General features: G+C 35.9%; 1 protein-coding gene across 1 annotated transcript; it reads left to right on the top strand.

The window, feature by feature from the left end:
• The first annotated feature begins 49771 nt into the window (after positions 1–49771).
• Positions 49772–62327, top strand: LOC121240844 (K(+) efflux antiporter 6-like). The gene is made up of 7 exons (XM_041138368.1): positions 49772–49938; positions 53326–53525; positions 55227–55314; positions 60803–60899; positions 60986–61039; positions 61714–61809; positions 62077–62327. Exons 1-7 carry the CDS (start codon positions 49772–49774, stop codon positions 62275–62277), a joined length of 903 nt encoding a protein of 300 aa, XP_040994302.1. The 3' UTR covers positions 62278–62327.
• The last annotated feature ends 9762 nt before the right edge of the window (positions 62328–72089 follow it).

The following is a 72089-nucleotide window of genomic DNA, read 5'->3' as shown; positions in this document are numbered from 1 at the left end:
GAGAGGCTCGCGGATTTTTGCTATGCATGTGGTAGATTGGGCCACTCTCAGAATTTTTGCAATTTTCTAAAAGTTATCCCTGATCCATTACCATATGGTCCGTGGTTGAGAGCTGAATATCATGCTTCGGGAATTTTCATCCCTCCTCAGCAAGATCAAACATTGCTCCCTAGATCCTCTCACTCAAGAAATCTTTATGAAGAGGGAAATCTCATTGTGAATTTGAGTTCTACTGATATTATAGACAGACAGGGCACTCAAGTCTATCCATCTTCTATGGTTTTTCAAGGACCAACTTATGTTAATGTTAAAAGTAGTTCGGTTGCTATGGTCTTAGATCAAGATGCAGAGAATTTCAAGATGAATCATCTCTCAAATACTGAAAGTACCGAAAATAGGAAAGGGAAAGGGCTTTCAATCAATGATCAAGAAAGGCTTCCTACGCCTAAAAGTATTTCTTCCCATGAAGCTTCTTTGACTGATAAAGTTTTAATTGATGAATCTCAATCTCTAGGGTATCATTACAAACTTGAAGACCAGAAAATTGTAGAATTTATGCCGGTTTCTAAAGATATCATCTGGCAATTACCTCACGGTGGTGGAAAAAATCTGGAAAAATTGACAATTAAAGCAGATCACGGCGGCGCTAATTTTCTGAAGAAACCGACACTAGCTGGTGGCCACCTTCCCTCAAGCTCACTGTTCACAATTCCTGTAGATCACATAAAGGAGACTCATCTGCCAACCAACTCTTATTTACTTCGGCCTCATCAGTCAACTCGATTCTGCACACCCATACCCATCTGACAGAGCAGCAATTACTCTACAACAATTTGATTCAAGCGGCAAGACAGAGTTGTCCTTATCCTTCTAAGTTGATTTCTGAGGCTTGGTCTGATTTGAGAAACCGATTCCATGCTTCAACTATGAGTTTTAATGGTAATCAAGTTAAAGAGGTTGAGTCTATTACTTCAGCTAAAGGGGCTGGGTCTTTTGTTATGGCCCATTCAAATATTAATGCAAAAGACTTGAATTATGGGCAGCCCTTTATGGGTATTCATGACTCTCAAGATATACGTGAAAGCCCAATGCTTTCACCAATATTCAGCTGCTCCATGCCAACCCAGACCACTGACTCGGCTAATATTATCTTTGCATCTCAGTCTCCACAAACTTATGCATCAAGTTCTTTGAAAAGAATTATGGATACAGTATCTGTAGAAGATATGGATATTAAAAGTAAAATTCCAAAACTTATGAAAGATGCTATAAAGATCAATCTTAGCAAAGAGGAGAAGGATATGGCACACATGCTACTTTCAATGAAGACAGAAGCCACTGGGAAAATACCAAAGAAAAAAAATCTTATCAAGACAAAGCCATATACTCGAGCTACATCAAAATTGGGTTCATCAGAAAAGAAAAAAGAGGCGAGGGCAACTAAGCCCTCAAGGACTCCATGAAGACACTTGTTTGGAATTGCAGGGGATTGGCTCGACCCAAAGCAATTAGAAGTCTTAGGGCTAATATAAAAAATTATAATCCGAATATTATTTTTTTGTCGAAAACCATGGTGCCTGATACACTCGCACCCATAGTATTGTTAATATCTTAGGTTTCCAAAATTTTGTACACTTCCCAGCCTTCAAGAATAAGGGAGGCCTTTTGTTATTATGGAGACCGGGTATAGATATAGAACCGGTGCATGTAAATAGTAATGCAATCTCTATTTTGATTTACTCTGAACCTTCCTTTCATCCATTGTTAGCTACTTATGTTTATGCGCCTGCTAGATGGCAACAAAAAGCATTGTTCTGGGCTCATTTGGAAATCATTCACAATTCCTATCCGGGACCATGGTTATGTATAGGAGATTTCAATGATATCATGAATCAATCAGAAAAAATTGGAGGAAGGCCAGTAATTTCTTCCTCTTCTGTTGGTGGTTTAAAGAATTTGATGACCAATCATGAACTAGTTGATATTGGGTTTTCGGGACCAACTTTCACTTGGACAAATAATCGTCATGGTAGAGCTCTTATCAGAGAACGACTTGATAGAGGAATTGCAAGTGCACAATGGAGGTTATTATTCCCTGATGCCACTATTCAACACTTAACATCAGGAGCATCGGATCATCACCCTCTATTGCTAAATACCATGAAAATCCAAAAGAGAACAACCTCTTTTAAATTTGAAGAATTCTGGACAAAAGAACCTTTTAGCAATATAATCATTCAGGAAGCATGGTGCAAGCAGGTAAGTGGAAATCCCTCTTTCATTCTCTGCAGTAAAATTAAAGCTACAAAGGAGGCGCTCAAATACTGGAATAAAGTGCACTTTGGGAGAATACAAGTTAATATTCAGCAATTGGAATTAGAAATAAATCGTCTTCAAACTGCTCAAGGGAATACTGACAATCTTCTTCAAGAACGCCAGTTGCAAATTAAGCTTCAAGACCAATTGAAATACGAAGAAACATTATGGCATCAAAAATGAAGAATCAATTGGCTCACCACCTCGGATCTAAACACAAAGTTTTATCATCTATCGACAACAATTCGAAGGAGAGCTAATGGTATTGACTTTATAAAGCTTGGTCCTGGAATTTGGACAATGGATTAGAATACTATCGAATCAGCCTTTATAGATCATTTCAGGACTGTTTATACTTCTACAAATGGTATCATTCCATCAGAGCTCGATGATTTATTCCAAAGGAGAGTCTCAGATCAAGATAATGCTTTCTTAACGGCAGTTCCAACTGCAGAAGAAATATATGGTGCGCTCAAACAAATCCCAAACCATAAAGCTCCAGGTCCAGATGGTATGACAGCTCTCTTCTATAAGCATTATTGGAATATTATCAAAAAAGAAGTTATTGCAGCAGTTCAAAATTTTTTCCAAATCGGGAAGATACTGAAACAAATGAATCATACAAATATTGCTCTCATCCCAAAAGTGCCGAATCCGAGCTCACCGCAACATTATCGGCCAATCAACTTGACTAATGTTATCTATAAAACAATCACAAAGATTCTGGCAAATCAACTGAAGCAACACTTCCTAATATAATTTCTCCCTTTCAAACAGCTTTTGTTCCGGGTCGCAACATTAAAGAAAACTCCATTATTGCGCATGAGCTATTTCATCATCTCAAGAAATTGAAAGGGAAGAAGGGTCAAATGGCGATCAAGCTAGATATGGAGAAAGCTTTTGATTTTATAGAATGGAATTTCCTCTTTGCAGTGATGAAGGCTTTAGGTTATAATAGTCAGTGGATTAATCTTATCAGAGAATGCATTACGACGGCATCATTCTCAGTTTTGATAAATGGTTCTCCAAGAGGTTTTTTCAAAGCAGAAAGAGGACTTAGACAGGGTGATCCTATCTCACCCTTTCTCTTCATATTATTTACAGAAGTTCTATCAAGATTAATTGCCAAATCAGAGGCCGATGGCAGCATAGAAGGCATTAAAATTTCCAGAACTTGTCCGTCAATTTCTCTTTTATTTTTTGCAGATGATCTTATAATATTTGGAAAGGCAAAAGAAAGTGCAGCAAGGTCCATCTATATGAATCTGGAAAAATATCAGGCTTGGTCAGGATAGTGAATCAATAATAGGAAATCATCAATCTTCATTATAGGAAATACAAATCAAGCAACAAAGAGAGCTATTCTTGGGAAGTTGGAGTATAAGGAAACTACATCAAGTATGAAATATTTGGGAATTCAAACCTCTTTTGGTAGGTCTAAGAAAGAAAGCTACAGAGAATTGCTGGAGAAGATCAATCATAAGCTAGAAGGATGGAAATCAAAACTCTTATCACAGGCAGGCAGAACGATGCTAATTCGCACAGTGGCAAGCACAATTCCCACATATCAAATGTCTACACGTCTTCTACCAAAATCTGTGTGTAAATTGTTGAATACGAGCTTTAAAAATTTTTGGTGGGGAACGAAGAAGGATCAAAAGCACAAGCTCTATTTGAAATCATGGAAGTCAAATTGTCAATCAAAAAAAGATGGAGGATTGGGATTGAGACTAATGGAAAATATGAATGTTGCACTGCTAACCAAGACGGGATGGGAAATAAGTCAACCGAGCACAAATATCTGGCACAAGCTTCTTTCAAAAAAATATCTGCTAACAAATTCATTCTGGCAGGTGACATCAAAAACATCAGATTCATATTTTTGGAGAAATTTATTGCAAACACGAAGAGTGTTAGAAAAAGGTATGTGCAATCAAATTTTTAATGGAAATTCTGTGAAAGTCTGGTTGGATCCATGGATTCCTTTATTAGAATGTTTTAAGCCAAAACCGCTTAACTCTCTCACGGAGTTATCGCCTTCTCTTAAAGTTTCTGATTTCATAAACAATACAACCCACTCTTGGAATCTACAGAAATTGCTTAACTTCTTCCAATGGGATAGTATTAGAGAGATTCTTAAAATACCATTGCCTCATTCACACTTTAGAGAAGATTGCAGTATATGGATTAAAACTCAAAGTGAGAAGTTCACTGTCAAAACAGCTTATCACCTAACAACAAGTATTGATTGTGCTTTCCAAGTAAGTTTCCCTAATTTTGCAATAGAGAAGAGTTGGAAACTAAAAATCCATGATCGCCATAAACTTCTTTTGTGGAAATTTCTCTGAGATATACTTCCAACTAGAGGAAGGTTAAAGAACTTCATACCATCTATGTCTTCCTTTAGTTGTCCTTTTTGTAATGAACAAGAAGAAACGCTACTGCATCTTTTTCTGGAATGTCCTATATCAAGAATCCTATGGAGCCAAAGTAAATAGCCACTAAATCTGTCTTCCTTAGCAATTATTACAAAGCAAGATTGGATATCTTTCATTCTTAATCCAGAGCAAAAGTTGGGACTAAGCTCACAGGAAGTGCACCCTTTTCAGCTGTTTACAGTTCTGATATTGGATTTCACTTGGAGATTGAGAAATGATATAGTCCATGATCAAACAGTTTTATCTATTAGGAAGGCTATAGATCAGTTGGGCTTCCTCTATCAAGAATATATATCTGCATGGCAAATGAAACTGAAGGAAAAGCAACCACAGCTATGGCAAAACCCTCATCTCAACAATGTGAGCATTTCTTTTGATGCGGCAGTTAGGACTACTTCCTCTTTCGCCTCTGCAGTAAGCCATGATTCTGGAGGAAGGATAAAAGAAGTATGGACAGAAGAAATTAGAACAACAAATCCAGTAGTAGCTGAAGCAATTGCGGCAAGACTTGCAGTTAATATGGCTAAACTTTTAAAGTTCCCAGATGTCACAATTGAAGGGGATTCTCTACTTGTAATCTCAGCAATTCAAGGGTCATCATCAGTCTGGCAAATTTCTACCATCTCTGAAGATATTGCTCTTACCATGCTCTCCCATAAAGGATGGTGTTTAAAAAAAATAGATCGATCTCAAAATCGATTTGCGCATTCTTTGGCGCAATGGGCCGCAACCAACAATATGATTGGTCGCATACCAGTAGCTATCTTACCTTCTAGTATTGTACTTATTGATAGTGGCAAGAACCCCCCTTGTTCTATAACTTAAACCTCTTATTTATATATATGCAAGCTTGATTAGAAAAAAAAAAACATATATGTTAAGTTGTGAACTTGTGCCGATCATTAAAGTGAGTACAGTAAAACACATTTCTGTACAAAACATCGGTAGATTCTCTGGGTGAGTCTATCATTTTCCTTCCTTTTTAAGGAAACGCAAAGTCTACGTAAGTTATACGCTGACTTATTAACGACGACAATATCAATTTTGGGTCAACAAAAGTTAATTCAAAATTTCAATTAAAAGAAAACTGGCTTACATGTCAGCGTGGAAACCACTTTTATAGGATTTATGTATGGACGAAGTAATTATTTTCTTATTTAAAAAAAAATTATTACAAAGAAAATTTCCTTATTAGATGAGATTTTAGCCAATGGCCGGGATTTGCGAGAAGATTAAGAATAGTATGTAGTAATTTGAACAAGAAATATTCTACTAGCTAGCTTAATTTGTTTTGGTTGAACTTCTATGATGTCTATGAGTACTACTACTGAAAAGATTTTGTTCACTTTGCAGTGCCACGGTACTGTTGCGCCATCTAGTTTCAATTGTCCGCAACTTGTTGGGTATACGTCGATCTGATCCACTCCATCAAAATCATATCTTGATAATTTTTGTTTGAAGTTTTTGTAGCCTTTATATATATATTTATGGTTTCATCCAGCTAATTAAATTGGCATTGTTTTGATAATTGTCAAAGGTATCAAGCAATTATATGAAATGAAGAAGCTGATCCATATCCAATCCGAGGAACTTCTTTCCTGCATGCATAAGGTGATCATATCAAGATCTCATACTCAACAACTTACAAGTGGTGGGGTTTATGATGCAATCAACCGTGCTGTCAAGAATGGAATTTTTGAGTTTGTTTCAACGACAATGAAGATGGATTCGAGATTTTTGGAGAATGAAGATAGAAGTTCGAGGAACATATATATTTATGCTTGCTGTACTGTATCGACAATCGAAGATCTTTAGCCTTATATATGGGCTTGATATGAAGAATACTTTGACATCATATGGAGATCGCAATGATGATAACATGTTACATATGGCAGGGATGATAGAGGATTTCACTAGGCTTAATCGAAGCTCTGGTGCAGCTTTATAGATGCAAAGAGAGTTACAATGGTTTAAGGTAAGTAAGTTTTTCTTATTCTAGAAAGGAAACAAGATATACATGAACATGAAACTCAATACTACTAAACCATGAATGATCATGACAACCCATTTCTCTTAAAAAACACACCATTCCTAAACATATGGATTGAGATGTTCTCCAACTCCCTGTCTAACTTGAATGGTCTAATTTGTGAAAAGAAAGACATAATAATAAACGTGTGGAATTTATACTGTCCAATAGTCTCATATATGCAATATACTATATCTCTCTCTATAGTTATACCTATAGCGCTAGCGAATCCTCTCCTTCAAAGAAGCGAAGAAGAAAATTTTTCTTTATAATCTTATTATTTACACACCCAATGCACCTTTTCCATATCAACTAGCATAAAAAGGTATTGGTCTTTTGATTTTTTTAAACTTTTTTTTTATTTTTATAACTGTAATATATCCCACAATAAGAAATATGTTTGGAGTTCTTTTAATAAGTAGCATAAGTCATAGAAAAAACATAAGAACACGTCCAATCTACACTCTTTTATGACCCAAGAGACTAAACAAGCAGCCTAATTCGGAAGTCTAAGATGAGTTTACAGCAATAACAACACTGCTCAGCTTGAGATAGACAAATTTATGACTTTCTTCGCAACAGTCACCTTGCACTGCTCGTTTTAGAGATCACAGGCCCCAACATATGACATACTAAAAGTAAAATCTGTTACGAAAAGACAGAACCGAAAATAACTTTAGGCACCAATGCTCTCAGCAGGCTAAAGCTTTGTATCTGAAACGAACTTTCAGAGGATTTAAAAGGAAAATATATAGAGCTCCAGGGTCTAGATGATCTTCGACAGTAGACAACCTCTGATCTGCATAGATAACCCTCAATAGTTAAGCCTCATCACAACATCTATCTTCCCCTACCACGTTAAGATCGATTGGTGATCTTCTAATCATTCCCAGTCTTTTTATCCTTTTCAATTTACTAGTATAATACATTTCAAATGTGTATAAAATGTATTATATACGTACACACAAAAATAATTTAATGAAATAAAAAATCTTAATATATCCAATCAAATTACTAACTTTTTTTATACGTACAAAATTACAAATCTTCAAAGTATGCAGTTTTAAAAGTAAAGTTTTTATATCAAAATGGTATAAACAATTTTTTTCCGCCCTTCTCACTCAAGCAAAGGGTCTATCTGTTGTTCAACCAAAATTCTGGAAATCAAAATGCTAACATTGAAAATTTTTTAAGGGTCTATCTGTTGTATAGTGCCTCAAGACATGCTGTGGCATACCAGTTTTGATTTTAGGGTTTATAAGTAAATTTTTTTTTTTTCCTAGTAATCTTATATTTTTTTTTTAGAATTTATATTTTTATTATGATTATAGTTTTATCAGAATTTATATGTACTTTATCTTTATATTTTCTATTATAGTTGCGATTTATGATTTGTTAGAGTTTTGTTTTAATAAGGATTTCTAAGTGTATCAGATTTTGTTACTACGGTTTTGTTTTGAAATTCAAAGTTTAAATTTTTGTTCTAGTCACCGAACCTCATCACATTGTTAGCCTCTGTTTGAAAACTTCGAACCACCCAACCCGTGTGTTTCTCTCGGTGATTTTGTTTGTTTTGCTAACGTCCTAGTGGAACACCAACTCTATTGCCGTGTATTCCTCTACTCATGCACGTCTATGCTCTTCTAGGGTTTCTCTAATTTTCTATCACCTACCATTATAAATATCACTTACCTCATACGAGAGGAGTATCTCGTGAGCCACCCCTTAGCATCTGTTTCTGAAACACCCAGAGTACCAAAACACTGCCGTTTAAGCCCTAGATTCTTCCAACCGCCGCCGACCACCATAGGACATCAAAGCACTACCCGTGGAACCAGAAACTGCCGACCAGCTCAGCCCCAGCACACCCACTCCATTCCGGTAAGATCTCGACCGCCGCAGCCTTGATTTTGATTTCGGTAGTTCTCGGCTAACTCTCTCTCTCTTTCTCTCACTCGGCGCCGACCACCATAGGAACCCTCAGTCGCGCCGCCGGTCACTCCCAGCCGCCAGCGTCGCCATCGCCTCAGCCCTCCCTCGGTGAGCCACCATCGCAGACCCTCTCCCTCGCTCTCAACTCTCTGTTTCTCGGGTTTAAGCAATGGGTTTCGGGTTTTGTTGAACCCGTGAGTTCTTTTAATGGGTTTTGGGCCTTAGGCCTTGCTCGAGTGTTGAGCTCATTGTTTGTTGGGCTCATGTAATATAGTTTTATTTTATGGGCCAGAGATTTTAACCCTTTTTACAGACTATAATAATGTTCAATTGAATATGATCTTATTTTATTTCAATAATTATTTTAGTGAAATTTATTGAGTTTAATATTACTAGTTGAGTTATTAAATAAATGTAGTTAATTAAAGGTTCATTTTTTTAATAAAAATGTTTAAAGAATTAGAAATATGTTTTTTTAAAGAATAATGTTAAGTCTAATATTTGAATTAAATTTCCTTCGTCAATTTAGTAAGATTTTAATAAAATTTCTATGTTAAGAATTTAGTGGAATTTGTTAAGTTTCTTATAAGATTTAATAATTATGTTGAGAAATGAAACTTAGTTTAAAATTTAAGTTTTTTTTGTGAATTATTTTAAAATAGCTCGAGTATTTCTACTAAATTATAAATTAGTATTTTAAGTAATTTAAATACTATGAAGTACTGATTTTTAGTGTTAAACAAATATTGGTTTGACTATATTTTAGAATTTTGAATTTAGTTAAGTAAGATATTAGTATTTATTTATTTCCAAACAATTTAGTGATAGTTATTTATTGAATATAGGTCTCAAGTTACGAAGTATTATTCAAGAAGAAACGCATCGAGGTAAGTAAATTTGATCATAAATTAGGATCATCACAATTAGCTTATATGTATGTATTATCCAAGCCAGTTCATTGATAGCCACTATTTATGAACCGCTCATGTCATATGCAAGCATGTCATCTAGCATAGCATACGACCATGTCATTCCGCATCATGTTTAAATTCAGAATTTATGATTATGTATGTAGTATGTCATGCATCTCATGTGTATAAGACACGTAAGCCATTTTAAATTCAAGTGTAAGATAATATCAGATCAGTTAATAAGATGGCCATTCAGATGCATGGTACCAATGCAGTTCAGTTCAGGGTGGATGTGCAAGCCACGAACTCAGTCATGGTCCACCATAATATGTCAGAATACTATCAGCGGCTCCCCTTGCGGCCGCGGGATGTGGGGTCGGTGCACAACCTTGCACACAGGGTTAAGTGTGTTGGCCAGTCAGATAAATCAGTTAAATCAGTCAGATCAGTTTGTTAATTCAGTTAAAACAGTCATACATAGCATAAGCATCAGCATGAACAGTCATGAATTTTTTTTAGCTCAGCATGAAAGTTGTTATGAAAATCTTATGTTTATTACGTTTACGTTGTGATAGATTTCTTACTGAGTCATCGACTCATTTTAGTTTGTTTTCATGTTTTTTAACCACCCAGGTGAAGATGATGATTACGAGCAGGCAGGCCAGGAGTAGAAGGAGCATTCATTTTTTTTTAGTTCAGACTTTCTAAAATAAACATGTTTTTTTTATGACATGAATTTATTTCAGTTTATTTCATTTAATGTTTTGGAAGACAGTTTTATTAGACATTTTTCCGCATAATAAAAGTTCAGTTTTTTTTAAATTATGAAATTATGGGATCTATTACCGGATTATTTTTATGGAAAATACGTGGCACTCCTAGCCTACGGGAAGGGGGTGTTACAATTTGGTATCAGAGCCAGGTTGATTCTGTAGACTTTTCAAAAAAAAAAAAAAAAAAAAAAAAAATTTGTAAATTTTTAGTTAAAGTTCCTAGGATGCTCCTAGCCTGCTCGCGAGTAATCCAGGTTTGTTTACGGTTGAATACATTATAGTTTTACTAGTTAGAACCATCAGTGTAGGATTGTTTCATTGTCATTATTTTTTTTATGTTCTTATCAAATACTAGATAATTGTTATTATGACATCTTAACGTAGATCATGGCCCCCGGCACTAGAAATCACCCAAACCGAGAGGGATCCTCTGGATCTAATCAGAATGATACTCCGGACCCTCTTGTTGCTGCTGCTACCCAATTCTTCCAGTCAATGGTTAGCGGCCAATTTATGGCGCCTAGAGCTCCACAGGCCGGTTGTACCTTGGAGCAATTTTCCCGCCAGCATCCCCCTACTTTCGATGGCAGACTGAATTCCTTGGATGCGGAAAGCTGGATTGAGCGTTTGGAGCAGATTTTTGAAGCGCTCTACTGCACGGATGATCAGAAGGTGAAATATGCCACTTACCATTTGACTGACATGGCAAACAAGTGGTGGAAGTCGACTCGAGTTTTAGTGCAGCTGGAATTAGGGGAAGCAGTCCCCATTACTTGGGATCATTTCAAGAGGATCTTTCTAGATCACTTTTTCCCACGGACCCTTCGGGAGTCGAGAGCTCGCGAATTTATGGACCTTACTCAAGGAACGATGACGGTAGCACAGTATGCTACGAAATTCATGGAGCTTTCTCGTTTTGCCAGTTACTTAATTCCAGATGAGGAAAAGAAAGCTGAGAAATTCGAGCGCGGACTGGATCGTAGGATTCGAGAACGTGTGCGTACTCTCAGGATTCGGAGTTTCACAGAGCTAGTCACCCGAGCTACCATTGCTGAAGAAGACCTCCAAGAGAGCTTTGAGTACAACAATCAAAGGAAGCGCCAGCAACAGCAACAACTCCAGACAGTGTCGCATAAGGACAAGAGGCCTCACATCGAGAATCGTCAAAGGCCACCATCGGCAGGGCAAACTTACCCCACGTGTGCAACATGTGGAAAGCGACATTTGGGAAAGTGCATGTATGGCCAGAATGTGTGCTTCAAGTGCGGGAAGCCAAACCATCTAGCTCGGGACTGCCCAATTAGGAAACCTGGGGAACCAGGTAGGAGTGGAGGACAGAAGATGCAAGCTACGGCAAGAGTTTATACCCTCACCCCTGTTGATGCTGAGGCATCAAATGATGTAGTCACAGGTACCTTTCGTTTTTCTTTCTAAATTTAGATATTTTTTGGAATGATGAATAAATTGCATGATCCTGATAGCTCTAAGTTGTTATGACATTCATCTAGGCACATTATCATTGTTTTCACGTCATGCCTCCATGTTATTCGACTCTGGTGCTACTCATTCTTTCATTTCAAACTATTATGCACCTTTGACTGAGAAGATACCGGAACCACTAGAACCTAGCATGTCTGTTGCTACGCCCTCGGGAGAGTACATTATTTGTGATTCTGTACTAATTGGATGTCCGATAGAGATTCAAGGGAGAATTCTACCTGCGGACTTGATCGTATTTGATATGTCCGGTTTTGACGTGATTCTGGGAATGGACTGGCTATCTCGGAACCATGCCTGTGTGGATTGCTTTAATAAGAGAGTAGTCTTTAAATCCACAGATGGAGAGGAGTTTAGTTTTCAGTCAGTACGAGGAAGTTCCCCTCCTCGTGTAATCTCAGCTTTGCAGGCCACCCGACTTTTAAGACAAGGGTGCACGGGATTTCTAGCAAGTTTGATCTTACCACCAGAAGATGGACTCAAGATTGAAGACATAAGCGTGGTTAGAGATTTTAAAGACGTATTTCCTGAAGATCTTCCAGGGTTACCACAGGATAGAGAAGTGGAGTTCGCGATTGATCTCACTCCAGGTACAGTGCCTATATCTAAAGCACCCTACCGTATGGCTCCAGTTGAGTTAAGGGAACTCAAGGATCAATTGCAAGAGTTACTAGAGAAAGGTTTCATACGCCCCAGTGTTTCTCCATGGGGTGCTCCAGTACTTTTCGTGAAGAAGAAGGATGGGTCTATGCGTTTATGTATTGACTACAGGGAGTTGAATAAAGTAACTATCAAGAACAGATACCCTCTACCCCGGATTGATGACTTATTTGATCAACTTCAGGGAGCCCAAGTCTTTTCTAAGATAGATCTGCGATCCGGTTATCACCAGTTGAAAGTTAAGGAGACAGATGTGCAGAAGACAGCCTTCCAGACACGGTATGGACACTATGAATTCCTGGTTATGCCGTTTGGTCTAACTAATGCCCCCGCAGCCTTCATGGACCTTATGAATAGGGTGTTTAAGGATTATCTGGACCAGTTTGTGATAGTTTTTATCGATGATATTCTTATTTATTCTCGGAGTAGCGCTGAGCATGAGGAACATTTGAGGATTGCCCTTCAAACACTAAGAGAAAAGAAGTTGTATGCAAAATTTAAGAAATGTGAGTTTTGGTTACAAGAGATTTCCTTTTTGGGGCACGTGGTATCAGCAAAAGGAATTTCTGTGGACCCAGCAAAGGTTGAGGCAGTGGTAAAGTGGGCAAAGCCTAGTAATGTCAGTGAGGTACGAAGTTTCTTAGGCCTCGCTGGTTACTATAGAAGATTTATAGAAGGCTTTTCAAGTATTGCAGCTCCGATGACAAAGTTGACAAGAAAGGATGAGAAGTTCCTATGGACAGGTGAGTGTGAGGACAGCTTCCAAGAATTGAAGAAAAGATTAGTGTCAGCACCAGTTCTTACAGTTCCTTCGGGAGATGGAGGATTTGTTATTTACAGTGATGCTTCACTAAAGGGATTAGGTTGTGTTCTAATGCAGAATGGGAAGGTTATTTCATACGCTTCCCGACAACTAAAGAGTTATGAGCAGAATTACCCAACCCATGATCTGGAACTTGCAGCAGTGGTTTTTGCCTTGAAGATATGGAGACATTATCTTTATGGTGAAAAGTGCGAGATTTATACCGATCATAAGAGTCTGAAATATTTCTTCACGCAGAAAGAATTGAATATGAGACAACGGAGGTGGTTGGAACTTCTGAAGGACTATGACTGTAATATTAACTACCATCCTGGTAAAGCAAACGTCGTAGCAGATGCACTTAGTCGGAAGTCATCCTCTGGCACCCTGGCTACGATGTTCACTCCTCAGAGGCATATTCTACTAGACATGGAGCGAGCTGGCATTGAGGTAATTCAGGACACTCAAGCTAAGATGAATAGCTTGACACTAGGTTCAACATTGATAGATCAAATTAAGGACGCCCAAGCAGGTGATACAGAATTGATGAAGATTAAAGAAGAGATAGCAGAGGGTAAGAGACCTGATTTTCTAGTGTCAGATGATGGCACTTTGAGATTTAGAGGAAGATTATGTGTACCCAAAGATAGAGTAATCAAAGATTTGATCTTGAGAGAAGCTCATCGTTCACTCTACACAGTTCATCCGGGGAGCACCAAGATGTATCGGGATCTGAAACAACACTTTTGGTGGTGTGGGATGAAGCGAGAGATAGTGGCATATGTAGCACAGTGTTTGACATGTCAACAAGTCAAGGCAGAGCATCAGAGACCCTCGGGTACACTGCAGCCACTCCCTATACCAGTGTGGACTTGGGATGAGATTGGGATGGACTTTGTTTCAGGGTTTCCAAAAGCATTAGGAGGTCAAGATGCAGCATGGGTGATTGTTGATCGACTATCAAAATCAGCCCATTTTATTCCCATTCAGATGACGTACTCTATGGATAGACTGGCAGAATTGTACGTTAGAGAGATTGTCAGATTACATGGGATTCCATCTAAGATCATCTCGGACAGAGATACCCGCTTCACTTCGGTTTTCTGGAGGAAGGTACAGAAGGAGTTGGGAACTCATTTGACCTACAGCACGGCTTTTCATCCTCAGACAGATGGTCAATCAGAGAGGACGATTCAGATCCTAGAAGACATGCTTAGAGCGTGCGTGTTGGAATTTAAGGGTAGTTGGATTAAGTATCTACCCCTTATTGAGTTCGCTTATAACAACAGTTATCAGGAAAGTATTCAGGCAGCACCGTATGAAGTTCTCTATGGGCGTAAGTGTAGGTCACCACTCTACTGGGATGAAGTAGGAGAAAGGAGGATTTTGGGACAAGAGATTATACAAGACATGTGTGAGAAAATATCAATTATCAGAAAGAAGCTCGCCATAGCACAAGAGCGACAGAAGAAATATGCCAACCAGAGACGACGAGAACTAGAGTTTGATACAGAAGATAAGGTATTCTTGAAAGTTGCACCGATGAAAGGGGTAATGCTTTTTGGTAAAAAGGGGAAGCTAAGCCCGAGGTACATAGGCCCCTTTGAGATCTTAGAAAGAATAGGTGCTGCAGCCTACAGACTGGCACTTCCGCCTCACTTATCGACAGTGCATAACGTGTTTCATGTCTCTATGCTACGGAAGTATGTCCTCGATCCTGCGCATGTTTTGGAGTATGAGCCACTTCAGATTCGTGACGACCTCAGCTATGAAGAAGTTCCAGTGAGAATATTAGCACAGAAGGCCCAAGTGCTACGGCGCAGAACCATTCCAATGGTTAAAGTACTTTGGAGTCACCACAGCGAGAAAGAAGCTACTTGGGAAAACGAAGAAGACATGAGAGAGAAGTACCCCGACTTATTTAAATCAAGGTACGTTCCATCTCGAGGACGAGATTTTTCTTTTAGGGGGGAGATTTGTGGCATACCAGTTTTGATTTTAGGGTTTATAAGTAAATTTTTTTTTTTTCCTAGTAATCTTATATTTTTTTTTTAGAATTTATATTTTTATTATGATTATAGTTTTATCAGAATTTATATGTACTTTATCTTTATATTTTCTATTATAGTTGCGATTTATGATTTGTTAGAGTTTTGTTTTAATAAGGATTTCTAAGTGTATCAGATTTTGTTACTACGGTTTTGTTTTGAAATTCAAAGTTTAAATTTTTGTTCTAGTCACCGAACCTCATCACATTGTTAGCCTCTGTTTGAAAACTTCGAACCACCCAACCCGTGTGTTTCTCTCGGTGATTTTGTTTGTTTTGCTAACGTCCTAGTGGAACACCAACTCTATTGCCGTGTATTCCTCTACTCATGCACGTCTATGCTCTTCTAGGGTTTCTCTAATTTTCTATCACCTACCATTATAAATATCACTTACCTCATACGAGAGGAGTATCTCGTGAGCCACCCCTTAGCATCTGTTTCTGAAACACCCAGAGTACCAAAACACTGCCGTTTAAGCCCTAGATTCTTCCAACCGCCGCCGACCACCATAGGACATCAAAGCACTACCCGTGGAACCAGAAACTGCCGACCAGCTCAGCCCCAGCACACCCACTCCATTCCGGTAAGATCTCGACCGCCGCAGCCTTGATTTTGATTTCGGTAGTTCTCGGCTAACTCTCTCTCTCTTTCTCTCACTCGGCGCCGACCACCATAGGAACCCTCAGTCGCGCCGCCGGTCACTCCCAGCCGCCAGCGTCGCCATCGCCTCAGCCCTCCCTCGGTGAGCCACCATCGCAGACCCTCTCCCTCGCTCTCAACTCTCTGTTTCTCGGGTTTAAGCAATGGGTTTCGGGTTTTGTTGAACCCGTGAGTTCTTTTAATGGGTTTTGGGCCTTAGGCCTTGCTCGAGTGTTGAGCTCATTGTTTGTTGGGCTCATGTAATATAGTTTTATTTTATGGGCCAGAGATTTTAACCCTTTTTACAGACTATAATAATGTTCAATTGAATATGATCTTATTTTATTTCAATAATTATTTTAGTGAAATTTATTGAGTTTAATATTACTAGTTGAGTTATTAAATAAATGTAGTTAATTAAAGGTTCATTTTTTTAATAAAAATGTTTAAAGAATTAGAAATATGTTTTTTTAAAGAATAATGTTAAGTCTAATATTTGAATTAAATTTCCTTCGTCAATTTAGTAAGATTTTAATAAAATTTCTATGTTAAGAATTTAGTGGAATTTGTTAAGTTTCTTATAAGATTTAATAATTATGTTGAGAAATGAAACTTAGTTTAAAATTTAAGTTTTTTTTGTGAATTATTTTAAAATAGCTCGAGTATTTCTACTAAATTATAAATTAGTATTTTAAGTAATTTAAATACTATGAAGTACTGATTTTTAGTGTTAAACAAATATTGGTTTGACTATATTTTAGAATTTTGAATTTAGTTAAGTAAGATATTAGTATTTATTTATTTCCAAACAATTTAGTGATAGTTATTTATTGAATATAGGTCTCAAGTTACGAAGTATTATTCAAGAAGAAACGCATCGAGGTAAGTAAATTTGATCATAAATTAGGATCATCACAATTAGCTTATATGTATGTATTATCCAAGCCAGTTCATTGATAGCCACTATTTATGAACCGCTCATGTCATATGCAAGCATGTCATCTAGCATAGCATACGACCATGTCATTCCGCATCATGTTTAAATTCAGAATTTATGATTATGTATGTAGTATGTCATGCATCTCATGTGTATAAGACACGTAAGCCATTTTAAATTCAAGTGTAAGATAATATCAGATCAGTTAATAAGATGGCCATTCAGATGCATGGTACCAATGCAGTTCAGTTCAGGGTGGATGTGCAAGCCACGAACTCAGTCGTGGTCCACCATAATATGTCAGAATACTATCAGCGGCTCCCCTTGCGGCCGCGGGATGTGGGGTCGGTGCACAACCTTGCACACAGGGTTAAGTGTGTTGGCCAGTCAGATAAATCAGTTAAATCAGTCAGATCAGTTTGTTAATTCAGTTAAAACAGTCATACATAGCATAAGCATCAGCATGAACAGTCATGAATTTTTTTTAGCTCAGCATGAAAGTTGTTATGAAAATCTTATGTTTATTACGTTTACGTTGTGATAGATTTCTTACTGAGTCATCGACTCATTTTAGTTTGTTTTCATGTTTTTTAACCACCCAGGTGAAGATGATGATTACGAGCAGGCAGGCCAGGAGTAGAAGGAGCATTCATTTTTTTTTAGTTCAGACTTTCTAAAATAAACATGTTTTTTTTATGACATGAATTTATTTCAGTTTATTTCATTTAATGTTTTGGAAGACAGTTTTATTAGACATTTTTCCGCATAATAAAAGTTCAGTTTTTTTTAAATTATGAAATTATGGGATCTATTACCGGATTATTTTTATGGAAAATACGTGGCACTCCTAGCCTACGGGAAGGGGGTGTTACACATGCTGATTTAGTTACAGTAGTGAGTGTCTTTCGTTTAGCACGTTTAGTAATTATTGTGCATTGTGCAAGTTTACGACGAGTTTAATTATGTTGCATTTGGATGTTGAGTTGAGCTAAATCGAGATGAGGTATTTATGAATAGTAATTAGTTGAGTAGGTGGAATAAGTTATGTGGGGCCCATCTAAAATGAGTTTAGATGTGTTTGAATGTTAAGATGAGTTTAGTACTATTTATGAGAAATTGAAAAAGGTTATAGGTCTCACGAATAAATATGTGTTGAGTTGAAAAAGTTTGTGGGTCTCATGTGTAAGGAGGTTTTGAGTTGAGATAAGTTTAATAATTTGAGAGTTGAGTGTTTGGATGTTAGACTTAGCTTAAAATTAGACTGAATTGAGTTGATCTAAGTTGAGTCTTACAACCAAACAAGACCTTAATATTTCAAAAATTATTAAGTACTCCTAAAACATGAATATGTGGTAATTCAATCCTATCATAAAATAATATTATACCATCGACATTACTTACAAAACTAATTTTAATTATTTGAACTGATGGAAATATTATGTAATCGTACTTCAAAACTACAAAATAATGACTTTTAATAAATAAATAAAAATTATTTTGGGTATGGTTAGATTTTGGTCTGTCTAATATTACCCCCAGATATGCAATTGACTTTGGTAGCATTTTTAAAAAAATGCAGGAGGTGGAGAGAATTGTCAATCCCATGATTAAAGATGGTACTAACAAAGATGGTTTAATTACTTTCACTAGTTTTTTTTTTTTTTTTTAATTTCTTATTATTTTGTAGCCATGTGGCATAAATCTTTGTTGAAGTTTCAAATGGAAGTTTGACAAAGGGACTCAATAAAAAAAATTACAAATTCAAGGATTAAAAGTACTACTATATAACTCAATAAGGCTTTTTGCGGCAATTTTATGTCGGTTGGAAATAAAATCGCCACAAAAGCCTTTAATTGTGGCGATTTTCACATCGTCGCTATTATTTTACATAAAATTTTGAAACTGGTTTTTTACAGCGATTTTTGAACTTTTTGAGAGGATAATATTCGCTGCAAATACTAAATTGGTCTCGTGCAACGATTATTGACTCTTTGCGACAAAAAAATTCATCTGCATATTAAAAAACTTGTTATGACGGTTTGTTAATCGTTTCAATTGCAAAGTGGTCTTTTGTAGCGATTTTTTCACTTTCAAAATCGCCCAAAAAAACTATTTCCAACGAATTTTTGATCGACGCAAAAAAAAAAAAGAAACGAAACTAATATTTATTTTCGGTGATTTACATTTCGCCAGTGACTTAAAAGCACAAGTTTGGATAATACTGAGGAAGAAATTAACTGTTAAGTTTTTGCAGCAAATTTTATAGCTATTGCAGCAAATTTTTTCCCTGCAATAAGCACTTTTTAACTGTAGCAAAATTTCATTTTCGTCGAATGTAAAAATCGTCGCAATAGATAAATTTTGCGGCGAAAATTGTCGCCGTAAAATATTTGGGGCCACTTAAAATATTATTAGCGGCGTTATATAATAGCCGCAGAATGGTATTAAAATTAATAGCCCTGCTCTTTTTCCATTCATTTCCCTCCATCCCTCTCGCCCCCACCCCCTCTCGCCCCTCTCTATCTCCAATCCCTTCGTCGCACACAACCCATGCTACCGCTGTAACGCCCCGTTCCCAGATGTCCGAAGAGTTAACTTCTGTGACCTAAATATCAACTCAAAGATCACAACTATAAATAATCCAGAAACTCCACAAAAATATTCATTTACTCACACCAAATATCTATGTTCCTTCGCAAGGACAATACATAAATTCTTAATAAAATAAATTGAAACTCTCCAAAAGCTCAAAAATATCTTTAACCCATCAAATCAAAATAACTAAAAATAGCCAAATTATTAAGTAAGACTCTCAAATAAATACTTGTACCCTCGGGTACTTATTCCTCTGCGAACATCAAACCTCTCTAATACTGCCTACTCTTGCTCTCCAGCAGAACCATCAAGATTATCTAAAAAATGTTTGGAGATAAGGGGTGAGTTATCAACAACTCAGTAAGTAGAGGACATATACTAGTGTGTAAACATGAGCATTTACAGAGTTCAGATGCTGAACAAAATATTTTCTTTCAGAATGCAGAATTAGAATAATGTTTTCAAAATGCAGCGTCAGAATATGTTATAAAAAATATCAAAGCGAAAGTTCAAAATTATTTATAATCAAAATCCCTTTGGCATAGCATAAACTGAAACATCACATATTATCTTATCATATCATAACAAATACTATGTTTAACCCCCATGGTAGGATTGTGCAAACCCCGGTAGCTAACCGAGCAGAAACAAAATATGAATCTTCCCCTTATTCATTCTCGGAGCTCGAGTGTGCACATAGGAAAGACCACGCAGAAAAAACCACTTTGTTTCCAAAGTGGGTGCACCAGAAATAGAAAAATTGGTACCAACCCGAACAGAGGCCACAGTTTTACACCTGTGGTAAGGTCAAAACGGAACAGAAACAGAATGTTATGCCAGAGGTTTTCAGAAATCATATTATATCATATCAGAGTCAAAACATCTTCAGAACAGAGCAAAATCAGACTAGAAAAACATAATTTATGCACAAAATTTCATATTCGCTCTCTTTTGCATAGTTCAGAAACAGAATATCAAAATAAGCTCATGTTTACACAAGTCATAATAGAAAATACTTTCTTCTTAAATAGAATCTTATGAGTGATGCAAAACAAATAACTGAGATAGTTCAAATTTCTTTTCATAACCAAATATGTATATTTTCCAAAAAGTCAACCTCAGCTCATTTTATTTTAATGCAAAGTCTAGCATAGGAACCCCGGTTACCTGGACTTAGTTTTCCAGAATTTTTCTCAAAATGTCGAACAATAATTAATCATCACCAATAAAATAATCAAGTAATTCTCGTAAATTTTCAATTAATCACGTATTTCGATATTTAATCCTCAGCTTCTAAAATAACCTATTTAATTCCTCAAAACCTAAAATTTCATAACCTCAAATTATAAATCATCAATATTGATTTAATAACTTTGATTAAAACATTTGAAAGTTTGACCTATTTATTATTGAAAACAAACTATAAAGTTTAATACTAGATAATATAATTATCCCAAAATATTTTAAACTAAACCATAACTATTTTTAAATAGACTAAATCATATCTAAAGTGTAAAAATAACATTACACCAATATTGTTTACTCTTAAAATAAATCTTTACTTAATAACAAGTTAAAATACTTACGGTGTCTCTGTAAACATAAATATATTAGAGATTACTAACTCATATTAAAAGTTTAAAACACCATAAAGCAACTTGTAGCTCAAAGGGTAATAATGTAATTTTATTTAATTAAACAATACATTACCCAAGTTACGTAAACTCATGTTAACAAAAACTACCTTAGCAAAAACTTATGTTACGTAAAAGCAAAACAGTAGTTTGTGAGGCAGAGGCTCACCGAGAGATTGAGAGCTCGACGGGCAGCAAGTTGGGCGGTTGTCTACGGTGGTGAGGGCGGTGGTTACGACAGAAAAAGGGGTGGCTGAGCACGTGGGGCAGAAAGAGAGATGAGCGGGAGGAAGGGAGTTTGGCCTGAGGTGGGTAGAGGTAGCTCACCGTGAGGGAAGGTGTGCGGCGCTGGGTGCGGTGGTGGGTGGTGATCGCGACGAAGCACTCTGAGAGAGAGAGAGAGAGCAACACGATGAGGGAGATGGATAGTGAGGGAGAGACGGAGAAAGAGAGAACGGAAACTCACTGTGAATGGAGGAGCTGCGTATGGTGCGAAGAAGAAGGTGGCTATCCTGGATGCATTGTACGTGCGGGAAGGAGTTGTGCAAAGAGCTAGGAGATGGACAGTGGCAACGTCGGCGGCTGGGTGGTAAAGCTGCAACTCACGGTGGCCGAACTGAAATGCTCTGTTTTGATGAGCAAAAATAGGGGTCTTCGGTTCTCTATGCAGGTGGCTGCCGATCTCGCGTGGGCTGGGCATGGAGGTGAAGGGCGGAGGTTTAAACAGCTAATGGTTGAGTGGGTCACGACAGCTTATGGAGGTGCAGACCAGGTTCATCGGGAAGGCGGCTGCGATGGCTTCACGCGGCATGCAACGCGGTGCATGTTTCGCGGCGTAGGAAGGCAGAGGCTTCCTATTAGGGGCTGTTTCTACGGTGGAAAGGAGTGTGAAGCAGGAGAGATAGGCTATGACTTGTTGGGGAAAGAAAAGTGTAAGTGACAACCCTAGTTTATCAAATTGATGAACTGCTAAACGTGAGTATATATATGTATATCTATTACACAACTGTTTTTGTGAATGTTGTGGGGATAGGGACGTTCATGTCATGGAGAAACAGATGAGGAAAACGCACTAGATGAAGCCGCGCATAACGAGAAAACTGTGGGGCTATGCAATGAACTGTGAAGTTGCCGTGTGAATAAATAGGTGTTTGAAACAAAACAAAAACAAAATCCTAAAGCTGAGGAGAATATAGAGGCGTACGTACATGAGAGTGCAATCATGCGGTGCGGCGAAAAGAAAATCATAAACTCAGTTGGTTTTAACGGTTTAAAAGACATGGGTGTGGGCTTGGGTCTTGGGCTTTTTCTTACGCATAAGCCCAAAAATATATAAAAATTGGGCTTGACAGGGTCTAGGTGTTACAACCCCGCATAGCCCATCGCCAACGTTCCCACCACGCCACTGCCCCCTCACCTCGAAGGCCAAGCGCTCCTTCTCCCCCAGCCCCCACCATATCTCCGCCCTCCCCGAATCTGGCGTCACCCTTCTCTCTCTTAGATTTCTCTATATCACAGCAGCTAGGGGTGCTGTTCGCCACCACCCACATGTCGACGTAGTCTCCAGTTCTCCGTCGGAGCCCCCTTCTCCTCCATGCCTAGCCCAGCAGTCTGAGGCCCTTCCTCTTCCCCTTACTCTGTTCATAGCCCACGGCCACCAGGTCTCCCCAGCGCCACCGTGCTCCTCCCGAGCCACCACTCAACGCCAAGCAACCACCACGACCACCCCTGATATTGCCTTCTATTTTCACATTTATGGGTTCTTTTCATTCCTGTTATATTTGCTTGATTTCTTGTTTTAGTTCCGTTTGGAGATTGGGTTTTGCTAGTTTGTTTATGGGTTTGTTTATATTTGTGTTTATATTTGAAACATTAGAGATTCTTTCCCCCTGGATGAGAACTTAATTCCATCAATGTGTGATTTACAGATACCGTCTGCATACGATACCGGCACCAAAATTGTCAAGGTGAGTCTTTTAATGTTCCAAATGTGGGAGTAGATTAAGTCAAGGTATAATGGTAATTGACCTTGAATGGTCTTCACGCATATATTAGTGCATACATATATATATATATGGCCTGTAGATAAAAGTCTCTTGCTAAATGAAAATATGTTAAGTTACTCAACAATATGTATGTTGCTCACTCAATGCTGCCAATTTGTCTTTTTGCAGTTGTGTTGTGGTAAAGCTTCATAGGGTGTATTTGTTGGTGCAATACTGTCTATGTCTTCAACAGCAGTGGTAAAGCTTTATGTGATTTTGGCATATGAATGAATGCATTTTTTCTTCTAGGTGTATACACTACAACAAATTAGGTCTTTTGGAACGAACATTTTCGTCCCAAAAGACTGGGATTTCGTCCCAAAATATTTTTTGAGACGAAAAAAACTATCCCAAGTGCGTCCCTATAAAACTGTCCCAAAAGCTATTTTGGGACGAAATTAAGCTGGACCGTTCGATCGCGCTCGAACGGAATCTTTTTTCTGGGATGATTTAAATTCGTCTCAGAAATTCGTTTGAACGTAGTAAATAACGTTCGAACCATCAATAATTGTTAAAACGGGTATTTCATGGCCGGTCGATTGATACCAATCCGTTCGAACAAAAACACATGAAGAAACATTCGAACAAAAAAATTTATGATCGAACGCAAATAGTGAATTGCCTGTTCGAACGGCGCAAAATTTTTATCGTTCGAACTCTAACTTTCAATGTTCGAACGGTTGTTTCCATTTTTATATGTTCGAACGTTTGATGAGAGTTCGAACGGTTATTATTTTCTTGGACAATAATACCAATTTAAAACCAAATAGATATTTATATTTCAAAAATACATTACAAATTGTTCAATATAAATAAAACAAATCTAATAAGTCAGAACTAAATAAATAAAATACTAATAATACTAATAAAATTATCAGTACATGATACATAATTGTTCAATATGCACAAACACTTCTAATGAAATTCAATTGTTTGGAGGCCTAAATTGTTGCATAAGCATCTGCATTTGAAGTTGCATCTGTCTTTGTTGTTCTTGCATTTGGAGTTGCATCTCTCTTTGTTGATCTTCTTGTTGTTTTATGCTCATCTCCGTGTCTGCTTGTTTCGTTAATTGAGCCTCTAACTCTTGCTGTTTTGCCATCAATTCTTCGATTCTAGAATTTGCATTGTCTAACGCAATGGCAGTAGTGCTTGATGTTGATGAAGAGCCTGAAGGCTTTACACCATGACCCAAACCCCTCAAGTAGCCCGAACGTTGACCCAGAACTTGTGTAAAAATTTCAACATCACTTGTTGATGAATTATGATCTGATGCAGCTTCAGCACGAAGGGCAACCATTTTATCCTACACACAACATGTAAAATTAATATTGACACAATAATTTAAATATGGTTAATTAAAAGAAATTATAATACTTACATAATTCTCACGAGCATCTGGATGAGTCCACTCTCCATTACTATTAGTATGTGATGCAGCATATAATTTTGTTAGATCATAATTGGTGTCTGACTCTTGCTACAAGAGACATTGTTAAGATATAAAGTCTATATTAAAAACAAACTACATAGAATAAAAAAAAAAGTGCATTACCAATTTCTGAGATAGGCGATGGAAAGATCTTGAGACTACATGAAGATGAATCTTTAACTTTGATCTATTCGTTTTGTTTATAGAACTTCGCTCCTGCATAGAAGTTATAAAAGTTAGTAAGTGAAAAATTACAAATATGACACATAAAGAATTCATTTAATTTATCTTATATGATGGATCCTCAAACATGTCGCAAAGTTTTCCCCATTCTTCAGCTCGGACATCCTGAAAATGATACTAGCGTGCATCTTCCTTGTTCTCGTACTTCTTGTAATGCTCGTGACATCTTGCCTTATACTTGCAGAATCCATTACACATAAGTTCTTCGATAGTCCTACGCTCCTCTCTCCGACCAAAATTTAGTTCAAAGTCATCCTTGAAAAAGTATATACACAAAGATATTATCATTTAGAGTATTAAATAATATGAAAAAAAATATTTTTATTTAAATATTACGTACCAAACAACGCTTCTTTATAAGCTTTTTCACATCTTGCGGGACTTTATGCCATGAACTCATAGCCAACGGTGCATAAGTTCGTGTAAGAGCACCCACATGCAAAGCAAGCCAAGCTGCTTATTGTCCCTCGCCTCCGGTATGTTCGTCACGAATGTTAACCTTAATCTTACCTACTTTACGATATTTCTCCAACGTCACGCCTCTAGTAGTGCCTCGTTCGTGACGAGTACTATGTGTTATCTCTATAAAATAATATTAGTTATTTACCTTGTATCAATTATCATATATCTTAATTAAAAAAATGGGTATTAGCTATTTACTTTGTTCCATAGAGTCAGTCTCTAATGGTGAGTTAGACGGAGAGCTAGGAATAGGTGGAGATGGAATGCAAACTTCCTTCCTCTTTGGTGGCATAATTGTTAGATACTGTATAATGTGAACACAAAACTGATCAATCATCTATATCAATTTCATCTATAGATTCGTTTTCATCATCTGTAGATACTTCAGATGAGTCAACACTTTGATCAACTGTCGCTTCAACTATTTCAGCCTCAATATCTTCCCTATGTAATGGGATCATCTCATACTGGCTCAAATCCACAAATAAGTTAATGGCAGGTTGACTCTCTTGGTATGCTTCTTGAGTAGAGGGATCATCTTCTTCTTCATCTTGTCCCTCAGCCTCAGGGATAACATCAAAAATATTTATTGGAGAAAACTTTTGTACTACTTGCCATTGATTTCCTAATTGAGGATCGTCGAAATAGAATACTTGAGATGCTTGGGAAGCCAAAATAAAAGGATCATCTTCATACCATTTTTTTGATGTATTAATACTCAGAAAATATTCATCCTGGCATTTTCCCCTTCGAGGATTGCTTAAATCCCTCCAATCACACTTAAATATATAAACCACAAGCTCCCCCACATATCTTATTCCAATTATATCTATGATAACTCCGTAGAAATCAACATTCTCTCCATCATGACACCATTCGACAAGGGCACCACTATTTTGTGTTTTCCTATAAAGTTCTCGATCAATTGTGTGATATCTACTCCCTCGAGAAATACATGCAGAATATCGAGCAGCACGCCTGGAAAGGCCACGCGCCAGTGCATATAGTTCGTCTGATATATCGTTCGTATTACTCGCATGCATTTGTACAACCTACATATTAAATTAAGTATAAACATTCAACCGTTAACAATCCTCTCTATTTAAAATATGTTAATGCAAAATTCCATCTGTATTATATTCATTACCCGTTGTTCGAACCATTTCGGGAACTCCTGTTCATGTCTATGGTCTATATCACTTACTCTCAGTTCTTTTAGCACGTTAATATGATCACTGAAATTAAAAATTATCAACAATAAGTATATTCGTATAATTGTTTAATAAGTAAATTCAATGATTAATTAACAATTAATTTGAACTTACTTCAAGTGACTCTCTATCTCTGGGTAATTATTTAGCACGTACCACTAAGCTTTCATGAACTTCCTTTCACACAAATCATAACCATGCTGAGCACTAAGTGGAAGTACTTGTTGGGAAAATACAGAAAATCCGTTCCGTTGTCTTGCGTGGTCAATATCAAAGTTTCTTTCCGGCCGATCAAACCTTGTGTCAACGCCATGGAAGTATTTGGAACAGAATGTATGCCACTCATCATCAATATATGTTTCTGTAATTGATCCTTCTGGACGGGCCTTATTACCCACTGTGCGTCTCAACTTTCTAAGAAACCGTTCAATGGTATACATCCATCTATACTGGACTGGTCCTGCAAGTTGAGCCTCACGAGGCAAATGAACGGCTAAGTGAACCATGGTGTCGAAAAATGACGGTGGGTAAATACTTTCCAACTTACACAATATAATTGCAATTTCCCGTTCCATACGATCCAAACCTTCTACATTCAACGTTCTAGCACATAAATCTTTAAAAAATGCACCCAACTCAATTAATGCAGCCCGCACATCTCTGGTCAAGAATCCACGGATACCAACAGGCAAGATACGTTGTAAAAATACATGACAATCATGGCTTTTTAGTCCAGTAATTTTGCAATCATTTGTTCGCGCACACCTTGTTAAATTCGAGGCATACCCGTCCGGTAATTTAATCTTCTACAACCATTCACAAAATATAGCTCTTTCGTTCCTTGACAATGTATACCACCCAATTGGCATGGAAACAAACGAACCACTTTGTTGGAAGTGCATTTCAGGTCTAATTCCCAACCGCTTTAGATCTTTCCGTGAGTTTATATTATCCTTCCTTTGACCTTCAATTGACATCAATGTTCCTAACACGGACTCGCATATATTTTTTTTTCAATATGCATAACATCGAGACTATGTCGCAATTTTAACGTCAACCAGTAGGGGAGTTCAAAAAATATACTTTTTTTTCTCCAATTGAACTCATTCGCACTTCGTTTTCTCTTCCGTTGTTTTTTACCAAAATCATTACTTCCAACATTCACAAACTGTGCAATAACATCTTCGCCAGACAATAATGGTGGAGGGTGCCCCCATTCAACAGTGCCATTAAATATCCTACCATTTCCACGCCATCTATGGTCACGAGGTAAAAATCGACGATGACCCATGAAGTATAGTTTTCTCCCATACGTAAGCCATTCAGATTGAGTATGTTTGTTACAAGTCAGACATGCCAATTTCCCCTTAGTGCTCCAACCTGACAAGTTTCCATAAGCGGGAAAATCATTTATTATCCATAACACCGCAACATGCATCTTGAACGACTTGCCTGTTGATGAATCAAATGTTAAGACCCCATTCTCTCACAAATCTTTCAATTCTGCTATCAGTGACTGCAAGTATATGTCTATATCATTTTCTGGTGATCTCAGACCTAGAATGAGCAAATTCATCATGAAATATGAATCTTTCATACACTTCCACGGTAGTAGATTGTACGACATAAGTACAACAGGCCAAGTACTATGACTAGTACTCATGTTCCCAAACGGATTAAATCCATCTATTGCTAACCCAAGTCGAACATTACGAGGTTCTTCAGCAAACCATGGGTGTTCCAAGTCAAATTCCTTCCAAACTTGAGAGTTTGCAGGATGTAACAAAACATTATAATTCTTGACTCTAGATGATAAGTGTCATGTCATATCCACAACCGTTGAACGCGACATAAATAACTGTTGTAATCTAGGTATCAATGGAAAGTGACGTACAACCTTCCACGGCACATTCAGTTTCTCAGTTGTCCATCTTGATTCATGGCAAATGGGGCACTCGTTCAACTGCTCATTCTCTCGCCAAAATAACACACAATCATTCTTACATGCATGTATTACATTGTAATCAAACCCGAGTCCTTTTTTCAACTGTTTTGCTTCTTAAAAGTTGCGGGATAAAATATTGTCCAATGGAAAAGTGCCTCTTTAAACAGCTTGAGCAACATATTGATAGCCTTAATAGATATTCAGCACATGGATTTTATATGAAGCAGTCTAACTGTAAATGACAACTTACAGTGCCTTCTACACCCTGGATATAACTCACGTTGTGAATCATTCCACAAACGAGTAAAAGTGTCATCGCACGAATCATTTGAATTTGATGGATCTGTTCCACTTTCATCCATAAACATTTCCGCACCAATGTCGCCCAACATTTGCTCCATTTCCTCTTCGGGCTCGTCACCAACAATCTCAGGATGTACATTTTCATCGATATCTTCTTCTTCATCTCGAAGTTCAAATGACGTTGGATACGGTTCTCCATGTAAGACCCAATCGGTATAGCCTTGGTCAATACCTTTGACAAACAAATGCTCTCTCACTAACTCTATCTTATGAGAACGTAAATTCTTACAAAGTCAACATGGGCATCTAATACGACTATCACTACCAATTGTACAGGATGCGAACTCCAAAAATTTCTTAACTCTTTCAGCATATACGTTGTAATCCTCACCCAACCGATCTCTTACTCGTATCCAACTCTTATCCATGTCTAATATCCTATTACAAACAATCACGTGCATCAACAAACAATCAATTATCTAACATGTAGTGCAATTTCTTCATTTCACCAGGTAGTTGGTCCTATCCCATTCGGGATTGTAAGATCATAATCGCCAACCTACCAACTATCATCTGTCACTTCCAACAAGATTTCGGCAGCATCTCCCCATAGTTCTCCAAATATGCTCGTTTGGTCGTGCACACCAACGAGTAATACATCGATGCACATTCTCCGAAATTGCATATCCGGAGAACAATAAGGGATGACTCTACCAAAATCATAATGTCGGATGCAATAGATATAGTTTTGTAGTTTGCGAGAATGATCTTACAATCCCAAACTGTCCACTCCGGACAGTTCAAGAGTTATCAATCAATCGTTGGACATGATTGATAACTCTGGAACGGGTCTAATGTTTATTTCAATGCCAAGTAGAAGTTACGATATTAAAACACTACAAACATGCAACATATGCTTGAAGGATCCTAACATATATGCCAACTATCCTAACATATATTAAAACACAACAATAATAAAAAAAAATGCAAGAATACAAGATGATACATTATATATATCATGGGTATTTTAAGTATCCTAAATATATCATGGGTATTACTTATTAGGTTAATTATACATTATAGTTAATTTTAAGTATTATTTAAAATATAATTTTATTATTTGTTAAGTTAGTCCTCATAGTTTAATATTAATTATCTTTTATTATTTGCTAAGTCAGTCATCATAGTTTAATTAAAATTTAATTTTATTATTTGTTAAGTTAGTCCTCATAGTTTAATTATCTTTTCTAATATAATCCTATCCCTTTTAAGTGTGTTGTAAGATAGTTTTTACAATTATTCTCTTTTAAATATTAATATGAGTTTAACTATTATTAATCCTTATGTAATTATAATATAATTTTAAGACATATTAAGTAATTAGTTGTAAGATAATTTTTACAACTATTCTAATTATAAATATTAATATAAGTTTAACTATTATTAATTCTTATGTTTTTATAATATAATTTTAAGACATATTAAGTAATTAGTTGTAAGATAATTTTTACAACTATTATCTTTTAAATATTAATATGAGTTTAAGTATTATTAATTCTTACATATATATAATATATATAATCTACTACAATATTACATATTTATATGATAGTTTAAGATAGTTTTTACAACCGTTCGAACACGGTAATATCCTGTTCGAACATGTTTATCCGTTCGAACGGTATATAACCACGTTCGAACGGTCTCAACCCAGATTCTAAACTCCAGCCAGTTCAGATGAGTACTAGTATCTCACAAAATATCATAAACTTATATTCAGAAAACACTACAAATATACAACATATATACTTCGAATGGCACCCCTCTAACAAACATACAACATATATACTTCCAATAGCAACATTCTAACAAACATACAACATATATACTTTGAATAGAAACCCTCTAACAAATATATTTTGTGTTTAAACTAACAAACACCTACACAATATATATATAAACCACAAAATCAATAATAAAAAATGATAGATTTATAACTAAAATGATAAATAAAGTCATATCTTTAAGCAAAATATACTAAGCAATCCTCTTTGAAAGATGATAGAATGAAGGAGTTTGTGAAGAAAATGTAAGATTTTTTAGAGAAAACGTAAAAGAGTGAAAGAGAGGAGAGAAAAATGAGGGACTGACGGCTTGCGGGAAGATTATAAGTTCTGACCAATCGTTCGAACGTAGCTAAAGTTCGGTCGAACGCAAAATTTTTTAGCGAGCTAATTTTCCCGCCTGCACAAATTTCTGCATTACCGTTCGATCGGCTAAAAAGTCTGTTCGAACGGTAATCCAGCAGTCTTTAATTGGTGGGATATTTTCTCACCACTGCAATAATCTATTCGAACTATAACAAATAACATTCGAACGGTAATCCAACAGTCTTTAATTGGCTGGATATTTTTCCACCACTGCAATAATCTGTTCGAACTATAACAAATAACATTCGAATGGTTATCCAAAGTCATTAATTGGCCGGATGTTTTCCCACCATTGCAATAATCCATTCGAATGTTTCTTCATACGTTCAAACGCTACATATGTGTTCGAACGGTTTACGAGTATTGTTCGAACACATCACCTTAATGTTTAAAAATATACTTGTTTTCATCAATAAATGAAAAGTACTATAAGATCATATATATTAGTTATATATACTATCATATATATAGTAATCTATACTAAATATCATAGATATAGTATATTATACTAAAGTATACTATAAACATGTAAGATCATATCTATTAGTAATATATACTATTATATATATTAGTAACAATTAATGAGGCAAAATTATACATTAATGATGTCTAAATATCATGTATATCTAAGTAGGCAGTCTGCGATAGAATACTATGAAACTGACTGCACTTTCCTTAGAAAAGAAATTAATGTCATAAGAAACCATCTGAAGATACTTGCTTTATAAAAAATAAAAAAAAATAAAAAATAAAAAAAAGAGTAAGGGAATCATTGATACAAATTTTACAAAGATAACCCATAACTAGAGAGAAAAATGTATATTGGGAAGCTTGTGTTGGTAAGCCAAGAAAAACCGATGGTCAGCCCATTCAAGCCAGAGGGCTCTAAGGGTGGTCCCGGTGGTGTTCCCTCAAGTTCTTAATCTACTTATTTCTCCTTGGAAATAGGAAATTTTTGTTGAAAATCTGTATCAATGAATTCTTTATTCAAACCTAATGAATCTACCACTAGCATCCCTATAGAATCTGATAATATTAATCAAGAAGACTATAGTATATTAGATATAGAAAGAAATCTACAAGATTGGACAATTCCCGATGTTCCAAAAAACCAAATATACAAAATCTCTACTTTTTCTTCTAAATTTTCATTCCTTACAAATTATACAATTAAAACAGTAGAGAAAACTATTAGTTTAAATAATGACTATGAATCATTACAACTCTTAACAAAAAAGGCTATTGATCAACACAAAAAGCAAAATTATTCTTTTATTCATATTGGACTAGTACAAGTAGCTATAAAGCCACTCACTCGAAACGGCTTAAATACCTCAGTATTGCTTTATTTAAGAGACGGAAGACATTATAACTTTCATGATTCATTACTTGGAATGGTAGAATCCAGCTTGTTCCAAGGACCGGTCTATTTTAACTGTTATCCTAATTATTCTTTATCATTATTTGATGGTAACATTTTACACGCCTTAATACTAAATATTAAAACAAATGGCTATCAAATGGTGAAAGGGTCACATGCTTTAACAGTCGTTTACAGGATTCATTATAAATTAATGAAAACAACATTAGAACCACAAGCTCTAATTACTAGCCCTAAAGGATATACATTATTATTACAATCTAGCACACAAAATTCTAGTATACAAATTCCTAAACAAATCAATTGGAATCAAGTCACACTTCCTAATGAATGGCAATTAGAAAATATCACCCCAACACCCAAGATAGAAAACAATTCTAAAGATAATCTCGAATATATAGATCAAAAAACGGATGGGACGGTTCAAATAGCTTTTCAGCCTTTCAAAAGATCTTTCTCACATTATTCCTCTCCAGCACCCTCCAGTTATCATACACCTAGATCTATTCTTACATCAATTTCTAGAAATAAATCGCAAAATTTTGACACCAGATCTTTTGATACTAGATCCCAAAATCTTGACACCCAGATTCGAGGGATCATTCCTAGAAACATTATTGATACACCAGTATATGCTATTAGCCATCCTGATAGAGCATCTACCTCCCATAATCTTGAAAAAGAACCCTATTCTCCGACGTATTCTCAAGTAGTTGGAGATGATACCCAAATATATACCCTGAATAAAGAATAATTTAAAATTAACAAAGAATATCACAAACAAGATTATATGAAAAAAGAAAATAGTCACAAAAGAATAACATTTTTCTCAACCTTTACAAAAATAGAAAGAGATTATATTCAAGAAAAATATTACGAAGATTTAGAAAAAATACAGACCAATATACCTTTCTTTACATGGTTTGAGATATATAAATCAAACCAATTATCTTCCATAAACAGGACTACTAATCAATGGATTAAAGGAGAAAATAACCAAATTATTTATGAAGAATATCCCCCTTTTGAAGCCATCAAGTACAATCAAAGGAATACTCAAATTCTGGCTACACCAATAAAAAAACATAATATTACAAATACTGAAAAAAACCTTGATAACATAATACAACAAAACAATTATACTAATTTATATTTAAAAATCATGGGTAAGCAATTAGAAAGGATTGAAACCCAAATATCTCCTATAAAACCCACTATTAAAGAAATAGAAGAAACTCCCTTATTTGTTCCCCACGAAATTTCATCCCATTTAAAATCAATTTTTTCCAAAAACAAAAATGATTTATTGGAACAGATCTCTACTAAATTAGAAAAAATAACTATTAGTAACACTGCTACCACCTCAAAACAACCACATATTAATGTATTAAGCAAAATAGACTCACCCGTAATATCTGACTCTGAAATTAGTAATATTGAAAACCAATTTAAAAATCTAAATTTACAGATAAACAAGATTAGAGGAGATCATGTTAATAACTTTTCAGCTAGAGATTCAAAACAACATGTCTCTATTACTCGTAATTGGTATCCCAGACCTACTCCACCGGATATGCAATTCGAGGAAAGAGAACATATAGTAAGATCAGTCTTCGCACCAGATGTATTATACGAATGGAATATAGACGGATTATCTGAATATGAAATACTAAATCATTTTCAAGAAATGATTATGGTAGCCAACATCTATAAAAGTAACAGAAAAACTGATCATCAGGTAGCACACATTATTGTTACAGGATTTACTGGCCAACTAAAGGGTTGGTGGGATCATTATCTTTCATATGATGAAAGGTCACGTATATTAACAGCCTATAAATATGATGAAAATATGCAAATAATTAAAACGGAAAATGATTTACCCCTAGAAGATGCTGTCAATACATTAATATATGCATTAACTAAACACTTTGTTGGTGAACCCGTTCAATTTAAAGAAAGAACTAGTGATTTATTGATTAATTTTAAATGCCCTCAATTATCTGATTTCCGTTGGTATAAAGATGTATTTCTAACTAAAGTTATGATCAGAAATGATTGTCAACAGCCATACTGGAAGGAAAAGTTCATAGCCGGACTTCCATATTACTTCGCCCAAAAGGTACGAGAATCATTATTAAGATCAGACGGTACTATTGATTTTCATAATCTTACATATGGTGATATAATAAGTAAGATTAACAGAACTTGATTAACTATGTGCAATGATTTAAGATTATGGAGAAAGAAAAGAAGTTTGCTAGAAAAGAATTAGGTACTTTTTGTGAACAATTTGGTTATACTCATTTATTAGCCCCCTCAAGAAGACACAAAAAGGGAAAAAGAGTTTATAACAATTATTCCAATAAAAAACGAAAGTACAGAAAACATTATAAAAAGACAAAAGACAAACAAATATATAATAAGCCACTAAAAAATCCTAAAAAGACTAATAAAAAGAAAAAGCAGATTGTTTGTTATAAATGCGGAAAAATAGGACATTACAAATCAAACTGTAAAGTCAAACAACAAATTAATAAATTAGATATATCCGAAACACTAAAAGACAAATTAATAGACATTTTTATAATAAATTCAAGTGAAGATGAGGTTAGTTCTTCAGAAGAAGAAGAAATTTATCAATTAAAAGAATCAAGCTTTTCAGAACAATCTTCCGATAGTGAATTAGAAGAAGATGAAGTACATATTTGTAATTGTCTAAGTAAGGATAATTGTATTTGTAACAAAACCATTAATGTACTTTCAAAACAAGAAGACATTATACTAGAATTAATAGACAAAATCAACAACCCTCAAGAAAGAAAAGATTATTTAAAAAAATTAAAAGATACATTTAATAATCAAAATACTACAATAACTTCATCCTCAACACCTTACAATTTTTCAGAAATAATAAGTAGATTTAAAACTGACAAACAGAAAATTACAATTCAAGATATACAACAGGAAATCAATGAGATAAAACAGGAAATTAGAAATTTAAAAACATCCAATCTTAAATTAGAAGTTTCAAACGAACAACTATTACAAGAAATTATATTATTAAAAATAGAGAAAAATGGGAAAAACCTTCATGAAGAAAAACATAATATTGAACAGGGTGAATGTTCAACATTAGATGAAACGGACAATTTCATTAATATTCTTAATAAGATAAATTTTCAAAAATGGTATGTTGAAGTAACAGTTTCAATTAATCAAGAATTCTCTTTTACTACAATTGCCCTATTAGATACAGGAGCAGACTTAAATTGTATACAAGAGGGATTAATACCTTCTAAATATTTTGAAAAAACAAGAGAAACATTATCCCAAGCCAATGGAACAAAATTGAATATAAATTATAAATTATCCAATGCACATATATGTAATAATGGACTTTACTTTAAAACAACGTTCATCTTAGTAAAAAATATTAATACCAAAGTAATCTTAGGAAATCCCTTTCTTGCACTACTTTACCCTTTCTCTGTAACAGAAGAAGGAATTTCTACTAAAATACTTGGACAAGAGATACAATTTAAATTCATATTTCCCCCGGTACCAAAAGAAATTAACTCTTTAAAGAAAATTTCATTAACCAAAGAAATTAATTTCTTAACAAAAAATAGAATTAGAAGAAAGGAAAACCAAATAAACTTCTTAAAACAAGAATTAAAATATAAAAGAATTCGAGAACAGTTAAAAGACCCATTATTAACCCAAAAAATTGATAATTTCAAAATTACAATTGAAAATGAAATATGTGCTAACCTACCCAATGCCTTATGGAATAGAAAACAACACATAGTAGAATTACCCTATGAAAAAGAATTTTCTGAGAAAAACATTCCAACTAAGGCTAGACCTATCCAAATGAATAACGAATTACTAGAATATTGTAAAACAGAAATTAATGATTTAAAAACAAAAGGATTAATAAGGAAAAGTAAATCACCATGGAGTTGTGCTGCATTTTATGTCCAAAAACAGGCAGAATTAGAAAGAGGAGTTCCTCGTTTAGTAATAAATTATAAACCTTTAAATAAGGTATTACAATGGATTAGATACCCAATTCCTAATAAAAAAGATTTATTATCCCGATTATATAATGCTACAATATTTTCAAAATTCGACATGAAAAGCGGGTTTTGGCAAATCCAAATCGCTGAAAAAGATCGATATAAAACAGCTTTCACAGTCCCCTTTGGACATTTTGAATGGAATGTTATGCCCTTTGAATTAAAAAATGCCCCTAGTGAATTTCAAAATATTATGAACGAAATATTTACTCCATTCACTTATTTTTCAATAGTGTATATAGATGATGTATTAATATTTTCTTCATCTATTGAACAACATTGGAAACATTTAAATATTTTTGTTCAAGTTATCAAACAAAATGGATTAGTTGTCTCCTCATCAAAAATAAAACTATTCCAAGAAAAAATTAGATTCCTTGGACATGAAATTTATCAAGGAACTATTACACCAATTAGTAGAGCAATAGAATTTGCTGATAAATTTTCAGATGAAATAAAAGACAAAAATCAATTATAGAGATTTCTAGGAAGTCTCAACTATGTCGCAGATTTTTATCAATCTCTCAGACCATTATGTAAACCATTATTTAAAAGATTAAAAAAGAATCCACCTCCTTGGACAGAAAAACATACTATTATTATAAAACAGATTAATGCTCATATTAAGAAATTACCATGCGTAGGGCTTCCATCTCCTCATACTTTTAAAATCGTTGAAATAGATGCCTCTGATATAAGATACAGAGGAATTATGACACAAAAATTATCATCCAACTCGGAACAGATAGTTCGATTCCATTCAGGATGTTGGAATCCTACTCAAAAGAATTATAGTACTATTAAAAAAGAAATTTGAGCTATTGTATTATGTATTTCTAAATTTCAAGATGATTTGTTGAATCAAAAGTTTTTGCTTAGAATAGATTGCAAATCAGCCAAGGAAGTTTTAATTAAAGATGTGAAAAACCTGGCTGCCAAGCAAATATTTGCCAGATGGCAAGCTATATTAAGTATTTTTGATTTTGATATTGAGCATATTAAAGGAGAATCTAATTTTCTTCCTGATTTTCTATCCCGAGAATTCTTACAGGGAAAATCATGTCATCTTCAAAGTCCAAATCCTCATACGCACGACCGCCATCTCCTCCCTATCCTTCACCTTATCCTTCTGCAACTCCAAGACCTTATACGGTATTGGGGTCATTACCACAAAATATTAGACCCTCTTACAATCCATTTTCACCATTAGCCTCTCCAAAATTACCAACCTATTCCAAAGCTGTTTCTCCTCCTTCTCCATCCCAAATTATTAATCCTCCATTATTATCTCAACCCTCTTCATCTCCTATTATTATCAAATCTCATTGGCATCCAGTCTTTCCTATTGAATCTGAAATTCAACATCTGTCTGACTCTCAGAAATTACTTGATGCCTTTCTCCTACCAGACTGGCATTATGCTCCACAAAACATTAAGAAAACCCAGCATTTTTATGAATTTATATTAGTAGATACTGACTCAATTATTCTCTCAGAAATTCCTTGTTCCCTTCAAACTCAACCTTCTCCACCAGCGTCTCCAATTATTGCTTTTCATAAAGTCACTATCAAGCAAGTTCTCACCCTGGAACAATGGGGAAAAAATCCCTACTTAACAAGAAAATTCTCTCATCCCTATGATCCTCCTTATTACGATTATTACGATTACCAGCAAGCATGGACAAAAATGTTTTTAAAACAAAATAAAAATTTGCGTCATTCATGGTTCCTTCATTTTGATAAACTACAGGAAATTAAAACACTCCCGAAATGGTTCTCACTATGGTGGGAATATTATGGACCCGAACCTCTTCTCCTTCCTCTTCCCCTTCAGGAAAGTCTCCAAAATTTCATCTCACAGAATAACAGCCCACCAGCATTAAACCATTGCTCACCCCTCTTGCTCTTCTTTCTCAAAACAAAATTAAATTGGATTATGAAATGGGAATACGTTATCAAACCTCATCCCTCTCTCAAAACCATTATGTTCCTAGCCTGTCAAGTTTCCATCAAATGATGGGAAAAATACAATTATGATCATGTACTGAAGATGTTTTCAAAAGTTACCAAAGCTCCGGAAGTCCTAGTCCAGCGAAGCAGATTTCAAGCACAATTGGCATCCATTACAAACAAGAAGGATTTGAAAAAATTAGCTGAAGTAATGTCACAAATATCAGACAGTGACGATGAAGAAGAAGCACAACCCAGATTAACTCCACCACAGCAACCAGCATTATCACCAGCCCATCAGGCCTCTCCTTCTCAACAGGCCTCTCAATTTCAAGGCAACCAAGCTGCATCTCATTCTCAAGATTATTCACCTTACCATCCGGTACAACTGATGGATTCTCAAGACCCGTTTGAACTGGAATTAGCAAATTATGATCCTCAGAATTTGTGACTCCAAAAAATTATTATCTGACTAACCAGCATGACATGCAGATATTATCCCTCTAAAAAGTTATTCGTGACAGATTATTGCCCAGCAAAGCGACAAATAATTCTATACAAGATTACGTGTTCTGTACTATGTTTGTTTTTAGCGTTGGCTGACACTGTTCTTGTCTTTAATGTCGGCCGGTACTGTGTTTGTCTTCAGCGTCAGCTAATACTGTTCTTATAACGGCCGGTACTGCTCATGTATTATTAAAGTTACTGTTTTAGTGTCTATATAAAGGGGTTCACGAGGCAAGAAGGGCATTCAGAATTCTAATCTGATATCCCTTCCTCTCTCGCCCAAACCTCTCCAGTCCAAGTCCTGTCCTCCTTTCTTTGTAAATCTTCAATCGTCCTTCCCTCATGTCTTCAGCTCCCAACTCCTTTGAGAATTAATCTCCTTGTAAGTATTATATTCTTAATGAAGAAGTTTATTTCATATCTCTTTTCTTTAATTTTTATTTCCTCATGCATATGGTCGGTTATACCGCCTGCCTACTTTGCTATCATGCATATGGCCGGTCTTACCGCCTTTAATTCTTATTAATACATTATTATTTTGTCAATACCTTATTATTCTACCTGGGATATACGCCTTTATCGCAGACTGCCTACTTTGATATACATGATATTTAGACATCATTAATGTATAATTTTGCCTCATTAATTGTTGTTGTCTTTTAAGATCTTTTATATTATCCATCAAGATTTGTAGTTCCATTCTTAAATTATATTCTGTGCATTTTAACTCATACAAATCGCGAAATCCAGTACTATGAGCATAATAAAAGTCCATCGAAAATATCAGGAAAAATAAGATAGAAATATCAATATATCTAGTAATCTATACTATATATCTAGTAATCTATACTATATATCATATATATCGTATCATATATATTATCATATACTAAAGTATAGTGAAAAATATAAGATCATATGTATTAGTAATATATACTCACATATATATAGCCTCAAATATACTAAGGTCACATAATAAAGTATAGAGAAATTTATAAGATGATAGTATATTAGTAATCTATACTCTATATATATATGCTGTATAGTATCATATATAACTTATATAGTAAAGTATAATGGAATATATAATATGATATATATTAGTTAAGTATAAACTCATACCATATAGTACTTATGATGGTTTTCTATTATGCTCATAGTACTAGTTTTCGTGATTTGTATGAGTTAAAATGTATAGAATATAATTTAAGAATGGAATTACAAATCTTAATGGATAATATAAAAGATCTTAAAAGACAACAACATTTGATAAGACAAGATTATACATTAATGATGACTAAATATCATGTATATCAAAGTAGACAAGCGGCAATAGAATACTATGAAGTTGATTACACTTTTCTAAAAAATGAAATTAATAGTATAAGAAATCATTTGAAGATAGTTGCTTTATTAAAAAAAAAAAAAAAAGTAAGAAATCACTGATATAGATTTTTATAAAGATAACCCATAACTAAAGAGAATGATGTATATTGAGAAGTTTGTGTTGGTAAACCATGAAAAACCGATTGTCAGCTCATTCAAGCCAGAAGGCTATAAGGGTGGTCCCCGTGGTGTTCTCTCAAGTTCTTAATCTACTTATTTCTCTTTAGAAATAGGAAATCTTTGCTTAAAATTTGTTTAAATGAATTCTTTATTCAAACCTAACAAATCTACCATTAGTATCCCTATAGAACCTGATAACATCAATCAAGAAGATTACAGTATATTAGATATAGAAAGAAATCTACAAGACTGGACAATTCCTGATGTTCCAAAAAACCAAATATACAAACTGTAACACCCCGTATTTTAGTGTATTTTTACTGAATGATTATTTTTATTTATTCAAAAATTTATTCTCTTGTTTTAAAATTGTTGGATTTTTAGTTAGTTTATTTTTATGATTTTTAATTTTGTGAAAATTAATTTGAGATGTTTTCTTGATATTTATCTATTGTTGTACATTTAAATTGTTCTTCTTTTTAAATTAATTGATTGTTGGATTTAATTATTTTATCTTCATTTTATCATTAGGTTTAAATTATTTTAATTGACTTGTTGTTTTGAAATAATTTTCGTTGGATCATTTTGTGACCTAAGATGTGAGGATTAGACCTCATTTCTTTCCCTCACTTTTTCTTTTTCTCTTTTTCTTTTTCTCCTCCTTTTCTTTCCCTTCTTTCTTTTTCTCCTTATTTCTCCCCTGCTTCTCTTCCCGCGCGCGACAGCCTTCTTCATCTTCCCGTCCATTTTTCTCCTCCACCCACAGCGCCGCCGTGCGCCGCCCTTTCCCATCACCGCCCCTCCCACCTCCTTCCCCACCCACTGGCGACCCCACCCCCGTGTTTTCAGCCCCTCCAGTGCCACAAACTCCCCACGCGTAGCTTCAAGCCGCACGGCTTTTGGTGCTCGCGCGCCGCCGTAGCCCTCGCCGCCCAGCCCATTCTCCCCCCCACCGGCCGCCGACCACCACCCTTCAATCTTAGCCCCTATCTCGCTGCCATTTGCCCCCACGAGTCCCTTCAAGCCTCGGCACATCTTGAGCTCCATCGCCGCCGTCGCGCCGCCGTCGCGCCACCTCCGGCCCCCATTTCTTCACCACTTCATCCTTGACTTCCTAGCAACGCAATGGACCCAACCGCAGCTCCGATCCGTCACCGGTGAAGCACATCCAACCCCATTTCCTATTTGGGTATTTTTGGCCTAAAATCACCATTTGCGCCGCCACCCACGGCAAACCACCACCATCATTGGCTTCACCGACCTCTCTAAGCCCTACCCTATCAATTTCAGGTCTTAGTTTGTCTCCATTGAAAAGTGGGTTTTTGAGACCCACGGCCATAGTGTATTTTACACTGTTACGTTGCTGTGCCGCCACTTCTTGCAGCTTCGTGATCCTTCGAAAATTATTATATAGCACTGTAAGTATTTTCCCAAAAAACTTTAGTGATTTAAATGTATTTTTACACTAACACATATTATTGTGATCTGGTTGGACATGCTAGACTGAGTCCTAGGAGTTCGGGGGTCGGATGGATTATGGACGGAGTTGTGTATTTGGTTGGTATTGTGAATTGTTGGTTGTTGTGGTGTTGTTTCATGTATATGGCATATTTGCACGCATGTTCATGTTTGTAAATGAAAACTGGTTTTCCACATGATTGCATACATGTTCATGTGTTTATCTGAAAATTAGATTTTCATGTGAAATGATTCGAGTGTATTTGAAACGGCTGGATTGACTGGTTTGAGAAAAAGGAAAAGAGACTGTAGGGATGGTGGTAAGCAGGGATGGTGGTAGAGTCCCGCCTGCGATTCCCGCCTACGGTGCACGCGATAGGGATGGTAGTAAGCAGGGATGGTGGTTGTGTCCCGCCTGTGATTCCCGCCTACTGTGCACGCGGTAGGGATGGTGGTAAGCAGGGATGGTGGTATAGTCCCGCTTGTGATTCTCACCTACAGTGCTCTGATAAGTATTCATTGTGTGTGATAAATATTCATTGTGTGGAAAGGAACTGTAGGGATGGTGGTAGAGTCCTGCCTGTGATTCCCGCCTACGGTGCACGCGGTAGGGATGGTAGTAAGCAGGGATGGTGGTTGTGTCCCGCCTGTGATTCCTGCCTACGGTGCATGCGGTAGGGATGGTGGTAAGCAGGGACGGTGGTAGAGTCCCGCCTGGGATTCCCGCCTACAGTGTCCGATAAATGGTTTGTTTTATGTGAATCATTTTCTGAGAAAATGACAGACTATGTTTTTGGGCCAAAATGAGATTTTTGTGTGTGTTGGAAATAATAATTTTTGGGAAAAAACGGTATTTTATGGCTAAGTAGATTTTGTCGTATGAATGCATGTTGGTTGCATTAATATGTTTTTATCCCAAGAGTTGTTTGGTTTATACTTACCTGTGGTACCATTTTATGGTATCGTAGATTTTGATGCAGATGAGGATGACGAGCCTTAGCTTGTCTCCGTTGGTGGAGTGATCTGGGATTGCTCCTGTTTATCGGGTTTCGTTTTTTATCAATTTATGTGTTGCCTTTGTAATATATTTGGGATGACTGTATAACTATTTAAAGGTAATTTGTTTTAAATATTTGTATTTAAATTTCTGGTACTTAGATGACTTATTTATGTTATCCGCTGTGATTTTTATTGTACACTTTAGCATGTTGCACACACTTGAGCACATTTCGTTGGGATGCGTGACCCGTGTTGTCATCATCCTGACGTCACGATTCCCTTATTTTTGTACGTGGGAGTCGGGCCAAACTCTCTACTTTTTCTTCTAAATTATCATTTCTTACAAATTATACGATTAAAACAGTAGAGAAAACTATTAGTTTAAATAATGACTATGAATCATTACAACTATTAACAAAAGAAGCTATTAATCGTCACAAAAAATAAAATTATTCTTTCATTCATATTGGACTAGTACAAGTAGCTATAAAGCCACTCACTAGAAATGGATTAAACACCTCAGTATTGTTCTGCTTAAGAGACGGAAGATATTATAATTTTCATGATTCATTACTTGGAATGGTAGAATCCAGCCTGCTCGAAGGACCAGTCTATTTTAATTGTTATCCAAATTATTCTCTATCATTATTCGATAGTAATATTTTACACGCTTTAACATTAAATATTAAGACAAATGGTTATCAAATGATGAAAGGGTCACATCCTTTAACAGTAGTCTATAGGATTCATTACAAATTAATGAAAACAACATTAGAGCCACAATCTCTTATTACCAGTCCAAAATGATATACATTATTATTACAATCTAGTACACAAAAATCTAGTATACAAATCCCTAAACAAATCAATTGGAATCAAGTTACACTTCCTAATGAATGGCAATTAGAGAATATTACCCCAATACCTAAGATAGAAAATAATTTTAAGGATAATCTTGAATATATAGATCAAAAAGCGGACGAGACAGACCAAATAGCTTTTCAACCTTTTAGAAGATCTTTTTCACATTATTCTTCTCCAGCACCCCCCAGTTATCATACACCTAGATCTGTTCTTATATCAATCTCTCGAAATAAATCTCAAAATTTTGAAACCAGATCTTTTGATACTAGATCCCAGAATCTTGACACACAGATTCGGAAAATTATTCCTGGAAATATTATTGATACACCAGTATATGCTGTTAGCCATCCTAATAAAGCATCTACCTCTCATAATCCTGAAAAAGAACTTTCTTCTCGAATGTATTCTCAAGTAGTTGGAGATGATGTCCAAATATATACCCTGAATAAAGAATAATTTAAAATTAACAAAGAATATCATAAACAAGATTATATGAAAGAAGAAAATAGTCGCAAAAGAATAATATTTTTCTCAACCTTTACAAAAATAGAAAGATATTATATTCAAGAAAAATATTACGAAGATTTAGAAAAGATACAGATTAATATACCTTTCTTTACGTGGTTTGAGATATATAAATCAAATCAATTATCTACCATAAACAGAACTACTAACCATTGGATTAAAGGAGAGAATAATCAAATTATATATGAAGAATATCCCCCTTTTAAAGTCATCAAGTTCAATCAGAGAAATACTCAAATTTTGGCTTCACCAATAAAAAAATATAATATTACAAACACTGATAAAAACCTTGATAATATAATTCAATAAAACAATTATACTAAGCTATATCTAAGAACCATGGGTAAGCAATTAGAAAGGATTGAAGCCCAAATATCTCCTATAAAGCCCACTATTAAAGAAGTAGAATAAACCCCCTTATTTGTTCCCCACGAAATCCCATCTCATTTAAAACCTATTTTTTCAAAAAATAAAAATGATTTATTGGAACAGATCTCTAGCAAATTAGAAAAACTAACTATTAGTAATACTGCTACCACCTCAAAACAACTACATATTAATGTATTAAGCAAAACAGATTCACCTGTAATATTTGACTCTGAAATTAGTAATATTGAAAACCAATTTAAAAATCTAGATCTACAAATAAACAAGATTAGAGGAGATCATGTTAATAGTTTTTCAGCTAGAGATTCAAAATATCATGTCTCTATTACTCGTAGTTGGTATCCTAGACCTACTCTACCGGATATGCAATTCGAAGAAAGGGAACATATAGTAAGATCTGCCTTCGCACCAGATGTATTATATGAATGAAATATAGACGGATTATCTGAGTATGAAATACTAAATCAATTTCAAGAAACAATTATGGTAGCTAACGTCTATAAAAGCAACAGAAAAACTGATCATCAAGTAGCACACATTATTGTCACAGGGTTTACTGGTCAACTAAAAGGTTGGCGGGATCACTACCTTTCATATGAAGAAAGGTCACGAATATTAACAGCTTATAAATATGATGAAAATATGCAAGTGATTAAAACAAAAAAATGATTTACCTTTAGAAGATGATGTAAACACATTAATATATGAGTTAACTAAACACTTTGTTGGTGATCTAGTTCAATTTAAGGAAAGAATTAGTGATTTATTGATTAATCCAAAATGCCCTCAATTATCTGATCTCCGTTGGTATAAAGATGTATTTCTAACTAAAGTTATGATCAGAAATGATTGCCAACAGCCATACTTGAAGGAAAATTTCATAACCGGACTTCCATATTACTTCATCCAAAAGGTACGAGAATCATTATTAAGATCAGATGGTACTATTGATTTTCATAATCTCACATATGGTGATATAATAAGTAAATTTAACAGAACTGGATTAACTAAGTGCAACGATTTAAGATTAAAAAAGCAAATGGAGAAAGAAAAGAAATTTGCTAGAAATGAATTAGGTACCTTTTGTGAACAATTTGGTTATACTCCTTTATTAGCTCCCTCAAGAAGACTTAAAAAAGGAAAAAGAGTTTATAAGAATTATTCTAATAAGAAACGAAAAAATAAAAAACCCTATAAAAAGATAAAAGACAAACAAACATATAATAAACCACTAAAAAGTCCTAAAAAGACTAATAAAAAGAAAACGCAGATTGTTTGTTATAAATGCGGAAAAGTTGGACATTATAAATCAAACTGTAAAGTCAAACAACAAATTAATGAATTAGACATAACTAAAGCATTAAAAGACAAATTATTAGATATTTTATAATGCATTCAAGTGAAGAGGAAGATAGTTCTTCAGAAGAAGAAGAAATCTATCAATTAAAAGAATCAAGTCTTTCAGAACAATCTTCCAATAGTGAATTAGAAGAAGATGAAGTACATATTTGTAATTGTCTAACTAAGGATAATTGTATATGTAACAAAACCATTAATGTACTTTCACAACAAGAAGACATTATATTAGAATTAATAGACAAAATTAACAACCCTCAAAAAAGAAAAGATTACTTAGAAAAACTAAAAGATACATTTAATAATCAAAATACTACAGTAACGTCATCCTCAACACCTTACAATTTCTCAGAAATAATAGGAAGATTTAAAACTGACAAACAGAAAATTACGATTCAAGATATACAACAAGAAATCAATGAGATAAAACAAGAAATTAGAGATTTAAAAACATCCAATCTTAAATTAGAAGTTTCATGTGAACAATTATTACAAGAAATTATATTATTAAAAATAGAGAAAAAGGGAAAAAATCTTCATGATAAAGAACATAAAACAGACTAAGGAGAATGTTCAGCATTAGTTATAAAAGATGAAACAGACAATTTTATTAATATTCTTGATAAGATAAATTTTTAAAAATGGTATGCTAAAGTAACAGTTTCAATTAATTAAGAATTCTCTTTCACTACAATTGCCCTATTAGATACAGGAGCAGACTTAAATTGTATACAAGAGGGATTAATACCTTCCAAATATTTTGAAAAAACAAAAGAAACATTATCCCAAGCCAATAGAACGAAATTGAATATAACTTATAAATTATCTAATGCACTTATCTGTAATAATGGAATTTGTTTTAAAACAACATTCATTTTAGTAAAAAATATTAATACTAAAGTAATATTAGGAAATCCCTTTCTTGCCCTACTTTACCATTTCTCTGTAACGGAAGAAGGAATTCTTACTAAAATACTTGGACAAGAAATTCAATTTAAATTCCTATTTCCCCCAGTATCAAAAGAAATTAACTCTTTAAAGAAAATCTCATTGACCAGAAAAATTAATTTTTTAACAAAAAATAGAATTAGAAGAAAGGAAAATCAGATAAAATTCTTAAAATTAAAATATAAAAGAATTCGAGAGCAGTTAAAAGACCCATTATTAACCCCAAAGATTGTTAATTTTAAGACTACAATTGAAAATGAAGTATGCTCTAACCTGCCCAATGCCTTCTGGAACAGAAAACAACACATAGTTGAATTACCCTATGAAAAAGAGTTTTCTGAGAAAAATATTCCAACCAAGGCTAGACCTATCCAAATGAATAATGAATTATTAGAATACTGCAAAAAAGAAATTAATGATTTAAAAACAAAAGGATTAATAAGGAAAAGTAAATCACCATGGAGTTGTGCTGACTTTTACGTCCAAAAACAAGTAGAATTAGAAAGAGGAGTTCCTCGTCTGGTAATAAATTATAACCCATTAAATAAGGTATTACAATGGATTAGATACCCAATTCCTAATAAAAAAGATTTATTATCCCGATTATATGATGCTACAGTATTCTTAAAATTTGACATGAAAAGTGGCTTTTGGCAAATCCAAATTGCTGAAAATGACCGATATAAGACAGCCTTTATAGTCTCCTTTGGACATTTTGAGTGGAATGTTATGCCTTTTGGATTAAAAAATGCCCCTAGTGAATTTCAAAATATTATGAACGAAATATTTACTCAGTTCACTCATTTTTCGATAGTTTATATAGATGATATGTTAATATTTTTCTCATCCATTAAACAACATTGGAAACATCTGAATACTTTTGTTCAAGTTATCAAACAAAATTGATTAGTCGTTTCATCATCAAAAATAAAATTATTTCAAGAAAAAATTAAATTTCTCGGACATGTAATCTATCAAGGAACTATTACACCAATTAGTAGAGCAATAGAATTTGTTGATAAATTTCCAGATGAAGTAAAAGACAAAAATTAATTACAGAGATTTATAGGAAGTCTCAACTATGTTGCAGATTTTTATCAATCTCTCAGGCTATTATGTAAACCATTATTTATGAGATTAAAAAAGAATCCACCTCCTTGGACAGAAAAACATACTAATATCATAAAACAAATTAAAGCCCATGTTAAAAAATTATCATGCTTAGGACTTCCATCTCCTCATACTTTTAAAATTGTTAAAACAGATACCTCCGATATTGGATATGGAGGAATTATGAAACAAAAATTATCATCTGATTTGAAACAGATCGTTTGATTCCATTCAGGATGTTGGAATCCTACCCAAAAGAATTATAGTACTATTAAAAAAGAAATTTTAGCTATTGTATTATATATTTCCAAATTTCAAGATGATTTGTTGAATCAAAAGTTTTTACTTAGAATAGATTGTAAATCAGCCAAGGAAGTTTTGATTAAAGATGTTAAAAACCTGGTTGCTAAGCAAATATTTGCCAGATGGTAAGCTATATTAAGTATTTTTTATTTTGATATCGAGCATATTAAAGGAGAATCTAATTCTCTTCCTGATTTTCTATCCCGAGAATTCTTACAGGGAAAATCATGTCATCTTCAAAGTTAAAAGTAAAGTCCAAATCCTCATACGCGTGACCACCATCACCTCCTTGTCCTTCTGCAACTCCAAGACCTTATATGGTATTGGGGTCATTACCGCAAAACATTAGACCCTCTTACAATTCATTTTCACCATTAGCTTCTCCAAAATTGTCAACCTACTCCAAAGCTGTTTCTCCCTCTTCCTCTTCTCCTTCCCAAATTATTAATCCCCCATTATTATCTCAGCCTTCTTCATCTCCTATTACCATCAAATCTCATTGGCCTCCAGTCTTTCCTATTGAATCTGAAATTCAACATCTGTCTGACCCCCAGAAACTACTTGATGCCTTTCTTTTACCAGACTGGCATTATGTTCCACAAAACATTAAGAAAACCCAGCATTTTTATGAATTCATATTAGTAGATACTGACTCAATTATTCTCTCAGAAATTTCTTGTTCTCTTCAAACTCAACCTTCTCTACCTACATCTCCAATTATTGCTTTTCATAAAGTCACCATTAAACAAGTTCTCACTCTGGAACAATGGGAAAAAAATCCCTATTTAACAAGAAAATTCTCTCATCCCTATGATCCTCCTTATTATGATTATTATGATTAACAGCAAGTATGGACAAAAATGTTTCTAAAACAAAATACAAATTTGCATCATTCATGGTTCATTCATTTTGATAAACTACAAGAAATTAAAACACTCCCAAAATGGTTCTCATTATGGTGGGAATATTATGAACCCGAACCTCTTCTCCTTCCTCTTCCCCTCCAGGAAAGTCTCCGAAATTTTACTTCACGAAATGATAGTCCACCAGCATTAAACCATTGTTCACCACTTCTGCTCTTCTTTCTCAAAGCAAAAATAAATTGGATTATGAAATGGGAATACATTATCAAACCTCATTCCTCTCTCAAAACCATTATGTTCCTAGCCCGCCAAGTCTCCATCAAATGGTGGGAAAAGTACAATTATGATCATGTATTAAAAATATTTTCAAAAGTTATAAAAACTCCGGAAATCCTAGTCCAACGAAGCAGATTTCAAGCACAATTTGCATCCATTACAAACAAGAAAGATTTGAAAAAATTAGCCGAAGCAATGTCAGAAGTATCAGACAGTGACGATGAAGAAGAAGCACAACTCAGATTATCTCCAGTACAGCAACATTATCACCAGCTCATCAGGCCTCTCCTTCCCAACAGGCCTTTCAATTTCAGGGTAACCAAGCTGCCTCTCATTCTCAAGATTATTCACCTTACCATCCGGTACATCTGATGGATTCTCAAGATCTGTTTGAACTAGAATTAGCAAATTATGATCCTCAGAATATGTGATTTATGTGATTCCAAAAGATTATTACTTTTCAATTAGCCAGCATGACAGACGGAAATTGTCAGGAATATTATCTCCCCAAAAGATTATTCATGACAGATTATTGCCCAGCAAAGCAACAAATGATTCTGTACATACAAGATTACGTGTTCTGTACTGTGTTTGTTTTTAGCATCAGCTGATACTGTTCTTGTTTTTAATGTCGACCAGTACTGTTCATGTATTATTAGAGTTACTGTTTTAGTTTCTATATAAAGGGGTTCACGAGGTAAGAAGGGCATTCAGAATTCTGATCTGAAATCCCTTTCTCTCTTGCCCAAACCTCTCCATTCTAGTCCTGTCCTCCTCTCTTTGTAAATCTTTCAATCATCATTCCCTCATGTCTTCAGCTTCCAACTCCTTTGAGAATTAGTCTCCTTGTAAGTATTATGTTTTGAATGAAAAAGTTTATTTCATATCTCTTTTCTATATTATTTATTTCCTCATGCATATGATCGGTTATACCGCCTGCCCTATTTGCTATCATGCATATGGCCGGTTTTACCGCCTATTATTCTCGTTAATATCTTGATATTATTATACCTGGGATGTACGCCTTTGGTATCAGAGCCATTGGTAATTATATTGTTATTGCTATTAATTTTTCCCTGCCATTCTCGTTATTGTTTAAATTCGGATTACATATTTTATGATGGATTTCTATTATGCTCATAGTACTGGTTTTCGTGATTTGTATGAGTTAAAATGTACAGAATATAATTTAAGAATGAAATTACAAATCTTAATAGATAATATAAAAGATCTTAGAAGACAACAACAATTGATGAGACAAGATTATATATTAATGATGACTAAATATCATATGTATCAAAGTAGACAAGCGGCAATAGAATACTATGAACCTGACTGCACTTTTCTAAGAAACGAAATTAATAGTATAAGAAATCATTTGAAGATTCTTGCTTTATAAAAAAAATAAAAAATAAAAAATAAAAAAAAAGAAGTAAGAAATCACTGATACAGATTTTTACAAAGATAACCCATAGCTAAAGAGAATAATGTATATTGAGAAACTTATGTTGGTAAGCTATGAAAAACCGATGGTCAGCTCATTCAAGCCAAAAGGCTATAAGGGTGGTCCCGGTGGTGTTCCCTCAAGTTCTTAATCTACTTATTTCTCTTTGGCAATAGGAAATCTTTGCTTAAAACCTGTTTCAATGAATTCTTTATTCAAACTTAACGAATCTACCATTAGTATCCCTATAGAACCTGATAACATCAATCAAGAAGATTACAGTATATTAGATATAGAAAGAAATCTACAAGACTGGACAATTCCTGATGTTCCAAAAAATCAAATATACAAACTCTCCACTTTTTCTTCTAAATTATCATTTCTTACAAATTATACGATTAAAACAGTAGAGAAAACTATTAGTTTAAATAATGACTATGAATCATTACAACTATTAACAAAAGAAGCTATTAATCGTCACAAAAAATAAAATTATTCTTTCATTTATATTGGACTAGTACAAGTAGCTATAAAGCCACTCACTAGAAATGGATTAAACACCTTAGTATTGCTCTGCTTAAGAGACGGAAGACATTATAACTTTCATGATTCATTTCTTGGAATGGTAGAATCCAGTCTGTTTGAAGGACCAGTCTATTTTAATTGTTATCCAAATTATTCTCTATCATTATTCGATGGTAATATTTTACACGCTTTAACATTAAATATTAAGACAAATGGTTATCAAATGATGAAAGGGTCACATCCTTTAACAGTAGTCTATAGGATTCATTACAAATTAATAAAAACAACATTAGAGCCACAAGCTCTTATTACTAGTCCAAAAGGATATACGCCTTTTTATATAGTAAAGTATAATGGAATATATAATATGATATATATTAGTTAAGTATAAACTCATAACATATAGTACTATATGCTATCATATATATATATATATTACAACATCATATATAACACTTTGATAGTAAAATATTATGATATATTACTATTATACTATAATAAAATACATATAAATTATTATGTTTTTATTTAAAGTATTAATAGTATTACAATATATATTATAATATTACATATATATTACAGTATATATAATCTACTATAATAGTATATATAATCTATAATAGTATATATATTATATTAATTTATAGGATTATAAATATAATATACATTTAATATGAATTTGTACAAAACTTAAAACAAATACCGTTCGAACTTTAAATATTAACGTTTGAACAATATTGTAAAATCATTCGAATGGTAAAATATAACGTTCGAACAGTTATGCACATATAAGTTATCGCAGACAAATATTTCTCTCACGCCGCTGTCCCCACTGTTTGAAAACGAGAGAAAACGTTTGAACGCTTGTCAATTGCTGCCGTTCGCCGCCGTAATCAGCACCTACATCAAACACACTTCCCACCCAAGTGAAGGTATGCATTTTATAGGCTATTTTACCGTTTATTTTATGATTTTATGGTTTTATTCATTTTTTCTAGAAAAATTATATTTTTGCATCAATAGTCACTGTCGAACACCATAAATCTACCGTAGGATGTTTAGAAATGAAGAGTAGTATATGTTTTGTCGAAGAAACCACAGAATCGATGGATTTTTGGGTGTTTTCATGGCCGCTGAGTTGACTCAGCCATGGCCGAGCTCGATCTGTTTTCCGTTCGAACACGTTCGAACGATTTAACCCTTACGTTCTAACCATCTATTAAGCGTTCGAATAGTTTTCAGTTTCCGTTCGACCAAATATTATATTTGTTCGAATGCTTTATATTAAATTCAAACCATTTTGTTTATATTAGCTTATTAAATTGTTTTCATCGTTTCATTGAATTGTTCTATCAATTAATTTATTAAAGTATATAATTTTGTAAATCTTTTCGTCGTAATTAGATTTTACCACTAATGTTGAATATATATTTTATTTTTATAATTTCAGGTTCATAATAGTGTCGTATAGGGGCTGCAAACGTGGTAGATCAGGGGAACCTTCCATCCAAATAGTTCGAGAGCGGACTATTTTACTTGAGCGACAGGTAAAACTATATGATTTTGTGGCTCTTATTTGGGAGGGTCATTCCCTCCCATCAGTATGCAATGATCGTGGTTGAGCACCAATCTTCGATCAGCGAGAAGAAGGAATGAAGCTCACTTCCTACATTGAGATCGTTACTGAGTTCTATAAAGAGCTCGATGGTGCCAGCCCAGACGATGGAGGGACATACAGGATCTGTGTTTGAGGAGCTCTTATTATATTTTCAGTGGACAGACTCGCTACGTATCTGGGTATTCCTAGGCTTCTTGATGCCTATCCGAACCTGCAACCTAGAGAATCTGATCCTTCGGGTGATGCAGATATGTCTCAGGACGAGGGATCAGTTTACACAGATGAGATTGATACGCTTGCTGATCATGAGGTCAGAGAGTTGATTGTTGGTCCAAATGCTCCAGTATACGATGGGACAAAAAGTATTAGGCAGATAGATTTATTTTCTTTTTTCAAGATCATGAATTTGATCATCACCAACAATATTGACCCTCGGCAGCACATGACCGAGGTCGGCATGGATCGAGCGAGATTTATGATATGGGTCGCTCATGGCGTCCCGATCGACCTCGTGGGTTATATATTTGAGAGGATCCAATCAGAGGTACGGTTCATTACAACAGATATACTGCCATTTGGGATCCTCATCACTCGAGTTTTGCCACATGCCGGGGTCGTGCCCGAACCTGCCGAGCGTTCTCGGTAGCCGATGGGACCGATCAACAGCACCACCCTGTCACGGAGCACGGGACACTCGAGATTCCGTTTTCGTGGAGCTGTTCCTAACAGGGCTGAGATTTAGAGAGATGCACAGCCGGGAGATACTGGAGTACTGGCTAGTGAACATCTGCACAGGCCGAGGCATCACGCACATCTACTCGTGAGGAGATGGCCGACATATTGCGTGCTGAGATCGGCATACACACATCAGCAGTGATTGATGTAGTGCATACTGCAGTGCATACTACCATATCTAAGTTGCGTACAGAGATTATGGCTTCCGTCTCTGGGTTACGTACAGATGCTAATGAGTTACGTACAGAGATTAATGCCAATAATGCAACTCAGGTCACGCTCAGTACTCGACTGGCACAAGTAGAGAGACAATTAGCTGCAGTCGAGGATGTATGTTAAGACCTCGCATCACAGTAGTTTCTATTTTTTATTTATATATTTTTTTTGTTATAGTTATGGATAGTATATATGGTGTTTTGATAATTTGTTTTATTTGTAAATTAAATATTTTATCTTTTTTGGAGTAATTATTGATTTATATTATGTAGTGTATGGTTCATAATATTTATTTAACTAAAAATCTTATTTAACATAAAAGAAATCATTAAAATATTTTTAAATTAATGACATAAAATTAATTAATGAATTTGTTTATATGATATATATATTTTTTATATTTTGAGTTTCGTACTGAGATTAATATTATACATTCGAATGTATAAATGTGGTGCTTGAATATGTTCTAACTAAATATATTCCGTTCGAACAGTTCAGAAACTTTTCCGCTATGTTTTGCCATCAAATATTTTCCGTTCGAACACAACAAATTTTTGCTCGAACGGTTGTGAACTTTCCCCTCCATAATAAGTTACTTCCCTGTCAAGATTTTAATGTTCGAACGTATTTTTTACCATTAGAAAGGGAAAACCTTTTTGAGACGATTTAATTCGTCACAGAAAAAACTGTTCGAACAGTATTTTGACCGTTCGAACGATTTTGTAAGGTCATCAATTTTTTAGGACGAAATTCCAAAAGATGACTTTTAGGGATGAATTTTTTTCGTCCCAAAAACGCAAATTTGTTGTAGTGATATACTTGGTTGAATAATAAATAATCCCCGTAACGTTGAGGTTTTATCCTTTGGGACTCAGGCCTTGAAGTTTTTGATGGAAAAAAACTCCACTAATTCCCTTCATGGCCAAGTAACCATCGGGACCCTTATTCTGCAGGTACTTTAGTTGCTTTTTCTTTTCTTTTCTTTGACAATCTTCTTTCCATGGATTCCAATTTATTTTTTAGTTTATTCTTTCTAACTGATGCAAACGATCAATTTTTTCATTCAAATGCTCTTTCACTGTTATCATCTTAATAACTTTTGGCCCTCCAAGACAGTGCCGTGGGTTTACTGTTTGCTTTGCTTCCTGTACTGGGTGGGACTTCTGGTGTCCTTCAAGGAGTGATGTCCATGACTAAAGTGTAAGTAAAGAACTTATGAGACTCTCCAAATTTTCAGCCTTCTCTCTCTATCTGAGAAGTGTAGATATGTCTTATGCGAAATGGCTCATTCAAAGATGTGTTTCTGCTACTTAGCAAATAGCTGAAAAATTTGGAAGTCTTATAAGAGAAGGCAGCAGATTTTGAAGTGCCACTAGTGGCGCCTTAGGACTATAGAAGTACATAAAAGAAATGGCATGAAGTGTATTTTTATTGGTGGGGGCAAGGGAAGCCATGGGGTACTGTATCAAGGAAGATCCTACAGCCAACTCAACGCCAGCCCACGGTCAACAGACACAGTAAAATCAGCAAAGATTGGTGGAAGCATAATTCTAGGAGCCAACTCAATGCCAGCCCACAATCAACAGACACAGTAAAATCAGCAAAGATTTGTGGAAGCATAATTCTAGGAGCCAACTCAATGCCAGCCCACAGTCAACAGACACAGTAAAATCAGCAAAGATTTGTGGAAGCATAATTCTAGGATCAGTTTCTTATTTGGTTGTAATTTTCTGTAAATATAGATTTTACATTATTGCTTTCCATAGTTAGGTTGTTCAAATGGTTTGTATAAAAACTTGCTATGTACATCAATATATTTTTGTGAGGTTCAGAATTCACTTAAACCAATAGCAGTGTTAATCTCTTATATGGTATCATTGAGCCGGTCTCTAACGAGATATAGTTTCCTTCTGAAATGACAACAATTCCTGGGTCCTCCTCTGCCGACCCGATTATTACCATCAACGCTTCCACTACCATCAATGAAAAACTCACTCCCTCTACCTTCCCTCAATGGAGAGCCCAATTCGAAGCACTGTTAATCGGCTACAATCTAATCGAATTTGTTACCGGCAAGCTTACATGCCCTGCCATAGATGCATAAAATTCTGCAACCTCCAAAGTAGCAAATTCCCACTAGATTCGCCAAGATAAACTCATCCTCCATGCCATCCTTGCGTCCACCTCCACTGCCATCACTCCCCTTCTTGCATCCTGCAAAACCTCACATAACGCTTGGACAGCAATCACCCGTCTCTATGCGGGAAAATCTCAAACCCGTGCGATGCAACTCAAGGAGAATCTTACATTGCACACTCGTGGCAGTCGTTCGGTTACCAAATTTCTCCATGCAGTCAAGATAATTGCAGATGACCTTGCGATTATTGATCATCCCATTTCGGATGATGATTTGACTCTCTACATCTTACATGGATTGGGTCCAGAGTTCCGTGAGATCGTTGCACCAATTCGTGCTCGAGAATCCTCATTAAACTTTGAGGAACTTCATGATCTCCTTGTTGGTCATGAAAATTATCTTCGGCGACTGTAAACTAGCTCTGCACAGCAGTTAGTTGCAACTGCAAATTATTCATATCATCAGCCTAGAGGAACCAACTACAATGAAAGTCAGCATCGTTCATCCTCCAACAACAAAAGTCGAGACACCAAGAAAAGGTGGGCTTCGACTTCGGGTCCCAGAAAATTCAAGCCCAAGTGCCAACTATGTGACCAAGTGGGCCACACGGCCAAAACTTGTCCAAACTTGGATCCACTCCAGTCACTGCCAACTGTGCAGCGTCTTCCAATACCAGAGATCACAAATGGCTTGTTGATTCAGCCGCATCTCACAACATGACAACTGATCTTTCTAATCTTTTGATTCACTCTGAATATGATGGTACTGATGAAGTAGTAATTGGAGATGGATCAGGTTTGCCTGTATCTCATGTTAGTTCATTATCTCTTACATCGTCTAATCGTGTCTTTCATCTCAAAGATACTTTATGTGTTCCAATAATCAAAAAAATTTGATCTCTGTTCATCATTTCACCAAACATAATGATGTTTATCTTGAATTTCATCCCTCTTATTTTATTGAAGTATCGGATCACGGGGGCGACACTACTCAAAGGCGCATGTGAAGATGGTGTGTACCCTTTGCCGGAGAAGTTAGCTACGGCATCAAAAAATATCACGGCCTATGTTCATGAACGTACCACCACCGATGGTTGGCACAAGAGACTTGGTCATCCATCTTCTAAAGTTGTCAATCATTTAATTTGGGTTTTTTCATTACCTACCAATAAAAATGCCAATAATGCTTTATGCAATGCGTGTTCCCAAAATAAAGCCCATTGTCAACCTTTTAATTCTCATGGTTTAACTAGTCAAGCACCACTTGAGTTACTTTATACAGATGTTTGGGGTCCCTCACATGACATTGGTCTTGATGGTTCAAAATATTATCTCATTTTTATTGACCATTACACTAAATACATATGGCTCTATCCAATGTCTACAAAATCAAGTGTTCAAATTATTTTTCCTCAATTCCGGCATCTTATGGAAAATAGATTTAATACTCGAATCAAGAGTATATACTCTGACAAAGGAGGTGAATACATTGCTCTCAAATCCTATTTTTCGGTTCATGGTATTGGTCACTATACAACCGCTCCCCATACTCCCCAACAAAATGGCATGTCTGAAAGACGACATCGACATCTTGTTGAAACTGGACTCACCCTTCTCACAGATGCAAATTTACCCCGTTCATATTGGCCTTATGCATTTCAAACAGCTGCGTATCTAATCAATAGAATGCCAACCGCAACTTTGAAAAATCAAACCCCGTTTGAGAAAGCTTTTTAATCAGACTCCAAACTATCTCAAACTCAAACAATTCGGTTGTCTTTGCTACCCTTTGACCCGGCCATATAATAAACACAAGCTTGAGCCCAAAGCCAAGCCATGTATCTTTGTGGGCTATTCACTCTCTCAAAATGCATACCTATGCTTAGAGCCCACAACTCATCGTCTCTACCACTCAAGACATGTCATCTTCGATGAAAGCAAATTCCCATTTGCCGAATTGTGCCCTAAACCTAGTGTGATCATGACCACTACTCCATCCTCTGTTGAAATTGATCATCCCGTGATGCTCTCTCTGCCGACAAACACGCCTTAATCCCTGCCGCAAGCTGCTCCTCACGCATCGGGTACTCATCATTCTTCGGCGCCTCTGATGGAGTCTTCTCCTCCACCGATTCCTCACCAGGTATGTGTTCCCCACTCATCTTTATCTGATTTGCCTGACATTTCCCTCACAAATAGTCCACCACCATTAGATTCTGTTATACCCACTATGACCCAAAGCCATAATATGGTGACTCGCTCTATGAATAATATTTATAGACCCAAAAGATCCTTTCTGGTCACTAGGCATCCGATCCAACCCTCCTTGGAACCAAACACAGTAGGTGAGGCCCTATCTGATTCTCGGTAGCGAGAAGCAATGTCCTCTGAGCTAATAGCTCTCATGCGCCACGGTACATGGCAGCTAGAAATTCCTCCACAAGGATGCAACATCATTGGATGTAAGTGGGTCTTTCGAATTAAAAGGTTGGCTGATGGTTCAATTGAACGGTATAAAGCGCGATTAGTCGCCAAGGGTTTCAATCAACGACCACTATAAAGAGACTTTTAGTCCCGTAATGAAACCCGTTACAATCTGTACTGTGTTGTCCATTGCTGTAATAAAGGGTTGGTCACTGCGACAACTTTATGTCAATAATGCATTTTTGCATGGACATCTTACAGAAAAAGTTTACATGAAGCAGCCACCTGGCTTTCGGGACCCGGAAAAACCAGACCATGTTTGCTGTCTTCGCAAGGCTATATATGGTCTCAAACAAGCACCCCGTGCTTGGTATTCTGCTCTTAAACAAGCACTGGTTGAGTTTGGATTTCTGAATACCAAGTCTGACTCTTCCCTGTTTGTCTATAGTGTTGGTTCAATAATTGTCTACTGCTTGGTGTATGTTGATGATTTAGTCATCACAGGAAATGACTCAAACTTTGTGGCGAATATCATTACTCAGCTTGGACAAAAATTTTCAATCAAAAACCTGGGGCCACTGCATTTCTTCCTTGGCATTGAGGTTATTCCTACAAGTCATGGACTGTTCTTAACACAGCATAAGTATGTTCGTGATCTCTTGGCTAAAACAAACATGGATGGCGCTAAGGATGTTACGACTCCATTATCAACCTCGATTGCATTAAAACTGGATGATGGAACTTCAGCAGTAGATTCAACTGAGTATCGTCGTGTCATTGGAGCACTGCAATATCTCTCTCTAACTCGACCTGACATCAGCTTTGCTGTCAACAAGTAATCTCAGTTCATGCATCGTCCCACAATGACTCACTGGACAACCATAAAATGATTGCTTCGTTACTTGAAGAACACGATCTTTCATGGCATAACCATTCAGAAAAACATAAGTCCAACACTCACATGCTTCTCTGATGCTGACTGGGCAGGAAATCTGGATAATAGAAGTTCCACCTCAGCTTACCTCATTTTACTTGGCATAAATCTCATCTCATGGAGTTCAAAGAAACAAAGAGCAATTGCAAGGTCATCCACCGAAGCTGAATATAGGGCGCTGGCCACTGCAGCGTCTAAGTTTATGTGGATACTTTCTCTTTTCCAAGAAATGAAGTTCACACTTAACCAGCCACCCCTATTGCTTTGTGACAATTTAGGTGCCACACATCTCAGCGTCAATCCAGTTCAACACTCAAGAATGAAGCATATTCAGATAAACCTTCATTTCCTCAGGGATTTGGTTCAAAAAAATGTCCTTCAAGTTCCTCATGTACATACCAATGATCAGCTGGCAGACTTACTCACAAAGCCTCTCTTGCGTCAAAAAACAGATCAACTCCAAACCAAAATCGGCCTTACTGATGGTAGCCCGTTCTTGCGGGGGCGTATCAAGGAAGATCCTACAGCCAACTCAATGCCAGCCCACAGTCAACATACACAGTAAAATCAGCAAATATTTGTGGAAGCATAATTCTAGGAGCCAACTCAATGCCAGCCCACAGTCAATAGACATAGTAAAATCAGCAAAGATTTGTGGAAGCATAATTGTAGGATCAGTTTCTTATTTGGTTGTAATTTTCTGTAAATATAGATTTTACGTTATTGGTTTCCATAGTTAGGTTGTTCAAATGGTTTGTATAAAAACTTGCTATGTACATCAACATATTTTTGTGAGGTTCAGAATTCTCTTAAACCAATAGCAGTGTTAATCTCTTATATACTGTATACCAAACAATATGAAGCCTACGTATTGAAAATATTATCTGGAACTGAATTGAAACTTGCAATTTTTTGTGCTATCTCCATTAAACTGGATAAGACATGTTTATTCTTTACCAGTGAAGGGAGCTGAAAGGAAAAGTAAATTTCTACTTGATATGATGATACTACATGTAAATATGAAGATGAAACAGCCTAGGAAAATCTGGCTTTGATGTGGTGACCCTATGACGGGTTGGAGTCAGTACAGTTATGATTGATTATTCGTTTAAGAAGTTTTCCTCTTTCATTTTGCTCTTCTTTCTCCGTTCTCATTAGTACATGTTATAACATCGTAGTTCTTCTCTTTGCCAGGTTGGTGTTGTTGATTACATTTTTGGCTGTTCTAACTATATTATCTCGTACTTGTGTTCCTTGGTTACTTAAACTCATGATAAGCCTATCATCACAGGTATGGGTATTGTCTTTTGCATAATGTTAGAGATAGCAACCTAGTTCACTTCAATCTGTTCTCTAATTTTATCTTTATTTGTGCTGACCAACGAACTATATCAGTTGGCATCGGTTGCATTCTGCTTGCTTGTAGCCTGGGTTCTTTTTGCTTCCTAATTCTTTATGTTTGAAATTATTGTTTTCGCTTAGAGATTACCCTATCTTCATTCCATATAATGTGTCTGGATTATGCACAAAAAGTAATGGAAAGGTTGACACCTGGAGTTATATTCCTTGATGACTCCAATAACTTGTTTTTCCCAATAAAAAAGCCCCATCAGTACTTTTTGATGACTGTAAAAACATATAAGCCACTGGATTGTGATAGTCGAGTTATAAACTTAGGTGCATCACTGTGATGGATGCTGTTGTATTGGCCAAGCCTAGGGGAAAAAGGTTTGTCTGAGTGGATTGAAAGATGCTGCATCAAGTTAGTCTATTTTAATATCACCTTAAGAAAAATCTTCGGATAAGAACTTGTGGTTGATAAAGAAAGTATTTATATATTCTTACATCAAGCCTCATGCATGAGTTTGAATTTTGACATAATTTTGTTGAGAGTATCTCTAGAAAAGGGAAATGTGAAAGGATTAGTGACATGGCACAGAAGGCTATAATTTTAGTATCCTTCTTACTAGTGTTTGTTGCTTCAGAATATTATTTTACTAGTTGAATTCTTGGTTTTGAGAAGGTATTGTGATTCATGACCATTTCTTGCACATACAATAGACCCTCAGCATGCAACTACTGTCTAATTTTTTGTGTGATTTCAGTGTAGTGACAAGCTGGGGCTAAGCGTAGAACTGGGTTTGTTTGCTGCTGGAGTGATGATATCAACAACTGATCTTGCTCAACATACACTAGATCAAGTAAGGCTATTTAATTTAGGTTTGCTATTCTCTCCAACTTCGAAGAGCTGACATTTTCATCTTACCCAAGTGTAGCAGCGGCAATTTTAAACCCCTCTCTCTTTCTCCTTCTCCTTCTTTTTTGTTGTATAAATTGTACAACTGTCATGAGGAAATCATATGATGCAACATGTTGTGCTTCGTCCATGTAATATAAATTGTTGGTCACATGCCGAAGTCTTCTCATTGATCTTAGTAATCTCACATTGAATTCTGTTACCTATGCAGGTTGAACCCATTCGCAATCTTTTTGCAGCTCTTTTCCTTGCCAGCATTGGAATGTTGATCCATGTTCAATTTCTCTGGAACCATGTGGATATATTACTAGCATATGTTCTTCTGGTGATCATTGTAAAAACAATTATAATCTCCGTTGTTGTCAACGGATTTACCTACAACAACAAGACTTCACTTCTTGTAAGATATTGATAGTCCACTAGTTATGTTTGTGTTTGTGCGTGCACTATTTTTTAGGGAATTCTGGTGTGTACAGGTTGGGATGTCTCTTACAAGAAGTGACATCCCAAGCTGGTTACAAGCATTTTCATGGTATCCACCTAGGACTGGTAATGAAGACAGGGCTGGTTACTGGCATCCTATCCCTCACAGTACCTTTTATTTCCCATCAATATTAAATATTTGTAATGTTTTCCTGGTTTTTATAACCACAAAATGCTAATCGATTTTTGTTTTAATTTTGTTTCAAACAGGAAGGTATTGCTGTTGGAAGGACTTTTGCTGCTCTAAAGGACTACCGCGTAGATGGAAACAAGAAAATGATAGCTATTGGGTTAATGAATATGGTTTATGCAACTTTTTGTTTCCTTCCATGTAAAATGCTCCATTCAGCTTATTTTTACCTTGGCTTATCATGCACTTTGAATGCTTGCAGGGGGAGTTTTATCAGCCTATAAAACCTCAAGATTGTTTTTGGAGAATAGGTATGTTATCATTAAATACCTGCATGAACTAGTTAAAGCTTAAAATTTGATTAGTCTACTCAAGACAAATTGCAAGTCGATTAAATTCATGAATGGAAGACATTAGTGGGAAGTTCTTACTATAACCACACAAAAATGCCAAATATATGGTTAAATTAATCATATAAATTCTCTACATATTTGTGTGTTTGGGCAGAGTTTGGTAGTCCATTGTTTTTGTTGTTGTTTTTATCAACAGCCATGAATGAAGTCTCCGGTTCCTTATTGAGATTGATGTGCTAAAACCTATGATTCAAGGTTATGAACCATGGTTAGCAAAAGTGTTGTAATAGGGTGTCTAAAATTTGTTGTAACCAGTTGTACGAGAACTTGTCACTTGGTGTGATGATTGTGAGAACCCTTTCACTCTCTAATTTCTTGTTTGGATTTTTTTTTTATTTAGTAGTTTGCACATGCATTGAGTGGAGCTAGGTAACGTGTAAAAAGAAAAGATGTGGGAACCAAATTTAGAAATTTATAGTGAATATAATTTGGATGTGCGTTATATTTTTTATTTATTCTGTTTTGTGAATTTTTTTTTCTTTTTTTGAAACATTATTTCCTGCGAGTTCAGTTCGCCAGAAATAATTTTTGTCTTCATATAAGAGTATTTGCGGCGATTTTTGTCACCGCAAATACTCTTTTGCAGCGACATCCTCCGACGCAAATAAATTTATCATTCCCAATGATGCATTTAAACGTTGCAAAAGTGTCCAATAATTGCAGCGAGTTTTTGTTTTTTTGCAGCAATTTATTAATGACGCTATAGTGTATTTGTAACGCAATCGGTCACTTGGTGGAGGCCTTTTTTGCAGCGCCTAAATGCATATTTGCGGCAGATAGGGAAACACTGCAAATAATTTTTGTTTCAGCGTTTTATTATGATTCGACGCTTATTCTTATCAGCATCCGATCTTTGGCAACCAATGTGCAATGATTAAAACACTACAACATATTGCAGGTTTTGCCACGAAGGGCAATGGTCGGAGCAAGTTTTTTTTTTATCAAGAAAAAACTTTTCCCACCAATTCTTCTTGTGGCTCGCTCGTGCAATATAATTTGTGACGCCCCAACTCCCACGTATAAAAATAAGGGAATCGGATGTCAATATGATGACAACACGGGTCACGCATCCCAATAAAATGTGCTCAAGTGTGTACAACATGTAAAAGTGCACAATAAAAATCGCAGCGGATAATATAAATAAGTCATCTAAGTACCAGAAGTTTAAATACAAATATTCAAAATAACTTACCCTTAAAAAGTTATACAGTCATCCCAAAATATATTACAAGATAAATATATAAATAATTGATAAAGCGAATCTCGATAAGCAGGAGTAATCCCAGATCACTCCGCCAACAGAGCCAAACTAAGGCTTGTCATCCTCATCTGTATCAAAATCTGCGATACCATAAAATGGTACCACAGGTAAGTATAAACCAAACAACTCTCAGGATAAAAACATATTAATGCAACCAACATGCATGTATATGACAAAATACGCTTAGCCATAAAATACTATTTTTTTCCAGAAAAATGATTATTTCCAACACACGTCAAAATCCCATTTTGGCCCAAAAACATAGTCCGTCATTTTCCCAGAAAATGATTCACACAAAACAAACCATTTATCTGACACTGTAGGCGGGAATCGCAAGCGGGACTCTACCACCGTCCCTGCTTACCACCATTCCTATTGCGTGCACCGTAGGCGGGAATCACAGGCGGGACACAACCACCATTCCTACCGCGTGCACCGTAGGCGGGACTCTACCACCATCCCTGCTTACCACCATCCCTGCAGTTCGTTTCCACACAATGAATACTTATCATACACAATGAATACTTATCAGAGCACTGTAGGCGAGAATCCCAGGCGGGACAAACCACCATCCCTGCTTACCACCATCCCTATCGCGTGCACCGTAGGCGAGAATCACAGGCGGGACTCTACCACCATCCCTGCTTACCACCATCCCTACAGTCTCTTTTCCTTTTCTCAAACCAGACAATCTAGTCGTTTCAAACACACTAAAAATCATTTCACAAGAAAATCCAATTTTCAAATAAACACATGAACATGTATGCAATCATGTGAAAACCCAGTTTTCATTTACAAACATGAACATGCTTGCAAATATGCCATAACATGAAATAACACCACAATAACCAAAAATGCAAACCAATCACACAATAACTCCATCCATAATCCATCCGACCTCCGAACTCCTCGGACTCAATCCGGCATGTCCAACCAGATCACAATAATATGTGTTAGTATAAAAATATATTTAAATCACGATAGTTCTGTGGAAAAATACTTACAGAGCTATCTAATAATTTCCGGAGAATCACGGAGGTGCAAGAGACAGCAACAGAACAGTGCCAAATGCACTGTGGCCGTGGGTCTAAAAAATCCACTTTTGAACGAAGACAAACCAAGACCCGAAATTGATAGGATAGGGCTTAGAGAGGTTGGTGAAGCCAATGGTGGTGGTGGTTTGCCGTGGGTGGCGGCGCAAAGGGTGATTTTAGGCCAAAAATGTCGAAATCGGAGATGGAGATAAATAGGCTTCACCGGTGACGGATCGGAGCTGGGGTTGGGTCCATTGGGTTGCTAAGAGGTCGAGGATGAAGTGGTGAAGAAATGGTGGCCGGAGGTGGTGCGACGGCTGCGCTGGAACGAAGAGAAGGCCGCGGCTTTGGGTGGTTCGTGGAGGCTAACGACGACGAGAGAGGGGCTGGGATTTACAAGGAATGGTCGCCGGCTGGTGGGGGAGCTAACGGGAGGGACGGTGTGGGTCACGGCGGTGCGGCGGCGATGGGCTAGAAGAGGTGACGTGAACGCACGGGGAAGGGGAGAGAAGGATGTCGCGTGGGAAGGAAAACGCAGCGGGGAAAGGAAAGAAAGAGGAAAGAAAAAGAGAAAAAGAAAAGTGGGGAAAAGAAATGAGGTCCAATCCTCACCTCTTTGGTCACAAAAAATGATCCAACAAAAATGATTTTAAAATAACAAATCAATTAAAATAATTTAAACGTAATGATACAATGAAAATAAAATAATTGAATCCAACAGTAAATTAATTTAGAATAAAGAGAAATTTAAATGCATAACAATAATTAATAATAAGAAAGCACTTCAAAATAATTTTCACAAAATTAAAAATCATAAAAATAAACCAACTACAAATCCAACAATTTTAAAACAAGAGAATAAATTTTTGAATAAATAAATATAATCCTTCAATAAAAATACACTAAAATACGGGATGTTACATCCTCCCCCCTTAAAATAAAATTTCGTCCTCGAAATTTGTAGAGCCAAACATCACGCTAAAGCAGGATACAAGACACAACTAGAACACGCTTAAGAAAAATCACACGACCTCCGACACCAAACGGGTATGGGTACGACTTGCATAACTTTTCCCAAAACCCAAGAATAAACCACACAAGGCATCCATCACGAAAGATCAGGTGAGACCCGTACCTACCATAACTCCAGCGTCCTGAGTCTCTTGAACCTCGTCGTCAGCACTACCAGGAGTCAACGGGTACATCCGAGCCTGACCTAATTGCCTCTGACCAGTTCTACCACCTCGATGACCACCTTGATTCACTTGGGTCCGATTAGGACACTCACGAGCAAAGTGTCCCATCTGACTGCACTCAAAGCACTGGTTCCAACCCTGACGGCAGTCGCCCTCATGAGCTCTATTACATCTGCCACAAACTGGAGCTTGACCCCCAATACGTACACCGGAGGCTGCCTGCAATCGAGACCCGATCCTCTACACGAACTTCTGCGGCGACCCGGAGCTGCTCTCTTCACCATCAACGTTCAGTCGCTTTTTACCCGGACGGGATCCTACCACCGCACCTCGCTCTCGCTCGGCAATACATGCCACCTCAACCAACCTCTGAAAGTTCTGGATTTGCAGGCATGCGACTTGTCTGCGGATCTGAGAGCGCAACCCTTCCTGAAAACGTTTGGCCCGCAACTCTTCGGTGGCTATCAGATGAGACGCAAATCGCCCAATCTCTATAAATTTTCTGGCATATTGCTCGACAGTCATATCCCCTTGAACCAAGTTATTGAATTCCCGAGCCTTTTGCGGTCTCATAAAAACAGGGAAGAAGTGATCGTCAAACTCTTTCTTGAAGTGCTGCCAAGACACAGCCGCCAAAGATCCCAACTCCATCTCTAGGAGTTCCCGCTTAGTCTTCCACCAATTAGCTGCTTCACCTTGCAACAGGTAACTCCCATACAATACCTTCTGGGCCTCTGTACAACCACAGATTTCAAATGTCCTCTTGAGGTCTTCAATCCACCTCCCAGCTCGAAGTGGATCCTCTTCGCCCGTGAAGGCAGGAGTCCTATGTGCCTAGAAACACTCATGGGTGCACCCGACTTGCACCACCCTATTCTGGTCTCCTTGCTGTGGACAAAAATTCTGCTGAAGGAACTCCGTCATCCTATTCAATGCCCTCGTCATGGCGTAATTCCCATCACCCCTCAGTAATTCATCCTCGGGCTCATTGGTTGGCCTTCTTGGTCGTACCATCTTCCTGCCATAGTGTAACCGTTAACCCCACTTTCAACTCAAAACAAATTAAAATATAATTATAGTAAAATAAATTAAAATACAACAACATAACATAAAATAAAATAGAATAAAACCAACAAAATAAAATATCATAAAACAAAATGAATAAAACAAATGAAGTAGTACACAATAAAATAATTAAAACAAATAAAATATCCTACCATAAAATAAAATAACTAAATAAAATAAAATAACATAAAATAAAATAAATAACAAAGTAACTTACAATAAAATAAATAAAGCAATTAAAATAATATCCTCCCAACAAAATAATTTCAAATCACAATTTTAAAATTTTCTGGTATTGCACCTATGGGACATGTGGTTTTACCCAGAGTCGAACTGCTCTGATACCACCTATGACGCCCCGACTCTCACGTACAAAAATAAGAGAATCGTGACATCAGGATGATGACAACACGGGTCACGCATCCCAACAAAATGTGCTCAAGTGTGTACAACATGCAAAAGTGCACAGAAAAAATCGCAGCGGATAATATAAGTAAGTCATCTAAGTACCAGAAGTTTAAATACAAATATTCAAAACAACTTACCCTTAAAGAGTTATACTGTCATCCCAAAATATATTACAAGACAAATACATAAATAATTGATAAAGCGAATCTCGATAAACAGGAGCAATCCCAGATCAGTCTGCCAACGGAGCCAAACTAAGGCTCGTCATCCTCATCTGCATCAAAATCTGCGATACCATAAAATGGTACCACAGGTAAGTATAAACCAAACAACTCTCGGGATAAAAACATATTAATGCAACCAACATGCATGCATATGACAAACTACGCTTAGCCATAAAATACCATTTTTTTTTCAGAAAAATGATTATTTCCAACATATGCCAAAATTCCATTTTGGCCAAAAAAACATAGTCTGTCATTTTCCTAGAAAATGATTCACACAAAACAAACCATTTATCGGACACTGTAGGTGGGAATCGCAGGCGGGACTCTACCACCGTCCCTGCTTACCACCGTCCCTACCGCGTGCACCGTAGGCGGGAATCACAGGCGGGACACAACCACCATCCCTGCTTACCACCATCCCTACCGCGTGCACCGTAGGCAGGAATCACAGGCGGGACTCTACCACCATCCCTGCTTACCACCATCCCTATAGTTCATTTCCACACAATGAATACTTATTACACACAATGAATACTTATCAGAGCACTGTAGGCGGGAATCACAGGCGGGACATACCACCATCCCTGCTTACCACCATCCCTACCGCGTGCATCATAGGCAGGAATCATAGGCGGGACACAACCACCATCCCTACAGTCTCTTTTCCTTTTTCTCAAACCTGACAATCCAGTCATTTCAAACACACTCAAAATCATTTCGTATGAAAATCTAATTTTCAAATAAACACATGAACATGTATGCAATCACGTGAAAACCCAGTTTTCATTTACAAACATGAACATGCGTGCAAATATGCCATATACATGAAACAACACCACAACAACCAACAATGCAAACCAATCACACAATAACTCCGTCCATAATCCATCTGACCCCCGAACTCCTCGGACTCAGTCCGGCATGTCCAACCAGATCACAATAATATGTGTTAGTACAAAAATATATTTAAATCACGATAGTTCTTTGGAAAAATACTTACAATGCTACCTAATAATTTCTGGAGGATCACAGAACAGTGCCGAATGCACTGCGGCCGTGGGTCTCAAAAACTCACTTTTGAACGGAGACAAATCAAGACCCAAAATTGATAAGGTAGGGCTTAGAGAGGTTGGTGAAGCTAATGGTGGTGGTGGTTTGCCGTGGGTGGCGGCGCAAAGGGTGGTTTTAGGCCAAAAATTTTGAAATCGGAGATGGAGATAAATAGGCTTCACTGGTGACGGATCGGAGTTGGGGTTGGGTCCATTGGGTTGCTAAGAGATCGATGATGAAGTGGTGAAGAAATGGTGGCCGGAGGTGGTGCGACGGCAGCACTGGAACGAAGAGAAGGCCGTGGCTTTGGGTGGTTCGTGGAGGCTAACGACGGCGAGAGAGGGGCAGGGATTTACAGGGAATGGTCGCCGGCCGGTGGGGGAGCGAACGGGAGGGGCGGTGTGGGTCACGGCGGCGTGGTGGCGGTGGGCTGGAAGAGGCGACGTGAACGCACGGGGAAGGGGAGAGAAGGATGTCGCGCGGGAAGGAAAACGTAGTGGGGAAAGGAAAGAAAGAGGAAAGAAAAAGAGAAAAAGAAAAGTGGGGAAAAGAAATGAGGTCCAATCCTCACCTCTTGGGTCACAAAAAAATGATCCAACGAAAATGATTTTAAAATAGCAAATCAATTAAAATAATTTAAACGTAATGATACAATGAAAATAAAATAATTAAATCTAACAGTAAATTAATTTAGAATAAAGAGAAATTTAAATACATAACAATAATTAATAATAAGAAAGCACTTCAAAATAATTTTCACAAAATTAAAAATCATAAAAATAAACCAACTAAAAATCCAACAATTTTAAAACAAGAGAATAAATTTTTGAATAAATAAAAATAATCCCGCAATAAAAATACACTAAAATACGGGGTGTTACATAATTCATGACCAATAATATATTACCCACCAAAGTCTCATTTCATGGCAAAAGCTATCTTTTTCCCACGACAACATCTTGCGGCAATACCTATTTTTATCCGTAGGAAAATATGTTGCCAACTAGACGATTGTGGTGGCAAATACTCCATTTATCCATGGAGGCTTCGGTCGGAAAAGAGCCAGTGCCCACATAATTTAGTTCGAACGTTTGGTGCCTTCCACATCCATAGTTCGTGACTAGAGTAGTTTGGGGATGACAACTTTTGGTGGCAATTATGCGTTACTAACGTTGCTATTTGTTGGGACTAGCTACTTATTATCCTAATAATGAATTAATGTATAGTTATGACAATTGCCTTTAAGTTGATGACATAAGTGGTGGAAATTAGTCACTCCTATGAAATTAACTGGTGGGAAACATTCATTTCTTGTGAACTTATATGATTGCAACCATGTCATTTAACATTAGTGGTATTGGTGGGAAAATTAACTCAAACTGGAGAAGTATATATCCACTACATCACATTGTGGGAAGATACTTTTTCCCATGACACCATCCTGTCATCTATAGTTTGAGCAAAGTCCATTTCCCTTTTTGGTCTAATTCTTTTCCCACGAATCAATTATGTGGCAGTTGATGTTTTTCCACAAAAACAACTGGACAATAATATATATGATTCTGCTCAAAATTTATATCCTTACCCATCTGGACACTTTATAAAAGTGTCTTTGAGCCAATGAGAACATGGAGAAATTAAACCTTTTAAACTCTCAAGTTATCCCACCAAACAATCCAGAAATATTGGTGAAGATAACACATCAAAATATAACAACTGAAATTCATGCAACAGATTAACCTGGAGATAGGAAACATATACAACCACCATCATATATATAACATTGTTGTTACACCATCATATAGACAAATATGCCAACATTCATTGAAACCAATTAGTTCAAGGCCATTTACAAACATGATCATGGTTGCAACTGAAAATCCAAGTACATGATTATAAATTCCCTCTCAAACAGCATCTATGATAAGTGCTATTGATATATAGACAGATTACTAAGGGCAATAGATGTTGCTTTAGCTTGTCCTCCAGACATTCAGATTTACCAATCTTGCTCCACAAAAGCATGGTGCTAAATGTTTCCTGAAATTTAGCAAAAAACACAGTGTCAAACTAAGATACTTAATTGTTATAAGGACATGACAATAGGGGTGGGAAGCTTCTATAGTAATTGTGTATCCATACCCTGAACATTCATTTTAATTAATTAACTCTCGCCCATGTAGTATATTAAGAATTTTAGAGTAAAAATCTTAACTCTAAAGATGAATTTGGAAAATGCCAATACTCATGATCACTGTTGTTATTCCCATGGAATTATCACTATATACCTACCACCATTAATTTTATGGTGAGTTGCAAGTACACCAGTTGCATATTCTAAGAATACAGTTTGCTATAGCCTCATCCATGCTATTGTAGGATATCAGTTCTATATATCCCAAAATCTGTGATCCATTCTTAATTCATGAAACATACTATTCAGTCAAATCTAATGTTCAAATTCTACCAGTGACTTCCCATGTACCATTGCAATGGATTGGCTATTGTGAGATAATAAACTGGGTTCAATATTTGCAACCAAGCCGAAAATATTCTGGATTAGTATTAATAATATCAGAATTGGTATTGACCAAGCACCATTAGGAGTTTTCTGATTTGCACATATCCTAAGTATTTCAGTGTGGGTTTAACCTACTTGTGCTACTTAGTTTGTAGGTTATCTTAGCATATAAACTAACTAAAAGACCAAATGGTTTATTAAAATCTAAAACTTATGGGTTACAATTGTGGGTGTGTGTGATATTGAATAGAACTGAAATTTTGCTTACATGACTTGAAAAAAAACAGCTGCAACTATTAATGCTTACAAGATTGAAGAAATACAGCCCCAGCTAATATCATTTATCTGAAACTGCTCTTCATCTCCACCAACTCCTGCTCTACATTCCAAGATCCATATGGCTAAGCTGAGATTTGCTCCAACCTATAAGCTTCCA

Source organism: Juglans microcarpa x Juglans regia, chromosome 7S (assembly GCF_004785595.1).
Source record: "Juglans microcarpa x Juglans regia isolate MS1-56 chromosome 7S, Jm3101_v1.0, whole genome shotgun sequence".
Taxonomy (NCBI): domain Eukaryota; kingdom Viridiplantae; phylum Streptophyta; class Magnoliopsida; order Fagales; family Juglandaceae; genus Juglans; species Juglans microcarpa x Juglans regia.
This window is presented reverse-complemented; position numbering and strand designations above follow the sequence as displayed.

Bases quoted from the DNA above. Each gene is read 5' to 3' on its own strand.
- LOC121240844 (XM_041138368.1), top strand. From the start codon at position 49,772: ATGTCAGAAGTATCAGACAGTGACGATGAAGAAGAAGCACAACTCAGA. The intron at 55,315-60,802 runs GTAAGTAAAGAA...TCTCTTTGCCAG, and splicing joins GTGATGTCCATGACTAAAGT to GTTGGTGTTGTTGATTACAT. The intron at 60,900-60,985 runs GTATGGGTATTG...TTATTTGTGCTG, and splicing joins TGATAAGCCTATCATCACAG to ACCAACGAACTATATCAGTT.